Source organism: Spinacia oleracea, chromosome 4 (assembly GCF_020520425.1).
Source record: "Spinacia oleracea cultivar Varoflay chromosome 4, BTI_SOV_V1, whole genome shotgun sequence".
NCBI lineage: Eukaryota > Viridiplantae > Streptophyta > Magnoliopsida > Caryophyllales > Amaranthaceae > Spinacia > Spinacia oleracea.
In genome coordinates, this window is record NC_079490.1 from 72,269,520 (window position 1) to 72,341,608 (window position 72,089).

Genomic DNA, 72,089 nt, shown 5'->3' on the forward strand with positions numbered 1-72,089 from the left:
CTGAATTTTCTTATAATCGTTCTCCTACTTATGCTACTGGTCATTCTCCATTTGAAGTGGTATATGGGATTAATCCATATTTTCCATTGGATCTGATTCCATTGTCGAAAGATGAGTTGGTTCACAAAGATGCCGATGCCAAGTTGAAATCTATTATGAAATTGCACCAACAAGTTCGTGACCGTATTGAAGCTATCAATGCCTATTATAAACAGAAATCAAATAACAATCGCAAGCCTCGGGTGTTTGTCAAAGGTGATTTGGTTTGGGTTCATTTGAGGAAAGAGCGTTTTCCAAGCAAACGCAAGAACAAGCTTATGCCTAGGGCTGAAGGTCCTTACAAAGTGGTTGCACGTGTGAATGATAATGCTTACAAGATCGAGCTTCCGGGAGATTATGGTGTCCATGCTACTTTCAATGTAGGTGACCTCTCAACCTATCTTGATGATGATGGCCTTGCTGAAGTGAGGTCACTTCCTTTTAAAGGGGGAGGGGATGATACGGTCATGGATGAAGGTGATGGTCAAGGTGACGGTCTTATGCTAACAATTGGAACCAAAGCTGATTTAGGTTCGATGGCTCATTTTGTGTGCATGGTGACTTGGATTGAGTGAGTCGTTTGATGGTCCGTTTAATCAAGTGCAATTGATGGTCCGTTTAAGCTTATCTTTATTTGTTTTCGTTAAATTCAGGGGACAATTGTTTTAATCCCATTTTAATTCAGTCTTGTACTTAGCTTTAAATATTGCTGTTTGTAAGAAGGATTTTAAGCCTTTGTAACCTTCAAATTGTTGACTGAATTAGGAGGCTTTTAGAGCTTTGTAACCTCCGGTTTTAAAGGCTCTTAAATGGCTTTTAAATGGCTGTTTAAATCTCTTGTAACCACCGGTTTTTAGCTTATTGTTTAGGCTATTTATAGCCAGCTTGTTGAATGGAATAAAACAACCAATTTGAAGAATAAACACTTGTTTTCAGTTTACTTTGAATTATTGATTATAATTTAACCTTTTCTTTGTTTTTGACGTGTTTCCTACTCAAAGAGCCGATTGTGAGTCAATAGGTCTTGCCTTTCAATCACGTTTAACGATCTATAGGTCTAGCTTGTTAATCAACTATCCTTACTTATACAACGAGTTTTTAAACTCGTATCATTTGTGGTATCAGAGCTGCTGTTCGTGATTCTTACGAGCTAAAATGGATTTTGACGATCCTGACTTTCTACAACATCTCCAAGAAGCCTTGAAGAACGTTCGAGATGGGGGATTTTGAAGGCATCCTAGACGTGATCCACTACGGGTTGTGGATGAATTCAAAGTCACGGAACTTCCTGAATTTGTTGGTGGAACAGATCCGGAAGCTTATTAGGAATGGGAGCGCACGATAGAGAGAATGTTCGATTTCAAGGACATTGATGATGAGAAGCGTTTTAAGTACGCCATATTGAAGCTAGGACGAGGAGCTTCATTGTGGTTCGAAGGACTGAAATCCAAGAGAATTCGTGATGGGAAGGAGAAAATCACCACTTAGGAGTCTTTGAAACGTAAGCTAAGTAAAAAGGTATGTGCCAACAACTAATAGAATAACGACTTATCGTAAAATTGCTGAATGGAGGCAAGGGAAAAGGAGTGTGGCTGAATATATTGATGAGTTTGAAAAGTTGTCCTTAGTGGGGGAAATTGAGGAGATTGAGGAACAAAAACTGTCTAGATTTTTTAGGTGTTTAAACTACAATATTGCCAATACCGTAGACCTTTATCCATATTCAGATTTTGATACTCTTTGTGGACTTTGTTTAAAAATTGGAAAACCAAGGGAAAGCAAAATATGGGGGAGGGTCAAGTATGGATGGTAAGGCCAAGTCTTGGTCTAAATCCGAACCTATCTTGAAACCAAACACATCACCTAGTACCGTAGGTACAAGTAATTCTATGGCTGCCCCAAAATTAGTTAACTCAACCAAAGAAACAAGTCTGTCAAAGGTGCGTTGTTTTAAGTGTCAAGGGTTTGGGCGTTATCAAAATGCGTGTCCAAATAAACGAGTAGTGACCTTGAGAGAAGATGTTGAATGCCGTAAGCAGTTGTTTGAAGAGGAGAAGAGGTTGGGGGACGTATTTGTGTTTGATGAGAGTGGCGATGAAGAGGAGGAGGGGTATGAAGCTCCAGTTTATGACACAAATCTGGTTCTTAGAGCTCTACAAACCCAATTTGCATCTACTTATTCGGACCAAAGAGACCAGTTGTTTCATACTAAATGTCTAGTGAAAGATAAGTGGTGTAGTGTGATTGTTGATGGGGGGGAGTTGCACCAATGTTGCTTCTAGTGAGATGGTTTCAAAATTAGGCTTAATCACTATAGCCCATCCTAGGCCATATGCACTCCATTGGCTCGATGATGGTAATAGTGTGAAGGTGTCGAAACAAGTAAGGGTTGGTTTGACTATGGCTTAATATGTGGATGAGATTTTTCGAGATGTTATTCCTATGGATGCTTGTCATATTTTGTTGGGGCGTCCTTGGCAGTTTGATAGGGACGTGGTTCACAAGGGGAGAAGCAACGAGTATGAGTTGAGAGACAAAGGCAAGAAGATTGTGCTAAAGTCTATGTCATCACAAGCGGTTCCATCCATGAGCGTGCAACAAAAAAAGAAGTCGAATCTCACCATGTTGGCTAGTGAACGAGAGATTGAGCAAGCTCTAGATCATGGAGAGTTGGTGTATTTGCTCGTGGCTAAGGAAAGTTCGATCGAAGGCCAAAATTGGAAAGAAGGCAGTCCCATTGAAGCTACCAATGCCCGTTATAAACAGAAATCAAATAACAATCGCAAGCCTCAGGTGTTTGTCGAAGGTGATTTGGTTTGGGTTCACTTGAGGAAAGAGCGTTTTCCAAGCAAACGCAAGAACAAGCTTATGCCTAGGGCTGAAGGTCCTTACAAGGTGGTTGCACGTGTGAATGATAATGCTTACAAGATCGAGCTTCCGGGAGATTAGGATGTCCATGCTACTTTCAATGTTGGTGATCTCTCACCCTGTCTTGATGATGATGGCCTTGCTGAATTGAGGTCAATTCCTTTTAAAGGGGGAGGGGATGATACGGTCATGGATGAAGGTGATGGCAAGAGTTCTTTCAAGCCCGGTTTGTACTCACCATTACCAGTTCCGCTTCGTCCTTGGGAAGATGTTTCTATGGATTTTATAGTGGCTTTGCCTCGTACTCAAAGAGGTAAAGATGCTATTATGGTGGTTGTTGATAGATTTTCCAAGATGGCTCACTTTGTTACTTGTCACAAATCGGATGATGCTTGTAATGTGGCTGATTTGTACTATAAAGAGATTGTTCGTTTGCATGAAATTCCCAAGACTATTGATTCGGATCGTGATTCCAAGTTTTTGAGTTACTTTTGGAATACTGATAAGTGCATTATTTACCATATATTTATTCCCTTAGTATATTCCATATATACTAACTATGTAGTCATCATTTATTTACTATTTTGGGTCTTAAATTACTTTAATAATTATAAGTATATTTTTCTTTGTTTTATATTTTATTGTTAAATAAGCCTAAATAGTACTTGGTTATGCTACAGGTCATAATTGCTTGAAAAGAAACCGAAGCCCATGGGATTCACATGAGATATTAACAGTTACAACTAATAAAGGGAAATGAAGAATAGTCCAAGATGTCAAGTGAAGCTCACATTTAATAGAGATTGTGAAAGAGAATGGGTCCACTTAGGTTAAATAAAGCCCCTAAGTAGAAGAAAAGCCAACTAAAACAACCATTACGTGAGAAATGCTAGTCCAAGGAAGGAAACCCACTAAAAAAATGGAGTTAAGTACTTTCCTTCAAAAGAAGCAGCATATCAATAAGCTACCTTCGAGCTTCGAGATTGTCGGCAAAATTATAGATAGTTGGGTATAAACACAGCTGTTCCTATCAAATCGGAGAGGGGTTATCCAAGCAGTAGAGGAGATCAACGAGATGCTGAAATTTTGGATCCCGATCTTAGCAATTAGGGGTTTAATTTCCTTGTTCTTCACGCACTTGGAGTATATAAATATACTTCCCCTGCTCAGTTTCGGAGGAGGATATACACAAAAACCTAGCCGAAAATCATACAAAGAACAAGGGAATTTGAGTGAGTCGTAATTGGGCAATTAACGAAGAGAAGATAGCCATTGGAGGGAAGCTTAGTCTCAATTCCAAGGTTGAACAAGGTCGACGGTGAATAGTAGGGTCGAAGCCGAGGTTCTTTCGGAAGTTCTTGGGAGTATACTTAATAAGTCTTCTTCTTACCCAATTGTTCATATTACTACTTATTTGAAGTACTTTGTTAATTTGATGAGATACTTTGATTGAAATATTGGTATTATTATTGATTTATGGTTATGATATTTTTCAATTTAATGATTATTTGAATTTTGCTTGTTCTTGATTATTAATTTTGCAATTTGACGTTGATTGTTATCTTTCAAGTGTTGGGTTGTGAATCATTGCTATCTGTACAATTTGGCTTAGTTTAAATCATACAAGTGAAGTAGTCCCTAATTTAGGTTGAGTCTGCGATTATGGTTTGGCTTAAATTAGAGAGCAATATCAATCTAAATAATCTTTCATTTATGTGATTAGATTAGTTAGGACTAATGAGGACTAATGAGGAATAATCTTTTATTTATGTGATTAGATTAATGCTTCCAATTCTAATTCATACAAGTTGCGATCATATATGTGTTAATTAGATTGGTTTAGAGTCAATTTCAGCTTAGTTCAATTTTGATTTCAAGTAAGGGAGATAGGGAGTCTTTGTTATCTTAGGCTCTACAGTTAGTCTAGTTGTTAAAATGATTAATTTCGTAAGGTTGATTGATTAATATTATCAATAGTTTAATTTTAATAGAGTTATAAATAGATTCGGTCAAGTTTGTTGTCACTTGTAAATAGTAGTTTAGTATTAGTTTTAATATTAACAAATAACAATTTCATAAACCCCCCCATAATCGTAAGTATGTAAATACGTAAATAGCGAGCGTAAATATTGTGTATATATTGTATATATATAATACTTCTTTTTAGTTTTAAATTTTGAGTTTAGGAAGTTAAAAATCTCCCAATGGGATCGACCCTTTCTTACCCTTTTACTACTTGTTAATATTTTTTTTTTGAAGATCTAAGATAGGTTTTTAATTTAATACGGTAAACGACTCTATGAGTGGTTTCTAAATGTAAGACTAACATAGAGGACAAATCTGAAAGAAAAAAAACAAAGAGAAAAGGGTCTTATATTATTGGAGATTGATTGCTTGTTTACTTTGGCCAACAATGATTGCGTGTTTCCTTATAATTTTTTTTTTTGCAAGCAAGTTCTGTTAGTTAATTTTACATTTGATAGTGCGTATCGTAACATCAGAGAAATGCCAACGACTTAAAAACCATGTTTAACCATTTATGTGAGTTACACTTGGTACTACCCATAACCAATTCCTTTGTAAAATTTGGCTTGGAGTATTTTGGTATGTCCAACAACTTATATTTGGTGTATCTTGCTAATTGGTGTTCTGGTCAGTTATTTAATTGGACTTCGAGTGAATTTTAACTATGTATGTATTGCCAGTTACTTGTTGAAATCTAGAATTTGTTAGTGTTTTCATAACTGCAGATTCTCTTGAGCTTAAACATATGTCTAATAGTATAAGATCAGTAGTTAATTAATCTAATAAATATGCACTACATTGTTAATCATGTCCCTAATTAACTAGTAGTTTACTTTTCAGGTGCATGAGTGGTGGCACACCTAATCCTAAACTCAAGCGAATCAGGAAATATATTGATTCGGTAAACATCATAAGTCAAGAGAGATTAATCCACGCTTTTCAAATTGATCAACCAGAAGAAGTGAAACCAGAGGACGTTGAATCAACAGAAGATAGTCTAGAAGGAGCAAAAATGGGTGAAAGAACCTTGAAGGAGATGGCAGCCCCAAATACGGGCGATGATCCTCTCTGCATTGTGTTTCCAAAGTTGGACAAACCCCTCAAACTGAATTCAGGTTTCCTTAATCTTCTTCCCAAATACTATGGGAAGTCAGGTGAGAATCCTCATCGACATTTAAAAGAGTTTAAGGTTGTTTGTTCTTCTATGAATCTTGAAGGAGTTGAACAAGATCATATTAGATTGCATGCTTTTCCTTTTTCTTTGCAAGATGTGGCTAAAGATTGGTTGTATGATCTTCCTGCTGGATCAATTACGACTTGGAATGTTATGGCATCAACTTTTCTACGAAAGTACTTTCCAGCAAGTCTAATTGGATCCATCGGGAAGGAGATATGTGGCATTAGGCAGCATGATAATGAGTCCTTATATGAGTATTGGGAACGTTTTAAGAGATTGTGTTCCTCCTGTCCCCAACATCAGATTAGTGACCAACTATCAATTCAGTACTTTTATGAAGGCCTATTGCCTACTGATAGGGGTATGATAGATGCTTCGAGTGGGGGGGCACTAGTGGATAAAACACCAACCCAAGCTAGGGCTTTAATTTCTAATATGGCTCAGAACACCCAACACCATGGTACTAGAAATGATGTTAAAAAAGTAAATGGAGTTGATTTAAGTGGTATTCAGAATCAATTACAAGAAAATGCTCAACAAATTGCTACTTTAACTACTCTTGTGTCTAAAATTGTTGCTAGTAATGAGTCTAAAGCTAGAGTGTGTGGAATTTGTTGTAATGAGTCTCATCCTACTGATAAATGTCCTGACTTGCATTCTGAGGATGTGAATGCTATAGGTGGTTATTCTGGTCAAAGAAAATATGATCCTTACTCACAAACTTATAATGAAGGTTGGAAAGACCACCCTAACCTAAGGTATGGAAATAGACCACAACTTCCACAATCTAATTAACCAAGGCAATATGGTCAACAAAATCCACCACCCCAATCTGGTCCTTCACTAGAAGATTTAGTTAAGCAACTAACAAATCAAATAGGGCAAGTCCATAACCAAGGTGTTGAGTATCAAAAGAAAACTGACACGCGCCTTCATCACATAGACACTCAAATAGGTCAGATTTGCACTTCTCTAAGTAATCTTGAAACTCAGCTTTCAGGTAAACTTCCATCACAAACAATCCCTAATCCCAATGGTCATGTTAAAGCTGTCACACTTAGGATTGGTAAAGTGTTAACTGAACCTAAAATGAAAAGTCGTGAAGTTGAAAAAGAGATAGAAGTCAATCCTAAAGTTGGATCAGGGGAAAGAGTGAAAAGTGAGGGTATAATGCAGGGAAGGGTAAAACTGAAAATAATTCTGTTGTTCCTCGCTTTAAAGATTTGCCCCCTTTCTCTTCTCGCTTTGCTAAGGCTAAGAAAGAGAGTCTTGACAATGAAATTCTAGAAACTTTTAGGAAAATTGAAGTCAATATTCCCCTTCTTGATGCTATTAAACAGGTACCTCATTATGCAAAGTTTCTTAAGGAACTTTGTACTAACAAAAGACAGTTTCGTCCTTCTCAAAAGGTAAGTATGGGGGAAAATATTTCAGCTATTATTCAAAAGAAGCTTACCCGTAAGTGTAAGGATCCTGGCATGTTTTGTATTCCTTGCAAAATTGGTGATTCTAAGTTTGAAAGGTGTATGTTAGATTTAGGAGCCTCCATTAACGTTATGCCGAAATCTGTTTATGATACTTTAAATGTGGGTTCTTTGTCTAAAACTGATATTGTTATTCAGTTAGCTGATAGATCTAACACATTTCCAATAGGAGTTTTAGAATATGTACTTGTGCAAGTGAATGAATTGGTATTTCCTGCTGATTTTTATGTTCTTGTTATGGGTGATAGAAGCGATAGTGTTCCACTGTTGTTAGGTAGACCATTCCTAAAAATTTCTAAGACTAAAATTGATGTTCAAAAGGGTAACTAACTATGGAATTTGAGGGGGAAATGATTAAATTTAATATTTTTGATGCTATGAGATACCCAAGTGATATCAATAATGTCAGTTCTATAGATACTTTTGATGCTTTTGATTGGATGGCTCAGGAGGAGGCTTTTAGAGCTTTGTAACCACCGGTTTTAAAGGCTCTTAAATGGCTTTTAAATGGCTGTTTAAAGCTCTTGTAACCACCGGTTTTTAGCTTATTGTTTAGGCTATTTATAGCCAGCTTGTTGAATGGAATAGAACAACCAATTTTGAAGAATAAACACTTGTTTTCAGTTTACTTTGAACTATTGATTATAATTCAACCTTTTCTTTGTTTTGGACGTGTTTCCTACTCAAAGAGCCGATTGTGAGTCAATCGGTCTTGCCTTTCAATCACGTTTGACAAGCTATAGGTCCAGCTTGTTAATCAACTATCCTTACTCATACAACGAGTTTTTAAACTTGTATCATTTGTGGTATCAGAGCTGCTGTTCGTGATTCTTACGAGCTAAAATGGATTTTGACGATCCTGGCTTTCTACAACATCTCCAAGAAGCCTTGAAAAACGTTCGAGATGCGGGATTTTGAAGGCATCCTAGACGTGATCCACTACGGGTTGTGGATGAATTCAAAGTCACGGAACTTCCTGAATTTGTTGGTGGAACAGATCCGGAAGCTTATAAAATGGGAGCGCAAGATAGAGCGAATGTTCGATTTCAAGGACATTAATGATGAGAAGCGTTGTAAGTATTCCATATTGAAGCTAGGATGAGGAGCTTCATTGTGGTTCGAAGGACTGACATCTAAGAGAATTCGTGATGGGAAGCTACATAAAAGGTATGTGCCAACAACTCATAGAATAACAACTTATCGTAAAATTGTTGAATTGAGGCAAGGGAAAATGAGTGTGGCTGAATATATTGATGAGTTTGAAAAGTTGTCCTTAGTGGGGGAAATTGAGGAGATTGAGGAACAAAACTGTCTAGATTTTTAAGGGGTTTAAACTACAATATTGCCAATACCGTAGAACTTTATCCATATTCTGATTTTGATACTCTTTGTGGACTTTGTTTAAAATTGGAAAACCAAGGGAAAGCAAAATATGGGGGGGGGGTCAAGTATGGATGGTAAGGTCAAGTCTTGGTCTAAATCCCAACCTATCTTGAAACCAAACACATCACCTAGTATCGTAGGTTCAAGTAATTCTACGGCTGCCCCAAAATTAGTTAACTCAACCAAAGAAACAAGTCTGTCCAAGGTGCACTATTTTAAGTGTCAAGGGTTTGGGCATGATCAAAATGCGTGTCCAAATAAACAGGTAGTGACCTTGAGAGAAGCTGTTGAATGCGGTGAGAGAGGAGAAGAGGTTGGGGATGTATTTGTGTTTGATGAGAGTGGCGATGAAGAGGAGGAGGAGGGGTATGAGGCTCCAGTTTATGACACAAATCTGGTTCTTAGAGCTCTACAAACCCAAATTGCATCTACTGTTTCGGACCAACGAGATCAGTTGTTTCATACTAAATGTCTAGTGAAAGATAAGTGGTGTAGTGTGATTGTTGATGGGTGGAGTTGCACCAATGTTGCTTATAGTGAGATGGTTTCGAAATTAGGCTTAATCACTACAGTCCATCCTAGGCCATACGCACTCCAGTGGCTCGATGATGGTAATAGTGTGAAGGTGTCGAAACAAGTAAGTGTTGGTTTGGCTATTGGTTCGTATGTGGATGAGATTCTTTGTGATGTTATTCCTATGGATGCTTGTCATATTTTGTTGGGTCGTCCTTGGTAGTTTGATAGGAACGTGGTTCACAAGGGGAGAAGCAACGAGTATGAATTGAGAGACAAAGGCAAGAAGATTATGCTAAAGCCTATGTAATCACAAGCGGTTCGATCCATGAGTGTGCAGCAAAAAAAGAAGCTGAATCTCACCATGTTGGCTAGTGAACGAGAGATTGAGCAAGCTCTAGATCATGGAGAGTTGGTGTATTTGCTCGTGGCTAAGGAAAGTTCGATCGAAGGCCAAAATTGGAAAGAAGGCAGTCCTATTGCCGAGTTGCTTTTTGAGTTCAAGGATGTATTTCCCGATGAATTACCACTACGTTTTCCTCCTATTCGTGGTATTGAACATCAAATTGATCTTGTTCGAGGAACTTCTTTGTCTAATAAGGATGCTTATCGTTGCAATCCGGAGGAAACAAAGGAGTTGCAAAAACAAATTGATGAACTTTTGAGTCGAGGCTATGTTAAAGAAAGTTTGAGTCCATGTGATGTTCCGGTGTTGCTTGTGCCTAAGAAAGATGGGACATGACGTATGTGTGTTGATAGTAGGGCTATGAATAACATTACCATCAAGTATCGTTTTCCAATTCCGAGACTTGATGATATGTTAGATGACCTCCATGGTTCGAAGTTGTTCTCAAAAATTGATTTGCGGAGTGGTTAATAATGGAAGAAGCAACGAGTATGAATTTAGAGACAAAGGCAAGAAAATTGTGCTAAAGCCTTTGTCATCTCAAACGGTTCGATCCATGAGTGTGAAGCAAAAAAAGAAGCCGAATATCACCATGTTGGCTAGTCAACGAGAAATTGAGCAAGCTCTAGATCATGGAGAGTTGGTATATTTGCTCGTGGCTAAGGAGAGTCCAATCGAAGGCCAAATCGGAAAGAAGACAGTCCCATTGCCGAGTTGTTGTTTGAGTTCAAAGATGTATTTCCCGATGAATTACCACCAGGTTGCCTCCTATTCGTGGTATTGAACATCAAATTGATCTTATTCCAGGAACTTCTTTGCCTAATAAGGCTGCTTATCGCTGCAATCCGGAGGAAACAAAGGAGTTGCAAAAGCAAATTGATGAACTTGTGAATCGAGGCTATGTGAGAGAAAGTTTGAGTCCATGTGCTGTTCCGGTGTTGCTTGTGCCTAAGAAAGATGGGACATGGAGAATGTGTGTTGATAGTAGGGCTGTGAATAACATTACCATCAACTATCGTTTTCCAATTCCGAGACTTGATGATATGTTAGATGAACTCCATAGTTCGAAGTTGTTCTCAAAAATTGATTTGCGGAGTGGTTATCATCAGATTCGGATGTGTGAAGGAGATGAATGGAAAACGGCTTTCAAGACGAAGCATGGTTTGTATGAATGGACCGTCATGGCATTTGGTCTCACTAATGCTCCTAGTACGTTTATGAGGCTAATGAACGAAGTGCTTAAATAATTTTTGGGCAGATTCGGTGTGGTATATCTTGATGACATCTTGGTGTATAGTAAGAACGAAGAGGGGTATCTGATTCATTTGAGGGATGTTTTTGAAAGCCTTAGAGCTCAAAAACTCTATGGGAAGCTAGAGAAGTGTTCATTCCTTGTTGACAATGTGGTATTCTTGGGCTATGTGGTTGCGAAGGATGGAGTGTCCGTGGATTAGTCCAAGATCGAGGCTATCAAATCATGGCCTAGTCCTAAAACTATAAGTGAGGTGCGTTCATTTCATGGTCTTGCTTCGTTTTATAGACGTTTTATTCGTGATTTCAGTACCATTACTAGTCCTATTACTAGTTGCTTGAAGAAAGGTGCTTTTGTATGGGGAGAGGACGCTCAAAAGGCGTTTGATGTGATTAAAGAGCGTTTGTGTGCTGCTCCTATTTTGGCGCTGCCAGATTTTTCTCAACCTTTTGAGGTCAAGTGTGATGCTAGTAGTGTGGGAATTGGTGCTGTTTTGATCCAAGGTAAGCGTCCCATAGCTTACTTTTCGGAAAAGTTAGGGGGTGCTCGTTTGAATTATTGCACTTATGATAAAGAGTACTATGCTATTGTTAGAGCTTTGGATCATTGGAGTCATTATTTGCGTATATTAATGGGCAACAAAAATTGAGCCCAAGGCATGCTAAATGGGTTGAGTTCTTGCAATCCTTTCATTTTTCTTCGAAGTACAAAGATGGTAAAAGCAATGTGGTGGCTGATGCACTATCACGAAGGTATACTTTGCTTGCTACACTTGATGTTCGTCTATTGGGGTTTGAGACCTTGAAAGAAAATTATCGTGATGATGGTGACTTTGAGTCGCATTTGAAAAATGTGCAGTTGGTGCCTATGGAGAATATATGTTGCAAGATGGGTTTCTTTTCAAAGGCAATCGTGTTTGTATTCCTAAACACTCAATTCGTGCGCTACTAGTTCGTGAGGCTCATGGTGAAGGATTGGCTGGTCACTTTGGCATAGCCAAGACCTTGGAGATTTTGAGAGAGCATTTCTTTTGGCCTAAAATGTTAGGCGATGTAACAAACATTGTCAATCATACTCCTCCTCCTCTTCATCGCCACTCTCATCAAACACAAATACGTCAGACTTGTTTCTTTGGTTGAGTTAACTAATTTTGGGGCAGCCGTAGAATTACTTGAACCTACGGTACTAGGTGATGTGTTTGGTTTCAAGATAGGTTCGGATTTAGACCAAGACTTGGCCTTACCATCCATACTTTACCTTCCCCCATATTTTGCTTTCCCTTGGTTTTCCAATTTTAAACAAAGTCCACAAAGAGTATCAAAATTGGAATATGGATAAAGGTCTACGGTATTGGCAATATTGTAGTTTAAACCCCTTAAAAATCTAGACAGTTTTTGTTCCTCAATCTCCTCAATTTCCCCCACTAAGGGCAACTATTAAAACTCATCAATATATTCAGCCACACTCATTTTCCCTTGCCTCAATTCAGCAATTTTACGATATGTAATACCCCGCAATTTTAAACTCGATTTATTAAAATTAAAAATATTTATTAACTTAATTTTGTTTTAATTAAATTACGAATAATCGAATTTCGTTATTTTAATCGTTTTTTTTACGATTTATTTTAAACGATAAATTTATAAACTGAAATTAATTATTTTCGTTAACGATAATTTATTTTAAGGAATCATTTTTAATTAAACATTTTATTACAAATTCTGAATTTTTGCCAAATATTGTGAATTTATTATAAAAAAAAAAAAAATGAAAATGTCAGCTTTATTTTCTTGCTCCCCACGCTCAAACCAGGAAGTCAACTTCCTTCCTTCTCCTTTTCCCTCAATCTGATACACATTCATTGCCAAGTTCAAATTGGATTCTTACTCCTTTCCTTTACAAATTCAACAATCAGAGATCAATTTCCTCAACCAAAAACCAAAATCAAAAACTCCAATTCCACTCCCCTCCTCTTCTCTGATTCGAACCACCACCGTGACCACCATCGATAACCACCTTCGACCACCACCACCACAGCAAACCACCTTCGACCACCACCACCCCAACAATCACCTTCGACCACCACAACACCCTCCCTTGCTCTCTCCTCCTCCCGCGTCCCCTGCCTCCTTCTTTCTCCCTCCTCTTTCGCCCCACGCCACCACCACAACCACCGCACCACCATCACCACCTTATCCCTCCGATAACCACCAGCAACCGCGTCCACCCCAACCACCGCCCAGAACCACCCTTTCGTACTCGCTCTCCCTCACAACCCTCCCCTGCTTCCCCTTCATTTTCGCACTCCCTCCTCCTCTCGCCTGGACCACCACCGCAAACCACCGCCCTCACCGTCGCCTTCCGGCGCTGCGTCGCCCAGCCAGACGCCTCACCCCCCCCCCCCTTCCCTCCTTCCTCCTCGTGCCCTCCTTGCTCCGCCTCCCCTGTTTCGCCCCCCCTCCCCTGTTCTTGACCCATTTCCCAGGAAACCGAAAACAAAAAAAAGGGGAGAGAGAAAATTAATCTCTAAATTTTGGAGCCTTGATTTATTTTTCAAACCTAACTCCAAATTGGGCCACATTCCATTTGGGCCTTGGGTAAGACTAAATCTGAATTTTCAGATTTTTAATACTTATGGTTTAATAATTTTTACAAAATAAATATTTACTAATAAAAATTGTTTATTATTTTTCAGATTTTATTATCAATTTTATGAGAATAAAGATTCTGGTTTTATTTATCAAAACGGAATTTTTAATATTATTTACATGAAAATCAATTATAAAATATATATGTATTTCGATTGAAAATTCGATTAATAATAACATTTTCATTAAATTCCGAAAGTATAATATTTTTTTAAAATACATTATTTATATTAAAACTCCCTATTTATAAAATTCATTACTTATAAAATTTATGATTTTATAAAATATTGATTTTAAATTATATTATCGATTTAACTAAAATAAGTTACTAAATGGATTTATGAAGGACAAAATTTAAATAAGATTTTCGTGTAAGTTAATTAAGGAAAATATATATATACTTTTCGATTGAAATTTCAATTAATTATATTCTTCACTAAAATTGGCGTTTAAATTATATTTTCATTAAAACTATGAAAATATATATTTCTTTAACATTATCATTAGAAAATTTGGTTAATTATAAAGTTTCGTAATTATTAAGTTAAATTATTTATCAATTTGGTACTAATTCAATTATTTAATATTTTTAAAGAAATTGGACTCGGAGCTCAGGGCGAACGAACCAACGAAAACCCTTAGCAAATCGCGGAAGTGAGGTAACGGCTATTGCTAGTACCCGCAATCCCCTTATAAATATGATTTATGAAATTATGACGTTATGATTGAATTTATGAATTAAACATTTTGATGTGTTTTATGGATTGTGGGATGAAATATGATTTGTTTGAATTGTTTATTATAATATGATTTGATTGAGTTTTCTCATAAAATTATGTTTATGCAATGCTTTGAAAGAAATAATATGTTTATTGATCCCAGGATCAAAATGATGTTTTATGAGCTAAATGAGTTATGTTATTTCGAACTAAAATACAAGCCAAGGCTTAGTAAAAATACATAAAACATGATAAAATGAAAGTGAAAGACCTGGTTTGTCTGGCGGTATATAAACTACCATCTTCCTATCTACCGGTCATGCATGCACCACGGACACCTGTCCACCCATGGATCACGAGCCCAGGCTCCCATGGTTTATGAGCCCAGGCTCAGGGCCCAGGCCCATGTTACGATGATGAGCCCAGGCTCAGGGCCCAGGCCCAGTGGAGAATTCCTTCACGGTTCGTACTTGCCGACAACTAGCATGTTAAATTGCAAAGTTTATGAATGAAGTGAATATGATGTTTTATTAAATGTTTTACTTATTCTATTCTCCCTGTGTTATTAAATAAAATGAATTGAATTGAATTTACGCTGCTAGAATAGTTCATTACTGAGTCTTCGGCTCACCGTTTTGTTTTCCGTTTTAGGTACTGCGGGGGATGATGGACACGAGTAGTGGCGAGGAGTTTCACTTTATATCATCCACCTAGTTTATGCTTACAGTTTTAGTAGTTTAATAGTTTTAATTAAAGACTCTTAGTAAGTTATGTAGTTTCATTTTAATAATATTAAAGGATTATTATATTTTGGAGTATTTAAAGGCTTATGATTGATGTTTGCCTTGTAATTTCCGAAAAGGAAGTTACGGCAGGAATGCCCTGACCAATTAGGTTAATTCCGCTGCTAATTATGCTTTAATTATTGAATTAGAGGTCGGGGCGTTACACGATAAGTCATTATTCTACGAGTTGTTGGCACATACCTTTTACGTAGCTTACGTTTCAAAGACTCCCAAGAGGTGATTTTCTCCTTCCCATCACGAATTCTCTTGAATTTTAGTCCTTCGAACCACAATGAAGCTCCTCGTCCTAGCTTCAATATGGCATACTTACAATGCTTCTCATCATCAATGTCCTTGAAATCGAACATTCGCTCTATCTTGAATTTGATTTTTACGAGTGTTTATTTATCAATAATTCAAAGTAAACTGAAAACAAGTGTTTATTCTTCAAAATTGGTTGTTTCATTCCATTCAACAAGCTGGCTATAAATAGCCTAAACACTCAGCTAAAAACCGGTGGTTACAAGAGCTTTAAACAGACATTTAAAAGCCATTTCGTAGCCTTTAAAACCGGTGGTTACAAAGCTCTAAAAGCCTCCTAATTCAGTCGCCAATTTGGAGGTTACAAAGGCTTAAAACCCTCCTTACAAACATCAATATTTAAAGCTAAGTACAAGACTGAATTTAAATCGGATTAAAACAATTGTCCCCTTATTAAACTGAATTAAACGAAAATAAATAAACATAAGCTTAAACGGACCATCAAATGCACTTGATTAAACGGACCATCAAACACACTTGATTAAACGGACCATCAAACGCACTTGATTAAACAGACCATCAAACGACTCACTTAATCCAAGTCACCATGCACACAAAATGAGTCATCGAACCTAAATCAGCTTTGGTTCCAATTGTTAGCATAAGACCATCACCTTCATCCATGACGGTATCATCCCCTCCCCCTTTAAAAGGAATTGACCGCAATTCAGCAAGGCCATCAGCATCAAGATAGGGTGAGAGGTCACCTACATTGAAAGTAGCATGGACACCATAATCTCCCGGAAGCTCGATCTTGTAAGCATTATCATTCACACGTGCAACCACCTTGTAAGGACCTTCAGCCCTAGGCATAAGCTTGTTCTTGCGTATGCTTGGAAAACGCTCTTTCCTCATATGAACTCAAACCAAATCACCTTCGACAAACACCCGAGGCTTGCGATTGTTATTTGATTTCTGTTTATAAGAGGCATTGATAGCTTCAATATGGTCACGAACTTGTTGGGGCAATTTCATCATAGATTTTAACTTGCCATCGGCATCTTTGTGAACCAACTCATCTTTAGGCAATGGAATCAGATCCAATTGAAAATATGGATTAATCCCATATACCACTTCAAATGGAGAATGACCAGAAGCATAAGTAGGAGAACGATTATAAGCAAATTCAGCGTGAGCAAGCTTGACATCCGTCTTACTTACCAACCCTCGTAACAATGTTCCCAAAGTTCAATTTGTAACCTCCGTTTGCACATCAGTTTGAGGGTGATGTGAAGTGCTAAACAATAATTTGGTTCCCAACTTTCTCCACTATGTATTCCAAAAGTAACTCAAAAACATGGAATGACGATCCGAAACAATAGTCTTGGGAATTCCATGCAAATGAACAATCTCTTTATAATACAAATCAGCCACATTACAAGCATCATCTGTTTTGTGACAAGCAACAAAGTCAGCCATCTTGGAAAATCTATCACTAACGACCATGATAGCATCCTTACCTCTTTGAGTACGAGGCAAGCCACTATAAAATCCATAGAAACATCTTCCCAAGGACGAACCGGAACTGATAATGGTGAGTACAAATCGGGCTTGAAAGAACTCTTGGCCATATGATAAGTCACGCACTTACCCACAATGTTCGTTACATCGCCCAACATTTTAGGGCAAAAGAAATGCTCCCTCAATATCTCCAAGGTCTTAGCTATGCCAAAGTGACCAGCCAACCCTCCACCATGAGCCTCACGAACTAGTAGCTCACGAATTGAGTGGTTGGGAATACAAAGACGGTTGCCTTTGAAAAGAAACCCATCTTGCAACATGTACTCTCCATAGGCACCAACTGCACATTTCTCAAAGGCCACTCTAAAGTCACCACCATCACGATAGTAGTCTTTCAAAGTCTCAAAACCCAATAGACGAACATCAAGTGTAGCAAGCAAAGTATATCTCCGTGATAATGCATCGTCCACCACATTGCTCTTACCATCTTTGTACTTCGAAGAAAAATGAAAGGATTGTAAGAACTCAACCCATTTAGCATGCCTTGGACTCAATTTTTGTTGACCATTAATATACTTCAAAGATTCATGGTCAGAATGCAAGACAAAGTGACTAGAACGCAAATAATGACTCCAATGATCCAAAGCATTAACAATGGCATAAAACTCTTTATCACAAGTGCAATAATTCAAACGAGCACCCCCTAACTTTTCTGAAAAATAAGCTATGGGACGCTTACCTTGGATCAAAACAGCACCAATTCCCACACAACTAGCATCACACTCGACCTCGAAAGGTTGAGAAAAATCCGATAATGCCAAAATAGGAGCAGCACACAAACGCTCCTTAATTACATCAAATGACTTTTGAGCGTCCTCTCCCCATACAAACGCACCTCTCTTCAAACAGCTAGTAATAGGACTGGTAATGGTACTGAAATCACGAATAAAACGTCTATAAAATGAAGCAAGACCATGAAATGAACGCACCTCACTTATAGTTTTAGGACTAGGCCATGATTTGATAGCCTCGATCTTGGACTGATCCACGGACACCCCATCCTTCGAAACCCCATAGCCCAAGAATACCACATAATCAACAAGGAACGAACACTTCTCTAGCTTTTAAGGGTTTCAAAAACATCCCTCAAATGAATCAGATGCTCCTCTTCGTTCTTACTATACACCAAGATGTCATCGAGATATACCACAACAAATCTGCCTAAAAATGATTTAAGCACTTCGTTCATTAGCCTCATAAACGTACTAGGAACATTAGTGAGACCAAATGGCATGACTGTCCATTCATACAAACCTTGCTTTGTCTTGAACGCCGTTTTCCACTCATCTCCTTCACGCATCCGAATGTGATGATAACCACTCCGCAAATCAATTTTTGAGAACAACTTCGAAACATGGAGCTCATCTAACATATCATCATGTCTCGGAATTAGAAAATGATACTTGATGGTAATGTTATTCACAGGCCTACTATCAACACACATACGCCATGTCCCATCTTTCTTAGGCAAAAAGCAACACCGGAACAACACATGGACTCAAGCTTTCTCTAACATAGCCTCGACTCACAAGTTTATTAATTTGTTTTTGCAACTCCTTTGTTTCCTCCGGATTGCAACGATAAGCAGCCTTATTAGGCAAAGATGTTCCTAGAACAAGATCAATTTGATGTTCAATTCCACGAATAGGAGGCAAACCTGGTGGTAATTCGTCGGGAAATACATCCTTGAACCCAAAAAGCAACTCGGCAATGGGATTATCTTCTTTCCAATTTTAGCCTTCGATCGAACTTTCTTTAGCCACGAGCAAATACACCAACTCTCTATGATCTAGAGCTTGCTCAATCTCTCGTTCACTAGCCAACATGATGACATTCGGCTTCTTTTTTTGCTGCACACTCATGGATCGAACCGCTTGTGGTGACATAGGCTTTAGCACAATCTTCTTGCCTTTGTCTCTCAATTCATACTCGTTGCTTCACCCATTGTGAACCACGTCCCTATCAAAATAAGTTGACTGGTGCATCCTCTGATACTCTTGCCACTGAGTCCAAGGAACAACACCATAGCCATGTCCCCAGGACTAAGAACTGCTCACTCCCAAGTGACCACCAAGAGGAGTCATATAAGGCATCTGACCGCCTGCATCTCCAAAGGAGTTCGAATACCTGCCAAGCTGAGTAGAAGAAGAGGGAACATCCCTTGGATCAACATCTAAGGGCCTCCGATGAGTCTCAGCACTATAGCCAAAGCCCCGACCCAAGTTCCGCCCGGTCTGCTCCATCGAAACACCGGCCAGAGGAGCCCTATCCTCTGATTCTCTACGGCCCCGACGACGCTCCTGTACAAAGTTCAAATTTCAAGCATCAGATATCTATATACAAGTTTCAAGATACAAGCATCACATAAATGATAAACCTACAACTTGGTCTCTATATGCGAGCGTCTTGGTCAGCTTGACACTCAGCTTCTTCAAGGAATCAATTACCTGCTGCATAATGCTCAAGAAGAGCATTGGCCGCCATCCGCTCTTTGGGAGAGGCCATCGGGACAGTGAGCTCTACCTGCTCCCCATCCGAGTCCACATAGTGGAGGACCCTGTCAGCATAGGGCACATCCCCTGGGTCAACCTCCTCGACCTACAAGCACACATACAAGATTCAAGTCATACAAGAGTACAAAAAGATAAGAATACGAGAATACAAGATTCAAATCCAAAACTTACCAGTGGCACAAAGCGAACGGCCGGAGCAAGCCTCGGCGGGAAGTCTATGTAGCTAGCACCCTTGTCTACAAAGTTCTCCCATGGGGGACAAAGGGAATCACCACCCGGCTCCATGTCCTCCACATAGACCTGAGCCACCTCGGCAGCCTTGAGCATCATGGACTCTGGAGGATCCAAGGGAACGAGTCGGCCCACACTAATATGCTGAAGAGTCACCCGCTCACCCAGGTACCACATGGGGCGATAAATCCCGCACTAGTAGAAAATACCCCTGTTGCAGCCCCCTTGTTGCAGCGTACATGTATTATACGCTTCAACAACCAGTTGGTCAACGCGGGTTAAACCCTTTAAAGGGTTGTTGCAGCATACAAATTAATTGCCCCCTACAAAAGAGCTTTTTGCAGCGTACAGAATAAAAGCCCCTTGTAATAGCCCATTTTTATTGCAGCGTACATTTTAAAGCCCCTGCAATAACCCTGATAAAAAGTTTATTCGCTGCAATTTGATTGAATAACTAATTCGAACAAATTAAGGGGCTTACTATTTACCGCCCCATATTACTCAAAACCGCCTCATTTATTTACCCATATATTCGTTGTGCAGTTTGGGTCTCGCACGAGTTCGATGTTCCTATTCCCATTATATGTCTTCTATCTATTATTCATGTTGTTCTGATTTGTATATGTATCAATATCAGGATCACATGCGACGAGCCGGTGAAGTTTGTTTCTCAGATGTATTCAAGGATCGTCGTTATGGTGGTTAGTTGGTGCTTTTGATGATCCTTGAGTTGTTGCTTTCCTAGTGTTTCTTGTATTAGTGGCACTGATTAATTTTATCATATCGTTCTGTAACTCTAGGTAGTAAATGTGATATCTGGTCCTAAAGTTTAATCGGCTTAAAAACTCTCTAGCATTTTACTTGTGTTAATATTTTTACCCCTTTTGGTTTTGACAATTTCCTAGTATTATCTGGAATGCATCATGGTACTTAAGTTCCACAATGATTACCACCTTTACTAGGTATATCCATACCTCTACCTTCCCTAAAAAGCTCATAGTCCTTTATGCAAGCTAGCATGTGACAGATGCTGACGACCATGCATATTAGAGGATGAGCTAACTATCCGAAGTTGAATTCAAGGCTAAGTCTTGAAATTTGGACCAGAAAATCTGAAAGTTCTTATCTTTTCGAACTTATGTTGGCTCTCACATTGTGTAATCATTCGGATTATTGTTTAGTCTAATATGTGGTGCAGGCCTTTAGGGTCATCCTTAAAAGTGGAGATGTTTTGTTCACTGCATACTTCTAGTTGTAAAGTTGCCCTTTGGCCCGATAAAGCGTTCTTTTTGCAGGCACGCCTGGAGTTGTTGAATATGCAAATTATAATGATATGAAACGTGCTGTCAGATGTTTTGTTCTGTTAGTTATTTAGTGGTAATTTTGTTTAGTGTTCTTTTTTTCTAATAGACTAATCAGGCGTTGCCTTTAATGCAGTTCAGGAAGCTGGATGATTCTGAATTTCTATGCATTCTCTCGCGCTTATATCCGAGTACGTCTCAAAAAGAGTTGATTATCAAACTGGGTATTACTGTTTTCTTATAGTTATTCACATTTTTTTTACATCTCCAGGTGAGGGAGGACTCGAGGAGTCTGAGTCTAGATGACAGGTCGAGAAGCAGAAGCTACAACCGTGGCTGTAGTTATAGTCGAAGCCGCAGCCGCAACCACAGGTGCTGTTATTTGTTTTAAGATGGATTTTGTGCTAAGGTTTTATGATAATGAAACTATGCTGAAAGGTCTCCTTTGATGCAGTATATCTCCGCGAAGAAATTCACGCCGTTGTTATTCTAGATCTCCTTCGAAGTCCCGCTCGAGATCTCCCTCTCGTTCTCGCTCTAGGTATGTTGTTGCTCCTGTTACTCGTGCTCATCAATCACCTTAAGGAAGTATAATGACTAAGATTGCATAATATTGCGTCATATATCTGGTTCATTTCAGTAAACTGCTTAGCTTATACCAACATCTGGTTATAGTTCTTCAACGAAGCTAGGTTGTATATGTCTAGCTTCTATTGGCAATCCATATTCATGTGGCTGCATTATTTTGTATTTACGAAGTATCCCTGATTTAACCTTGGTTGAAGGATACATATGTTGTATGATTTAGCTTTTAGTGATGAGCCAGACATACCAGTCGTTTTACACTAATTCCCCCTGATTTGACCTTGGTTAAACAGGTAATGTAATATATATTTTTCCTGATATACGGAGTAAGATCGTTCTATTACTTTCGGAAGTACAACAGCCTATTAACGGGAATACAGTAGGCCTTCTTACTTGTTTCTGTGTGAAAGATGTTAAGAGGGTATAATACCAGACAGCCAGTTACAGACAGCCAGTTACAGACTTACAGATAATGGAATAAACTAGACTGGAGCAGCATTAAAACCGTATGCACCTAGTGTTGGTCGTATTTTTTGGTCTTGGGTGTTGCAACAGTGGATCGTCGAGAATATGTGGATCTTTTTACGAAGCCTTAGAGGAAGGGAGAAGTCAGAAAACCATTATTTAGCAATTCTTGTTAGATTGTTCCTATTTTTTGAAACCACTTCCGAGGCTTCCTTCTTCATTTTGTCTATTTATGCTCACATTTTTGTCTGACTATATTTGGAAATTTCCCTGTTCACATTTTTCTTCAAGCAACTGCATAATGGGTGCTTCTGGAGTGGAATATGGAAGAGTATGTAGATTGGTTATTAAGACCATAGAAGAATGATCTACCATTTTTATTGCCTTTTTTTGTTCCCTATTTTATCACTTGACTTCTACATGGAATCAGTTTGCTTCCTCTTGTCTTTCCCCTTCTCGGATTATCTTCGTCCATCTTCAAAGCATGCATGTTAGATGATTTTATTTGCAGTTGGGTAGTTTGGAGTCTGGTAGTTAAAGTGTTGACCTGTTAATGTTACCAATGGTTGCATTTCTTCTGTCAATAAGTAGAAAAGGCGTAGGGAGGTGCCAAGTTGCTTTTTGATTTCTAACTTATTTTGTAGTGTAATTGGTGAGAAAAGAGGGGTCATTAAAGACATGAAGGTAGTTCATTTGTATATGCCATACCAAACTATAAGCTGTGTCTGATACTTGGATGCATAGAGAGGGAGGAGGTTAGATGTTTAAAAACGTCGTATTTGGGCAAAAATTAGGTAAATTTAGACATTTCATATAAGATGCGTATCTGTCTCTGACACTTCTAGCTGAGTTCGAGTAACATAGACGTGGCATGCTTGTGCTACCATATCTAGTCACATTGTGCTTTCCCACTTCAGATCTGTTGAATTTGGAACTTAATTAAAAACAAAAACTAAGCCTCTTAATTGTATTTAGTCTATACTGCATAATTGTATTTAGTCTATCATGTAATATGCCTATACTGCATAATTGTATTAGTCTAATGAGTTCAGACGATGTACATTCAGATTAGTGAAAAGATACGGAGTAATAAGATAAGATAAGAGAAATGGAACTCGAGAGAAAAGTACCTTAAACTCTCGTCTCAACTAATCTGAAAGCTTGAGAGAAAAGTACCTTAAACTCGAGAGAAATGGAACTCGAGAGAAAAGTACCTTAAACTCTCGTCTCAATGCCTAGGAGCAGGAAGTTTAGGCCAGCATTCCCAGAAACAAAAGTAGGGTAGCTTGCAAAAGTAGTAGCGTGCAATACATCTGATTATTGGATGGTTATAAGAAAATGATTACTCCAGTATTATACAACTCTGCAAAACCATAGTTTGTAGCACTCTGAACTTACCCCGCGTTAGTTATCAACTTGATCAGCTGCAAGGTTTGGGTTATACATTTTACTAAAGTTCTTGGATTGAGGACTGCATCTGCAAAGGTTGATAGTAAATCCCTCTGAAGCTGTATCTGATTATCTATCCCCTTAGTCCTTTACCCGGATGTTATGGCCTTATGGAGTACATTGTAATGTTATGTCCATAATTTTTTTAAGTTTTGTGTGTTACTTTATATGCTCAAGAATAGGGTAGATATTAACCATTAGTTGAATTTGGTTGTGCTTGCAGCTTGATGCTTGGGTTGCATGGGAGCAGAACTTTCCAATTGGTGCACTTAAAAACGTTTTACTAGCTCTGAAAAAGGAGCAACTATGGCGTAGATTCATACAGGTACTGCAAAATTTAACATTTTGGTCATTGTCTTTGTACTGGGTGAGTAAGAAGAGACAAAAGGAAGGATGTAGCAGTATGAAAAACTAGAATCTAAGTCATAGTGTTCTGACATGCACGGAAAATTAAAAAATTAAGTTGTGATTCTAATTGAGACTGAGGTGATTATTAATTGACACTGAGGTGATTATTAATTCAGTTGAAGTTTTTTATTCCTTTTCTCTTTAGCACACATTTATGCTAACCAATGAGGGATTCTTAGTTCTTACCCAACCCCTTCTTGTTACTATAGTTCTTAGTTCCTAAATGTAGTTCTTACACATTTATACTAAATGTTTTATATGCTTAGTTTTATTTTTCTAGGACTCATTACAATCCATTTATGTACATTTGAGGTACATTGTATCGTTATAGGTCATATTTAGGCTAAAATGCCATTTTTCGCTCTCAACTTTGAACTAAATAACCTAAGGACTCATTTTAAACTTATTTTATGATCAATATGCTTAGTTTTAAGTTTCTAAGACTTATTCTAATATACTTATGCACATTGAAGGCTTGTTTGGTCGTTATAGGTTATATTTAGGCTAAAATGAGGCATTTTCTCTCCCAACTTTGAAATAAAGAACCTAAGGACTCATTTTAAACTTATTACATGTTTAATATGCATAACTTTAACTTTCTAAGACTCGTTCCAATCTATTAATGCACGTTTAAGCCTCATTGGGTCGTTATAATATTTAGGCTAAAATGACATTTTCGTTCCCAACGTTGAACTAAAGAACCTAAAGAGTCATTTTAAACCTTTCACATGATTAATGTGCTTAGTTTAAACTTTCTAAGACTTATTTCAATCTATTTATGCACATTTAAGGCTTGTTTGGTCATTATAGGACATATTTAGGCTAAAATGACATTTTCGTTCCCAACTATGAACTAAAGAACCTAAGGACTCATTTTAAACCTTTTACATGATTAATACGCTTAGTTTTAACTTTATAATACTCATTCCAATCTATTTATGCACATTTAAGACTCATTGGGTCGTTATAGGTCATATTTAGACATTTTCGCTCCCAACTTCGAACTAAATAACCTAAGGACTCATTTTAAACTTATTATATGATTAAAATGCTTATTTTTATGTTTCTAAGGCTTATTCTAATCTACTTATGTACATTCAAGGCTTGTTTGGTTGTAATAGGTCATATTTAGGCTAAAATGAGGCATTTTCGTTCCCAAATTTGAAATAAAGAACTTAAGGACTTATTTTAAACTTATTACATGTTTAATATGCATAACTTTAACTTTCTAAGACTCGTTCCAATCTATTTATGCACGTTTAAGGCTCATTGGGTCGTTATAGGTCATATTTAGGCTAAAATGACATTTTTGTTCCCAACTTTGAACTAAAGAACCTAAAGAGTCATTTTAAACCTTTTACATGATTAATGTGCCGAGGCTTAACTTTCTAAGACTTATTCCAATCTATTTATGCACATTTAACGCTTGTTTGGTCATTATAGGACATATTTAGGCTAAAATGACATTTTCGTTCCCAACTATGAACTAAAGAACATAAAGACTCATTTTAAACCTTTTACAAATTAATATGCTTAGTTTTAACTTTATAATACTCATTTCAATCTATTTATGCACATTTAAGACTCATTGGGTCGTTATAGGTCATATTAGACATTTTCGCTCCCGACCTTGAACTAAATAACCTAAGGACTCATTTTAAACTTATTATATGATTAAAATGCTTATTTATATGTTTCTAAGACTTATTTTAATCTACTTATGTACATTTAAGGCTTGTTTTGTCGTTATAGTTCATATTTAGGCTAAAATGAGGCATTTTCATTCCCAACTTTGAAATAAAGAACCTAAGGACTCATTTTAAACTTATTACATGTTTAATATGCATAATTTTAACTTTCTAAGACTCGTTCCAATCTATTTATGCACGTTTAAGGCTCATTGGGTTGTTATAGGTCATATTTAGGCTAAAATGACATTTTCGTTCCCAACTTTGAACAAAAGAACCTAAAGAGTCATTTTAAACCTTTTACATGATTAATGTGCCTAGTCTTAACTTTCTAAGACTTATTCCAATCTATTTATTCACATTTAAGACTTGTTTGGTCATTATAGGACATATTTAGGCTAAAATGTCATTTTCGTTCCCAACTATGAACTAAAGAACATAAAGACTCATTTTAAACCTTTTACATGATTAATATGCTTAGTTTTAACTTTATAATACTCATTCCAATCTATTTATGCATATTTAAGACTCATTGGGTCGTTATAGGTCATATTTAGACATTTTCGCTCCCGACCTTGATCTAAATAACCTAAGGACTCATTTTAAACTTATTATATGATTAAAATGCTTATTTATATGTTTCTAAGACTTATTTTAATCTACTTATGTACATTTAAGGCTTGTTTGGTCGTTATAGGTCATATTTAGGCTAAAATGAGGCATTTTCGTTCCCAACTTTGAAATAAAGAACCTAAGGACTCATTTTAAACTTATTACATGTTTAATATGCATAATTTTAACTTTCTAAGACTCGTTCCAATCTATTTATGCACGTTTAAGGCTCATTGGGTTGTTATAGGTCATATTTAGGCTAAAATGACCTTTTCGTTCCCAACTTTGAACTAAAGAACCTAAAGAGTCATTTTAAACCTTTTACATGATTAATGTGCCTAGTCTTAACTTTCTAAGACTTATTCCAATCTATTTATTCACATTTAAGGCTTGTTTGGTCATTATAGGACATATTTAGGCTAAAATGTCATTTTAGTTCCCAACTATGAACTAAAGAACATAAAGACTCATTTTAAACCTTTTACATGATTTTATGCTTAGTTTTAACTTTATAATACTCATTCCAATCTATTTATGCACATTTAAGACTCATTGGGTCGTTATAGGTCATATTTAGACATTTTCGCTCCCAACTTTGAACTAAATAATCTAAGGACTCATTTTAAACTTATTATATGATTAATATGCTTATTTTTAAGTTATTAAGACTTATTCTAATCTACTTATGTACATTTAAGGATTGTTTGGTCGTTATAGGTCATATTTAGGCTAAAATGAGGCATTTTCGCTCCCAACTTTGAACTATAGAACCTAATGACTCATTTTAAACTTATTACATAAGGCTAGATGAGGTAATTAATTAATTTTTCTTATTCTTGATTCGTATTTTCGACTATTAGGACATTGCCATTATTTGCTCGAATGTTAAAATGTGATATTTAATTTGCATTTAATCTAATGCTCCCATCAATTTTTTTGTTTGTAAAGGTCTATACTCTGAGGAATACGCCTTATGCTAGTGAGGAAATTGATGTGGTTCGTGAGCAATGGGTTGCAAGTATTTAATATTGGCCCGAGGGCGCTTGATCGAGTTGGTTTAGATGTTATAGAACAATCTTTTATGTTAAAATGTATGCGTACGTTGAAATTGGAACATACATATTTTTAAATTTATATGGTACGTGCACTTTGGTTTTGCGATATATACAAAACACCATTTATTGTTTTTATATTTGTTATACTGGTTGCGATATTCTATTATTGTTGTGATAGATTTCTATATTTGGGCACTCTAGGAATCCATAAAACTAAAATTTTACCCTTATATGTACGCTGCAACAAGGGTGTAAAATTTGGCAAAACACCAGACTTGTTGCAGCGTACAAATAGATGTTCGCTGCAACAGGTTGGGTTTTTCAGCGTACACCTATTTGTACGCTGCAACAAGTCAAGATTTTGGCGAAAATTTAGACACTTGTTTCAGCGTACATGCATATGTACATGCATATGTACGCTACAAAAAAGTACTTTTCGTTGCGAACATTGTACGCTGCAACAAATCTGAACTTGTTGCAGCCCCCCAGTTGCAGCATACGATGTACGCTGCAACAGGGATCTAAAAGCTCGTTGTAATAAGGGTTTTTTCTACTAGTGCCGGGATCAGCACTCGCCGCCAGGACAAGAAGTAGGATCACATAGCCAAAGCAGGTGTGGGTACGCTAGAAAAAGGGCGCCAACACACCTACAAAAGTAAGCAGCACAGTCAATATACAAAATACAATTGGTACAAGATCTTACAAAATGCAAATGCACCTCCTCAAAAGGCGTGACCCGCAAAGCTCTGCGGAAAGATGCTACAGTCATCATACTGCGCTTCGCTCCTTCCCAAGAGGCAGCAAACGGGTAAGCCGCAACTCCAGGGCGAGCAGGCGCCAAGCCAGGAAAATGCTCGTACGCCCAAATCTTCAAAAGAAAACAAGACCCAATCAGTCTTATGCATACGAAATACAACATACAAAATACAAGTTCAAGGAGTTCCCAAACCTCCAACACTCTCCACATGGCAGCTATGCCAATCAAGCTCTCTGAGGCAGTCCTCGAAGCATTCTTCATCTCGTACAAACGGTGGCTATATGCTAAGCTACCCCAACTGAGGCCTCAAACAGCCCGCAAGTCCCTCAAAGACCTCAAGAAGCCCACCAACACATGACTATTCCTCCCGGGGGAAACCACTCAGCCTACAAGTGCCAAAAAAAAGAGCCGAACCTTCTGCTCCGCTGTAATACCAGCCATGCCAGTACCCTCCAAAATCACCTCCACTAAAGCAGCCTGTCGCTATCAATGATCAAGTCTATAAATGGTCCAATCAAGCCCCTAAATCCAACAGATCTCTAAGTTAAGCTAGAGTCAAAACGACCTCCACCTCAGAAAATGGGAGGCCGGTAAACATGGAAAAATCAAAGGGAGTGATGGTAATATCCCCCAGCTCATATGAAACGTGTCAGTGGTGTCCCACAACCACTCCAAAAGAGCATATGTCCGTGCTTTGATGCCCGCCATCCCTAAAAAACCTCGGAGCGCCTCCTAGAAAGCCGTAAAACTAGTCTGAGCCCAAATCACTCGAGTCTCCACGACAGCAAAAATGGTCTTAGAGACAGCCAAGAGCTAATCCTGAGACCGGAACATTCGGATCCCTGTCCTATCAGTCTACAAAAGGGGTGGATCAGTACAAACCTATACAATTCAAGTCGTAAGCTCAAAGTAGAGTGCGAGGCATACCAAGCCTACACGTGGGCGCTGAAACAAGTGATATCTCGGGTGGAATACAAGGTCCGTTGGCTCCCAGCCACGACCATCAAAGTAGGTCTTCCCCTAGGAGTCATGCCTGAGGGGAGTGCCTCTATCTCAGCAGCTTCGTTGTCAGAAGCATCCTCCATAGACGCTCGGCTGCTCGAGCATTCAGCAAGCTTTCTTCGAGTGTGACGAGGCATACTAAAGCATTCAAAATACAAAAAAATTAAACATCCAAGCATGGGGGCTATCTTATACTAGCCCGTACAAAAAGTTCAAAAGCCTAAAAATCCTCGGTGGCAATGCAAGTCTAGCCAGGGACTTCTATTTCGAGAGACTATTCAAGGTCTACACCAACGCCTAGACTATCCATGCCGAAGCAGGTATTCAATGTCTACACCAACGCCTAGGCAATCTGTGCCTATTTCTATACAAGATTCATGAAGGTGCCTAGTGAAATCTTTAATCTACATGCTTCTAAGTACAAAATTCTAAAGTGCAAGAGTTCAAGTTCAAATCCTACAAAGTTCCAACAGTTCAAGTTCAAGGTGGCTACCAAACAGTTTTTCATACAAAATACAAGAAGCCTACTACCATTCAAACATTCTCAAGATACAAGTACAACATCAACAAATACAAAAACATTCCAAGTACAAGAATTTATCCATATGCAATCCTAAGGTAATTTTAAAAACAAAACTTGAAATACTTACATGGACAAGTGTAGAGGAAATGCAAAAACCACAAGATCAAGGGAGAGAAACACTCGAACTTTGAGAAAAAGAAGCAAGAAAAATGAAGTGTGTCCAAGAGCACACGGGGGGTTATATATAGGCAGCCCCTGCGCTGGGCGCTGGCCTTGCGCCAAACGTAGACCCTGACTGGCCATGCACCGAATCTCAGCACGGTCATCCGTGCTGATTGTGCGTACTTTGCTGCTACAATTTTCTGCACTAAGCATCAAACATCGACTCATGCTACTTTCCGATGAATACGGGTATACGTCTGTTCAGCCAGTACCAACAGATAAATATCTCAAACATACGAAGTTCGAAAAATATGCGGATTTAAGCTCCTTACTCCCAGCGGACCCAAGCTCCGGGAAAGTAAAAAAATAATTCAAATCCCAAGAGTCAACAAAAAAATCTTCTCCCGAGTGGGCATATTCCCCAAGCATGAACAGCCTCAGAAGACATTCGAAGCAAGTACAAAACCCAGCGGATTCACTCCAGGTATTCAAATTCAAATTTCAAAATTCAAAATTCAAGGTTCAAAATTCAAAATTTTCGATGCCAAGCTCCGTTCTAAATCAAAGGCGGAAAAGAAATGCAATCCATACAAAGATTAGAGTTGTCAAGCCGCGCGGAGGTAGACTCTATCCTTTTTTCTAACACTTGTCTTGTGCAGGTACCGGAGTACAAAGAATGGTCTCGATTTGACTATTCTCCATCCCTATCCCAAAACTTTGACTTTAGCTTTCCTAACTGAAAGCTCAGTCAAAGTGGGGGCTTTTGTAGACACCTGATTCGTGTCTCCCCTAATGGGATAATGACGAAACTATTACCTTTGCTAGGTGGTTGGTACAACTCCATGCGAAAGTCCCAATTGCTAAGACATATTCAAAAATCCAAAATCCAAAGTCCAATTCCCGAGCCCGTTCCTATTCCGGAACTCGGTACAAAATTCAATTTCCAAAGTCAAATTCAAAATCCAAACACAATCTCACCCAATGGACCTCTCCATTGGTTTAACAAGGTTGTTTCCAGTCGAAATGATATTAAGCAATCAAAATTCGGGCGTCGACCCATAAAACCGAGCATGTCGGGCCCCGTCCCATAAAACCGAGTCCAAAAATACAAAACCCGGAAGCAAAAAGGTGTGTTTTTAGTCGCAAAATGACTTAACCACCAAGAAATGCTACGCTCCAGGTTCGTACAAATTCGTACAAGGTACAAAGCTACAATACAAAAGATAAGGACGGTGTCATCGTCCTTGTTTGGCGGGACCTGAGACATGTCACCTGCGTCAGGCGCTGGCCTTGCGCTGTGCGCTGGCGTGGCTTGGAATTTAGCCACAAAGTCTTCTATTTAAACCCCTCATTTTCACACAAATCAGGGGGAGGAACAATTAATACAACGTCGTAATACTGGTTTTTCCTCTCAAAATTCCAAACACTAATTCAATCTTCAATTTCCAATTTTCCTACAATTCTCTAAAATATCAAAGAAATTGGGAGTAAATAAGAAAACTAGCCTAAACCTAGCAAGGTAAACCGAATCCCTAATACAAATTATCATGATTCAATCAAAGTTTGTACCTTTCTAATTTCAAGTTTACTAATCATATGATGTTCTTGAGTTGATTCATACATATTTGAACTAGGAAATGTCAAAAAAGAGTAATCTTTGAGGGGATTTCATACTTGAAACCCCCCTCATCATCCAAACTCCTTCTACAAGTTTCAAGTTTCAATCTTTATGCTTTGTTTTCAAAAAACATGATTATTAAATTCAAACTTTCATCCTTGAAAGTATTCCTTACAACAATCATCATCAAATCCTTCAAAAACCTCAACTTTATACAAGTTCAAGGATGTTTGGAAAAGTGCAAACCCTTTTTCAAACTAGAACATATGAGCATTTCAATTTCTATCATCAATATTCAAGTTCTATATTCAATATTCAATGATGTTTAAGTGAGTTCAACTTCTCCTTAAACTAGAATCAATTTCAAGTTATGGAGCATATTAAAGGTGACGCCTCCTAATTTCAATATTCAAGTTCTACATTCAAGTTCAAGTTTCCTTTCAAATTCTATATTCAAAATCAATGATGCTTCAAGATGAGCACTCATCTAATGTTAAGATTTTTAGAGAATTGAATCTGTGTCGGACACACTTATTATTAAGTAGTTGTTTGGCGATCGGATTTCAAAACCAATAATACAATTTCAATATCGTCATTTAAATATCGTCATTTCAATATCGTATATCACAATTTGAATATCGCACTTTCAATATCGCAATTTCGATAACGCACTTTCAATATCGCACCTTTATTTCCTATGCTTGCAATTTCAATTCCACACTCTTTACTCACGTTTTTAAGGTGATGTGGTTTTGTACGCATTTCGATAATTCCTTTACTTTGTGATGATGCTTTATTATTTATTATTTATTATTTATTATTTATTATTTATTATTTATTATTTATTATTTATTATTTATTATTTATTATTTATTATTATTATTTATTATTTATTATTTATTATTTATTATTATATTATTTATTATTTATTATTTATTATTTATTATTTATTATTTATTATTTATTATTTATTATTTATTATTTATTATTTATTATTTATTATTTATTATTTATTATTTATTATTTATTATTTATTATTTATTATTTATTATTTAGTATTTATTATTTATTATTTATTATTTATTATTTATTATTTATTATTTATTATTTATTATTATTTATTATTTATTATTTATTATTTATTATTTATTATTTATTATTTATTATTTATTATTTAGTATTTATTATTTATTATTTATTATTTATTATTTATTATTTATTATTTATTATTTATTATTATTATTTATTATTTATTATTTATTATTTATTATTTATTATTTATTATTTATTATTATTATTTATTATTTATTATTTAGTATTTATTATTTATTATTTATTATTTATTATTATTATTATTTATTATTTATTATTTATTATTTATTATTTATTATTTATTATTTATTATTTATTATTTATTATTTATTATTATTATTATTTATATTTATTATTATTATTTATTATTTATTATTTATTATTTATTATTTATTATTTATTATTTATTATTTATTATGTATTTATTATTTATTATTTATTATTTATTATTATTATTTATTATTTATTATTTATTATTATTATTTATTATTTATTATTTATTATTTATTATTTATTATTTATTATTTATTATTTATTATTTATTATTTATTATTTATTATTATTATTATTATTTATTATTTATTATTTATTATTTATTATTATTATTTATTATTTATTATTTATTATTTATTATTTATTATTATTATTTATTATTTATTATTTATTATTTATTATTTATTATTTATTATTATATTATTATTTATTATTATATTTATTATTATTATTATTATTTATATTTATTATTTATTATTTATTATTATTATTTATTATTTATTATTATTATTTATTATTTATTATTTATTATTATATTTATTATTATTATTTATTATTTATTATTTATTATTTATTATTTATTATTTATTATTTATTATTTATTATTATTATTTATTATTTATTATTTATTATTTATTATTTATTATTTTATTTATTATTTATTATTTATTATTTATTATTTATTATTTATTATTTATATTTATTATTTATTATGTATTATTTATTATTTATTATTTATTACTTTATTATTTATTATTATTATTTATTATTTATTATTTATTATTTATTATTTATTATTTATTATTTATTATTTATTATTTATTATTTATTATTTATTATTTATTATTTATTATTATTATTTATTATTTATTATTTATGATTATTATTTATTATTTATTATTTATATTATTTATTTATTATTTATTATTTATTATTTATTATTTATTATTTATTATTTATTATTTATTATTTATTATTTATTATTTATTATTTATTATTTATTATTTATTATTTATTATTTATTATTTATTATTTATTATTTATTATTTATTATTTATTATTTATTAGTTATTAGTTATTAGTTATTAGTTATTAGTTATTAGTTATTAGTTATTAGTTATTAGTTATTAGTTATTAATTATTAATTATAAGTTTCAAGAAGTTCCAATAAGTTTCAATAAGTTCAGATAAGTTCAGATAAGATCAGATAAGTTCAGATAAGTTCAGGTCAAATAAGTTGAACAGAACGCACCCTTAGCAATGAAAAGATCGAAACATATGAGACTCGCAAACTTGAAATTGCTTAGCATATTGATCAAAACATATGTGACTCTCAAGCTTGAAATTGCTTAGCGAATTTCAAATATAAGCGAGACACACACATATGCAAAGATCAATTGTTTATGGCATCCACCTCCTAACCAATTGACATACTATTGTGAATGGTTTGTCGATTAACTAAGTCTCAACTGTTTTAATAGGAGACTAGCAAATAGTAAAACAACATAATTTATAATACAAAAAATAAAAATAAAATAATATGTTGCTAGTAGTTTTTGAACGGTACATTTTTATGTTAAAGATAATACCCGATTTCAAGAACTCTAAGTAAAAGTCAATCTTGTTTGCGCCCCTCGGCGGGACCCACTTTTACAATGAAATTACCAAAATACTCTTTCCAATGGAAATTACCAAAATAACCCAAACGAAAACTCTCTAGTAAGCTCATATCAGAATCTCAGCCTCCAGCAGGCCCAGGATTTCTTACCCCTACCATTGTTCATATTTGCTAACAATACCCTCATGCATTACTATAAATATGACCCATCTAATCATTACTTGACTTGACTTGAGCGTCGGAGAGGGTCTTCTCTGGAACCCCCCTGAGTCAATTTACATTTGTCTTTTTGTAAGAAAATACAATAGCCAAATACACAAAAAAAAAAAAAAACAACCAGGTTGAATGAAACAGTTCGCCTTGTTATCGAAGCTTCCCCTTCTTTACTCATTGCATTTTCTTCGCAACAGTTGGCGTTGTCTGTGGGGAAACTAGCTACAAACACTGGTTAATACTCGCCGAGCTAGGAAACACCCTTTAGCTGGAGAATCGAACCATTCGTCGTGCCCAGACAACAGAGAAAGACCCCTCGCCTTTGGATACCAGGCCCGCAGGCACAACACCGGTCACCCAAGGTGATCTGAATGACATAGACGCGCAGCTAAATGATACTCTTGAGTGGACAGTCCACGCAATGGTGATCAATCTGCACGGTGGAGCTGAAGGCACTTCTCTAAGGCTTCCCCTTGTATCCCTGACATCCCACCAATGAGGAAACGCTCAAGGACGCATGTGATTAACAGGGGCACATCCTTGGGAACACGAGCAAGAGAGGGACCTCCACAAGCATAAGTGATGCTCGGCGGATCATCGACGAGCGCATGATGTAGAGAGGAGATATGGACGCCCGAGAAGTGCTTAATCGACAAAGATGGGATCAAACACGCCTTGAAGAAATGAGGGAGGACATGAGGGATATAAGAAGACACTGAACAACACAAGGCCTAGCAGCAAAGGATGACTCAACCATGTCCACCCAATCATCTCCACAAGAGCCATCTAATAGGCCTCCAAGCCACATGTCTCCTTCAAGAAGAGGAGAAGCCGATGAATTTGTCACCCAAAGGCAGCCAAGTAAAACAAATGCCAAAAGGGAACCGTCCCCCATGCCAAGGAAAAGGTCGTCTATCCGCCGAGAAAGGGATAGAATTCATCCCCACTAGGATAGGTCTCCCATTCCCCGAGAAAATGATAGGACTCCCCCTCGCCGAGAAACGAATTTGAACAAGGCATTGACCCCCTTTAGCCAAGAGATCATGAACACCCCTAGAATTGACAAGGTAATAGTCTCCACTATTGAGCCATTCGCTGGTACGTATGAACCCGAAGAGCATATGGATGTCTGTGCAGCCCAAATGAGTGTCCGAAATGGATGTTGAGCCACATGGTGCAAGTATTTTCTAACAACTCTGCAGGGACTCTCCTTGATATGGTTAAACAAGAAGGCACTAAAGGAAGCATACAAACTACTGTGAGCTGGAGAAACATTTCATCAACCAATTCCAAGACGGGAAACGGCACAAGAGAACAAGTACGCATCTCATGGCGATCAAGCAAGGTGAGAAGGAAGCTACATTTAAAGGTTTAATGAAGAAACCCTCAAATCCACAATCTTCTAGATGAGACAAAGTTCACCGCCCTACTGTCTGGGCTCCTACCCAACAACTTTATTTTCATGTTGATTGAATCCGGGGTCTATACACTAGCCGGGGCCATGTAGAAGGCTCATATGCACATTCAAGCCACGGATGTGTTTGGAACAATAAAAGCTGAGCCGAGGTTGTTGGGATTTATGCTAATCTAATTAACAAAGTGAAAAACAATCCGAAATCCAGAATCACATGTAAAAGTATTAGTTAAATGTAAACATACTTTCGTAGCGTGTACTCCCACTAGCCTCACGAACACTAACAAGAACTCCAATCGTAGTTCCTCTACAAAAGTCCACCGACACGTTTAGATCCGTCTTGATTCCGTTAGCTTAGAATTTCCACAAGGTTTTTGGCTTTTGGGAAAATCTTACTTTGGAGGCAAACTGAAGATTAGGGTTTTAAGTTTCCTTTGGAGTTGATGTGTAGTGTATGGAAAACGATTGCTTAGGGTTAATGAAATAACCCTTGGCTTTTAATTATGTCAACCAACCAAAGCCTTGAAGTCTAGGTCAGCCAACACAACACACGCACACACGCACGCCCATCGCTGGGCCATGAGCTGTGCCCAAGACAGCGGTTGTCGTTGTGATGTTGCTACGTAGAATCCCACGCGTGCAAGCACAAACAGCAAGGCCATGGGCCGCGTGCTGCTGCAATGTTTTGCACGCTGATTTGTGCTTGCGCGCTTTGGCTCGTGGGGTTGTTCCTCGTATGCTTCTGAATGGCCATGCGGCCACTATTCATCGTATAGCACTTGACTATCCAACATCATATGATACTGATGTGGCCTAAAAGAATGCCACCTGACCCCACCACCGTCTTATATCCCCGACGGCTGTAAAGGGTGAACCATCCCTGGGGAGAACGAGAAGAAGGGGAAATAACTACGAGACGAAGGAAAGCAGGAAAGGAAGGGGTGACGCCGCTCAAAGCACACTTGGCAACAAAACCAAAGACATGTGCCCATGAGTTGGGCGTCAATTGAGCAAGGCCAATGTCATACCTGAAGGAAATAATTAATGCCCTTGGTCCAAGTATGCATTCTATGTTAAAGTCTAATAAATGCGATTCAGTATTAATTAACAAGTTAATAATTCAGTGAGATCAAGTGAGCTGAATGCCTAGCTAGAGGCCGCTTCAGTTCAAGTGAAATTAATGATATTAATCCACAGCTTACTCTTGACTGAACCCGTAGGGTCACACAAATAGTACGTAAACGGATCAAGTATTTAATGGCATTAAATACTCCATCTATGGATATTCGAAATCGACGGATCTTGGTTTCAGTGGGAGCTGAGATCGTCACAGGCAAGAAATGAATGCTCCGGAAACGATGATATTGCCGGAAACGGAAATATGGATCGTATCGGAAATATAAATATTATCCCAGTCGTAGATGTTGCCGGAAACGGAAACATGGTACGTATCGAAAATATTATCGGAAATGGAAATATTGCCGGAATCGGAAATATTGCCGGAAACGGAAATATTGTCAGAATCGGAAATATTATCGGAATCGGAAAATAATTCCGGAAACGGAAATATTAAATATTTGTTCGAAACGGAAATTAATTCCGGAATCGGAAATATTAAATATTGTTCGTATCGGAAATAAATTCCGGAATCGGGAATTTAATTGGAAGCGCGTCGTACGAATTAGCATCGGACGAGACTTGCTAGACGAAGGCCCAGCACGAAGCCAGGCCTACGCTCAGCAAGCCCAAGCGCCCAAAAACACGCTGCCAAGCCACGCCCGGTCCAGCGCAAGGCCAGGCCCAGCAATGGCCTTGGCGCGCGCGCGGGGCTGCGACGAGTGGGCTGGCGCTGTGCGTGGGCCGCAAGGCCTGCGTGCGGTGCTAGCGTATCACTCGAAGTGTGTTACTCGAATCCTAAGGCTACCGGGATTTGTCATATGATTAAATCTAATCCTAAAAGATTTAGTTTATTTAATTAGAGTCCTAGTAGGATTATAATTAAATAAATTAGTATCCTAATAGGATTCCAAATCCTTTTCCATAACTCTATAAATAGGTGCCTAGGGTCACATATTTACATCGAGTATTCAAGTATTCAAAGTGATTTTTGAGAGTAAAAATTCAGTCACACAATTGCCTATAAGTGCCGAAAATTCTAAGTACCTTAAGGGCGATCCTAGTTGGTCAAGCTTAAGGCGGATCCGGACGTGCTGTGGACTATCTACGGAGGGACGACACTTGGAGTCCTAAAGACTTGTTCTTGTTCGGTTCGGGCGCAGCTAGGGAAGGCACGCAACAAAGAGTATGCATCTAAACTATGCTAAATGATTATGTGTAAATAATATGCTTTCCTGGCTTTATGGTTTTTCCGCATGATTTATGAATTGTCATATGTATCATAACCTAACAGTGGTATCACGAGCCTCTTATTATTTTCATAATCTAAATTGCATGAACATGGTTAAATATTACAAATTTGCAAGAATTAAAAGGGGTGATTAATTTTCGTAATTGTTAATTAATTGCAAATTGCGTTTATTTGATTATACGTACGCAGTTTTTCGGCAGTTTCTTCGTTACTCATCCAAATCGAGTGATTTTTGTGTCAATTCCGCATGTAAAAGGCATTCTAACATTTTGACAAGATTAGTATTTTTCGGCCGAACCCAGAATTCTCAAATTCGAAGCCTAACTATGACTTTTCGGAGGTTTTAGTTTTTCGAATGCAAAATTTCGTAAATTTAAGATGTTAAATTAAATATTTGCGATTCTTGTTGATAAATCTTGAATTTTTGATTGACCTACTGTATATGTTTAACAAGTTTGAATGCCTAGCCTTGTTAATTATGCAATCTAATTTGTAATTATGATTAATTTGTTGAAAATTGGAATAATTTAGAATTAATTTGATTTTCATAATTAGTTATAATTTAATTAGATACCTATGATTAAAAACCACCATAAAAATTGTAAATTTATGTTAAATTTTAAATTTTTATGACCTAGACTTGAATCCATGTTAATCGGAAATCAATTGAATAATAAATTTTCGATTTTTCGCCCTAAAATTATGAAATTAATATTATTTATTAATTTGTCATTAATTTTGAATATAAATTTTAAATTTTTATGCGATTCGCTCATATAACTTGCACGCACAAAGCAATGGACGCTACATGTTACCCTTAAGGGGTGTTGTATAGTGCGGGCATGTGACGACGAGCAAGGGAGCTCGTCGCCCATGCGGTACGAATGCAATGAGCAAGGCCATGGTGCACGAGCACAAGGCAGCAGCCCTGCCTTGTGTCGTGGGCTGTGTGCAATGGGCGAATGGGCGAGGGCGAGAGCAAGGCACGAGCAGTCGCGTGTGGGCAGCAAGCGAGCTGCGCCACATCGCGCACTGCCTCGCGCAAGCGTGCGGAGCCTCGCGCACAGCGAGCGTAAGCTCGCGTGCCACGAGTGCTGCGCCAAGCATCGATCGCTCGTGCGCAGCGAGCGCTATTGTGCGTGCGACGAGCGCTGCGCCCAGCGATGGCGTGCGAGTGCTTGTTGTGCGTGCGACGAGCGCTGCGCCCAGCGATGGCGTGCGAGTGCTTGTTGTGCGTGCGACGAGCGCTGCGCCCAGCGATGGCGTGCGAGTGCTTGTTGTGCGTGCGACGAGCGCTGCGCCCAGCGATGACGTGCGGGTACGTGTTGCGACGTGCGACGAGCGCTGCGCCCAGCGATGGGCTGCGGCAGCATGCTCGTGCGTCGAGCGCTGGCGCGCGCAGCGAGCACCATGCGTGATGCCTTGCGATGGTGAGCAGCAGCGATGCGAGGCAGCGCATGGGCTGCGCGCACATGGCCAGCGATGGCTGTGTGCGTGTGGCCCATGGGCGTGCGATGCGTGGGATTGTTGCGTTGCGATTAGATCGTTTTTGAAATTTTTAATTTGAAATTTTCAGTTTACGTAATTTTAATTAATTTTAAAATTGATAATTTAAATTATTTTCTTGGATTTTAATTTTGAATATTGTAATTATAATAAATTTTATTAATTCTAATTATTTTACTAAAATTAAAATCATGAATTAATTTAAATACGACTGAAATTAAATTAAACTTTTTGGATTCGACTATAAATTTATATGAGCTTTAAATTTTAATTAAATTTGTATGTTTCCGGTTAAACTAGAAATACATTTTTATGTTTAAAATTAGTAAAGCATATGAATTTATTGGTTTAAGTGGGAGCCCCTTTTAGTCATAAACTCTTGATTAGGTCTACAAATCCTTAAGGTTAAAACAACTTGATTAGAATTAATAAGGACTGAATAATTGGTAGATTATTGGTGCCCTTGATTAATTGCTGCAAATGTTTATGTGATGCATAATGTGTTTTACTAACCAAATATGTGGGCCATTCATGATAATGAATGGGTGAATGGTATATATTGTATATGTACTGTTTTGCAGGTTATGAAGTGACTAGTATGGCCCAAATAGGATAGAAAATATGGTCTGCGTACCATTAATTTGAATGTAATTGGTCTAAAGTACCAAAGTTGTTTTTCAATTCAAATATGGTATGCGTACCATCAAATAGTTGTAATTAATTTTAATTATAGCTTATTCTATTTGAAGAAAATGGTGCCTCCCACGGAGATTTTCAAGACGGACTTTGAAGTTAAAGCTTCAAGATGAAGTCGGGCCATACTAGATCACATTTATCTTATGCATGTTTTAAGTTATTTATTGCTTTTAAATATGTCTTAAAATGCATGAGATCAAAAGCTTAATTATGTTGCATGATTAAGGATTTTAGTTCACTTAAAATCTAACCAACATAGTAAGAGCCTTAAGTTCCAAACTTAAAAATTGAGTTAAAAGGTGCCATGCCAAAATATACACTTGCTTGGATATCCTTTACATCAATCTAGTAATAGTTTTCGCTCAGCGAGGTGTTACTTATTGGTCCTAAAGGGGCAAGGTACACAAATAATTGTGGGTACATGTTAGTTTTGGTGAAGCTCAACGATATAAGTAAGGAGTCCTTTTATGTCGTGGCAAAATCGATAGGTTTACCTAGTTCTTAGACGTACCTATCAACCAAGAATAGTTTCTAGACTATTAGCAAAAGGCTTTTGCTTACCTAAGATGTTTTAGGATTAAGTCGACAAACTGTGCTTAGTTCTTCAATGATTTTAGGATCTTGGAATCATTTTATTCACACCTGCCGGAACACATAACTTGAATAAAATGCTTAATAAACATTGAATTATGCATGTATGCTAGAATTTAAGTTTATTAAGAGAAACTGTGAATGGTTATTGTTGTGGGGTTTTTCCGGTGAGATACCTTGGAGGTTTCTTGGTAACTTTTAAAGATTTAAACAAGATTGTATTTTTATAGAGAGAGAAAGTAGAGAGAAGGCAGAGCAGCAATTGCTCTAGAATGTATTGATTGTGACCCCTTTTTCTAGGGAAGTGGGAATATTTATAGTACTAGGTTTTTATGGGAATGACCTAATATTCCCCTTACATGATTGGCTGGGGAATGGGAGAAGGACACGTGTCCTTTCTCCTTACAATTCTCTGATACCTTGTAGCAATAGTGGGCTATTTGGGCCTATTGTGCTTAGTCATTCACTTGGGATACATACTAATTAAGCCCTTTTCCAGGTATAGGTTTTATACGTACATTTATACATACTTAAATACATACATTGTAGATACCTAGATTAATACTCATGCCCCGGAGTAGACTTTGCATGATTTCTGCTTAGGGGGCGCAATACGTGCCAGGTGTCACATCCTCATTGGTGCACGAAGGCATGGTAATTTTGCCCACAACAGTTATTTATTTGTTTATTCTTTTCAATTGTAGTTTTAACTATGGCCAACAACAATTCATTCAACATTCGATCAATTCTCGAAAAGGAGAAGTTTAACGAGAAGAACTTCCTTGACTGGCAAAGGAACTTGCAAATAGTTCTTATGCAGGAAGAAAAGGAGTATGTCCTAGAAGAGGCGATGCCCGAAGCCGCAGGCGACGGGGTCACTCAGGCATCCCTCAATCGTTGGATTGATGCCAACAAGGATGTGAAATGTCTAATGCTCGCCACCATGAGTGCAGATCTGCAGAAAACGTTCATCAACTCAGATGCTTTCACAATCATCAGTGAGTTGAAGAACATGTTCCAAGATCTGGCTCGAGTCGAAAGATTCGAGACTCATAGGCAAATTCTTGAGACCAAGCTTAAGAAAGGCGAGCCCGTAAGTCCTTATGTTCTCAAAATGATTGGACTCATTGAGAATATGAGTCGGCTGGATCAGCAATTTTCTCAGGAAATGGCTATAGACACCATCCTCCATTCTCTTCATAGCGGGTATGATCAGTTCAAACTGAACTACAGTATGAATAGTCTGGACAAAACGCTCACTGAGCTTCACGGTATGCTGAAGACCGCTGAAAAGACGCTCAAAAGTGATAAGCAGGATGTGCTTATGGTGCGTGGGGGCAAGTTCAAGAAATCAGGAAAGAAGAGGAATGCTAAGAAAGGTGGCAACAAGGCCAGCCCAACTAAGCAAACTGGCGCCAAATCTGTAAAGAGGAAGGTCAGTCAACCCACTTCTGAATCCGAATGCTTCTACTGCAAGAAGAAGGGGCATTGGAAGAGAGATTGCTTGAAGCTAAAGGAAGATCAGAAGAACGGAACAGTCGTTCCATCTTCAGGTATTTTCGTTATAGACTGTATACTTGCTAATTCAACTTCTTGGGTATTAGATACAGGTTGTGGCTCACACTTATGTTCCAATCCACAGGGACTAAGAAGAAGTAGAAAGTTAAGCAAGGGTGAAGTCGACCTACGAGTGGGAAATGGAGCACGGATTGCTGCATTAGCTGTAGACACTTATTATTTGTCGTTGCCCTCCGGGCTAGTTTTGGAACTGGAAGAGTGTTTCCATGTTCCAAGTCTTACTAAAAACATCATTTCAGTTTCTTGCTTAGATGCTAAGGGATTTTCCTTTTTTAATAAAAGACAATAGTTGTTCGTTTTATTTTAAAGAGATGTTTTATGGATCTGCTAGATTAGTCAATGGACGTTATTTATTAGATCACGACAAACAAGTATATAACATAAATACCAAAAAGGCCAAAAAGGATGATTCAGATCTCACCTATCTGTGGCATTGTCGATTAGGCCATATAAACTTGAAACGCTTAGAAAGACTTCAAAAGGAAGGAATTCTAGTGTCTACCTAATGAAGCATAAGTCTGAATCCTTTGACAAATTCAAGGAATTTCAGAGTGAAGTAGAGAATCAATTAGGCAAGAAGATTAAGGCACTGCGATCTGATAGAGGCGGTGAGTATCTGAGCTATGAATTTGATGACCATCTGAAAGAATGTGGAATTCTATCAGAATTGACTCCTCCTGGAACACCACAATGGAACGGTGTGTCGGAACGGAGGAACAGAACCTTGCTAGACATGGTCAGGTCAATGATGGGTCAGGCCAAACTTCCATTAGAATTTTGGGGACATGCACTAAATACAGCTGCACTCACTATAAATAGAGCTCCGTCTAAAGCTGTCGAAAAGACTCCATACGAATTATGGTTTGGAAAGCCTCCAAATGTGTCTTTTCTTAAGATTTGGGGATGTGAAGTATACATCAAACGATTAATTTCAGACAAACTTCATCCAAAATCTGACAAATGTATCCTTGTGGGCTATCCAAAGGAAACAAAGGGGTATTACTTCTACAATACATCTGAGAACAAGGTGTTTGTTGCTCGAGATGGTGTCTTTTTGGAGAAAGATCACATTTCCAAAATGACAAGTGGGAGAAAAGTAGACCTCGAAGAAATTCGAGTCGAACAACAAACTCTAGAGAATGCTCAAGATGACATTCAGGATGAAACTCAGAGATCTTTAGAAGAATCTGGTGAGAATCATGGTCAATCTAGAAATGTTACCCCGCGTAGATCGCAAAGATATAGATCTCAACCGGAAAGGTACTTAGGTATTTTGACGAACGAGAGCTATGACGTTCTATTATTTGAAAGTGATGAACCTGCGACTTACAAACAAGCTATGACGAGCCCTAGCTCCAAGCAATGGCAAGAAGCCATGCAATCTGAATTAGACTCCATGTCTGAAAACCAAGTATGGGATTTGGTCGATTTGCCAGATGGCTACCAAGCCATTGGAAGCAAATGGGTTTTCAAACTGAAAAAGGACAAGGATGGGAAACTTGAAGTTTTCAAAGCTAGATTGGTTGCAAAAGGTTACAGGCAAGTCCACGGTGTGGATTACGATGAAACCTTTTCACCAGTTGCAATGCTAAAGTTTATTCGGATAATGTTAGCAATCGCTGCATATTACGATTACGAAATATGGCAGATGGATGTCAAAACTGCTTTCTTAAACGGTGTTTTAACAGAAACTGTGTTTATGACACAGCCTGAAGGTTTTGAGGATCCAAAGAATGCTGAAAAGGTATGCAAGCTAAAGAAGTCAATCTACGGATTGAAGCAGGCATCCAGGAGCTGGAATATACGTTTTGATGAAGCAGTCAGTGACTTTGGTTTCATCAAGAACGCAGACGAATCTTGTGTATACAAGAAGGTCAGTGGGAGCAAAATTGCTTTCTTAGTATTATATGTCGACGACATATTACTTATCCGAAATGACATTCCTATGTTGAACTCTGTCAAGATTTGGCTTGGGAAATGTTTTTCGATGAAAGGTCTAGGAGAAGCACATTACATATTGGGCATCAAGATTTACAGAGATAGATCTAAAAAGATGATTGGACTTAGTCAAAGCACTTATATCAATAAGGTGCTTGATAGGTTCAAGATGGCGGACTCCAAGCGAGGCTACCTACCCATGTCTCATGGAATAACTCTAAGCAAGACTCAGTGCCCAAAAACACTTGATGAGCGTAGACGAATGAATGGGATTCCATATGCATCATTGATTGGTTCAATAATGTATGCTATGATATGTACACGCCCGGATGTTGCGTATGCACTCAGTGCTACGAGCAGATACCAGTCAGACCCAGGAGAGGCGCATTGGACTGCTGCCAAGAATATTCTGAAGTACCTGAAAAGGCACAAAGATGACTTCCTGGTCTATGGTGGAGATGATGAATTAATTGTTAAAGGCTATACGGACGCAAGTTTCCAAACCGACAAAGATGATTTCAGATCACAGTCTGGGTTTGTCTTCTGCCTCAACGGGGGTGCAGTAAGCTGGAAAAGTGCTAAGCAAAGCACCATTGCGGATTCTACAACTGAAGCGGAGTACATTGCTGCACATGAAGCAGCAAAGGAAGCTATATGGCTAAGGAAGTTCATAGGTGAACTTGGTGTAGTCCCCTCCATTAAAGGACCAATAACCCTGTATTGTGATAATAACGGAGCTATTGCACAGGCAAAGGAGCCTAGACACCACCAGAGAGTTAAGCATGTATTTCGTAGATTTCACCTTCTACGAGAGTTCGTTGAAAGAAAAGAAGTCGAGATAAACAAGATTGGAACTGATGACAACATATCAGATCCATTGACTAAACCTCTGCCGCAGGCGAAGCACAACTCGCACACTGCAGCTATGGGAATCAAGCATATTGGAGAATGGCTTTGATATCCCTATTTAATGTTTTAAAGTTTTAGAGTTTAAATCTTTGTAAAACATTATTGGTTAATCATTCACAATAAATGAAAAGAATTCATTTTTCCATTTAATTTGTGGTTTATTAAATGATGAGTCCCTTCAATTTGACGATATATTCAAGATAGACTGTCAGGACCAGTCCTGTGACTAAGAAATGTCTATCAAGTGAACTTGAATGTCAAAGGTTGAAAATGGTCCCTAGTCGGAGTTTTCTATAAAATTGGACGCATAGAAAACGTTAGACGACAAGAATGCAAGATGACTAGTAGTTCTGTTTCTTGAACTATGTGGACATGGCAATGTCATAATCATTTGCATAGATACTTACTTTGGGAAGACTAGTATCGGACAAGACCTATGAAACTTTACTGTAAGAGATGAAAATCTGTCATAAGTAAATTTCATTAAAATTATTAGACACTAAATCCTCAATACCTGAGTGATTTGAGATTACTTGTTTGAGAACTGGTTGCTTTGACGTTGACCAACCGTCGCACCGTAAAAGGAGGCTATAAAGGCAACGCTCAGGTAATCACCTATCAAACGAAGTTTAATCTCAAGATTGCAAGATTGGGATTGTCCTCCCATAAATCGGGATGAGATGCTTAAAAGTTGTACAAGGCCACTCGGAGAGCTAGAAACTGTGAAATGCATGGCCGTGCTCGGATGAATCATAGGCTATGATTATCTGTTTATTTGATCAGTTGAACTCTGAAACCGAGGAACACCTCTGGACATAATAAGGATGACAACTCTTACCTTATGTTCAAGAGCAAGCATCGAGCGACAAAGGAATTAGGAAATGCACACTTGTCCCTAAGGACAAGTGGGAGACTGAAGGAAATAATGCCCTTGGTCCAAGTATGCATTCTATGTTAAAGTCTAATAAATGCGGTTCAGTATTAATTAACAAGTTAATAATTCAGTGAGATCAAGTGAGCTGAATGCCTAGCTAGAGGCCGCTTCAGTTCAAGTGAAATTAATGATATTAATCCACAGCTTACTCTTGACTGAACCTGTAGGGTCACACAAATAGTACGTAAACGGATCAAGTATTTAATGGCATTAAATACTCCATCTATGGATATTCGGAATCGACGGATCTTGGTTTCAGTGGGAGCTGAGATCGTCACATGCAAGAAATGAATGCTCCGGAAACGATGATATTGCCGGAAACGGAAATATGGATCGTATCGGAAATATAAATATTATCCAAGTCGTAGATGTTGCCGGAAACGGAAACATGGTACGTATCGGAAAATATTATCGGAAATGGAAATATTGCCGGAATCAGAAATATTGCCGGAAACGGAAATATTGTCAGAATCGGAAATATTATCGGAATCGGAAAATAATTCCGGAAACGGAAATATTAAAGATTTGTTCGAAACGGAAATTAATTCCGGAATCGGAAATATTAAATATTGTTCGTATCGGAAATAAATTCCGGAATCGGGAATTTAATCGGAAGCGCGTCGTACGAATTAGCATCGGACGAGACTTGCTAGACGAAGGCCCAGCACGAAGCCAGGCCTACGCTCAGCAAGCCCAAGCGCCCAAAAACACGCTGCCAAGCCACGCCCGGTCCAGCGCAAGGCCAGGCCCAGCAATGGCCTTGGCGCGCGCGCGGGGCTGCGACGAGTGGGCTGGCGCTGTGCGTGGGTCGCAAGGCCTGCGTGCGGTGCTAGCGTATCACTCAAACTGTGTTACTGGAATCCTAAGGCTACCGGGATTTGTCATATGATTAAATCTAATCCTAAAAGATTTATTTTATTTAATTAGAGTCCTAGTAGGATTATAATTAAATAAATTAGTATCCTAATAGGATTCCAAATCCTTTTCCATAACTCTATAAATAGGTGCCTAGGGTCACATATTTACATCGAGTATTCAAGTATTCAAAGTGATTTTTGAGAGCAAAAATTCAGTCACACAATTGCCTATAAGTGCCCAAAATTCTAAGTACCTTAAGGGCGATCCTAGTTGGTCAAGCTTAAGGCGGATCCGGACGTGCTGTGGACTATCTACGGAGGGACGACACTTGGAGTCCTAAAGACTTGTTCTTGTTCGGTTCGGGCGCAGCTAGGGAAGGCACGCAACAAAGAGTATGCATCTAAACTATGCTAAATGATTATGTGTAAATAATATGCTTTCCTGGCTTTATGGTTTTTCCGCATGATTTATGAATTGTCATATGTATCATAACCTAACAATACCCCTCTAAAACGTCCATCACAAAGGGGTGCAATGGAAGTCTAAGGCCCAACCTAAAGGAAGCAGTATAAACGGCTACCTCCCCTTGGGAGAGTTGGTCCACGGAGTCATGAGGTCGAGGGCTCCTAAGGCTAAAACCTGGAGGCAAGAGCAGAAAACGCTCAAAGTCGCGACCCTACTCCCTCAGGTACCGCAGCCATTTCATGTTGGGAAAGATATCCGACGGGAACAGATTGATGTCTTCCTTCCCCCGGACCATAGGAGGAAGATTTTTTGCAAACTCCTCGTCTGAGGAGCTAGAGGAGTCATCTTCAAAATCCTCGCGTGGAACGCGGGGACGGGAAGCCACATTCTTTCTTCTCCTAGGAGAATGTGCTGTTCTAGTGGCCCCGTCTCCTGTATCATGGGAAGAATAGACTCCACTCCTACTTCCTTGGGACGGGTTCGAAAAAGGAACCCTATCATCCCCCTCTCGCGGTGCAGCCCATGCACGCACGTTAGCTGTCTGTCTAATTCGAGCCATACCGTCCTGCATAAGGGACATGACGTCTGACTTTAGCAATGAATGAAAGGGATAGGTGTCATAACCCCCAAGACGCCTCCACAGAATACTATAAACAATAAACGAGAGAGGTCCCACAAGCATACAAACAACAAGGTGTTGATAGAAAACTTACCAGAAAATGATCAAACTGATGAGAAGTCTTGGAAAATCCTCTAAACCCTCAAGAACACTGGACAACAAATCCAAGAACACTCAAGCGCACGCACCAGCAGATCTTTGGCAGGACGAAATTTACTTTCTCTCTCTAAAAGAAAAAATCGCTCTGAAGTAACAAAAGAAAAATGAAAGAGGAATTGAAGCTTTTAAAGGAAAATTTAAGCTCTGAGAAGCCCTCACACGTGGCGTTCCTCCCTATCAAGCAGCCTACCCCACAGTGACAAGGGGCATCCTCCTTGAGGGGCAAATGATGTGGCCTAAAAGAATGCCACCTGACTGCACTATCAAAACCCAGAAGAAAGAGCCCAAAAGCTTGCCTACGGGCATTTTCCAAACTGCACAGAGCCCAGGCCCAAACGATTAAGAGGTCCACATTGGGCCTAAACAAGCCTCCAGAACCAATGCAGGACACGTGTCCCAATCTTGCGTAAACACTCAATCATGCGGGACCAGTTCCCGAGAAACCCTAGCACTATAAATAGTGCAGATCCCTAGGTAAAAGGGCAATCAATTCTTGCTCAGCAACAGAAAACCTATCTTTGCTCTGCCTTCTCTCTACAAATTACTTATCTCTCTAGCTTATACTTACTTAAGCATCAGAGGGAATATTCCTACGGGAATATTCTTGTTTTGCAGGTTGCCAGAAGTTCGTGCCAGGTCATACTTGATACCTCCGAGGAGCGCGTGTCACGTCATCACCGTAAAAGTTCCCGCAACATTTGGCGCCGTCTGTGGGGAGGTACAGTGTCATGGCCGAACTACACCCTGACAGAGAGCATGCTAGTGAAGAAGAGAGACGGCACATTGAAGAGACGAATCGAATTGCAAATGCAGGGAACACACCAGGACGAATGCAAGCTGAGGTGGTGGTGGAAGAAGAACCAATAACCGAGGCGTCTCCTCCAGGCGGCCATCTAAGCCCTAGCGTCCGAGACGTCGTGTTGGATGAAAATCTAGATTTGCCAGTATCAGTGGGCTCCCTACGCGAGATTTTGACAGGATTCCAACAGCAAATAAATCAGACCTTCCGACAATAGATGAGCACTACACTGCAAGATGAAATTCGGAAGAACATGTTGATCTACTGCGCTGAGAGGACGGCTCCGCAGAGGCTCCTCAGTCTAGGCGTCAATCGGATAAGCAGAATGCCGCTCAGGTCCAACGTCTGGAGAGCTAGAGAAGGTTCTCGTCCACAAGCAAGCAGGGGAGTTAGTCCTGTGCCTGAGCACTCAGAATATGGCCGTGACCCGCCCACCTTCTTACCTCGAAGGGACCCGGTCCTACGACCATCATCTAGGGGAAGTCCCCCAGCCGTCTTGCGACCAGCTGTAAGGCGTCAAGAGCACTATGAGGCCGAATCTGAACTATCAGACACCGGGTCCACCCCTGTGATGGAAGACCCGCCATTTTATCCCACTACACGTGGACCAACCCAGATGACGCCCCATAGGGTAAGCATGCGCCCCCGCCTGCTATCAAGCCGCCGTGAGCCAACCTATCATATTCAGCAAGGATTCAACAACCTGACGTTAAGGCACATGAGTACCCCTTTTTCTGACGAGATTATGAACGCCCCTAAGGAGCCCAAAGTAAAAACCCCTACCATTAAAGCTTATGACGGGACCACTGATCCCGACATGCATCTTGTCGCATACCGCCACCACATGTACGTACAGGGAACCAATGAAGCCACCTGGTGCAAATACTTCCCAGCCACGCTTAAGGGAGTAGCGTCTAAATGGTTTGAACGGCTGCCTCCAGGATCAATTGCCTCGTTTAGCGAATTACAGACTTTGTTCTCTACAAGGTTCATGGCACACAAGGAAGAAAGGAAAACTAGCATGCATTTAGGACGGATCCAGCAAGGGAAGGACGAGTCCCTAAGAAGCTACGTGAAGCGTTTCAATCTGGAGGCGGGACAGATCCCAGACTTGCCCGATGGTGTCTCTTTTGATAATTTTATAAGGGGATTGAAGAAGGGCTCCTTCAAGTTTGACCTAGTTAAGAAGAGTGTAAGGACTATGGCAGAGGTCCTAGACGAGGCTGAAGCATTTATCCATGCAACGGAAATATGCAGCGCGTCAAAGGAAGGGAGGATTGGAGAAACAACAGACTCCTCCGGGAAGAAGGATAAGGTGGACCGAAAACCTCCACGGGTAAATGGCACATGGGCTCTCTCTAAAGAGCATGATACCAACTTTCCGGGGCACAAGAGAGAACGACCGCAAGAGCGGGAATATTTCGAATACAACACAGACCTTCTCACCATACTAAAAGACGTAGGGGCAAAGTACGACCTTGATCGACCCTTCCCCATGAAGTCCCCTGCTGAGACTCGAGATCCCAAGTTATATTGCCAGTTCCATGAAGATATAGGACATGAAACCAAGAATTGTAGAAGCTTGAAGAGGGCGTTAGATGGTCTAGCCTCCAAAGGACATCTCAAGAACTACTTACGGAAGAATGCTCAGGGCTTTGGAAAAAACCAATACAAAAGGAACAAGTCCCCTGCCTCGCCGACTAAGGGACAACATAGCGACGGAGGATTTGTAGCCGTCATATCTGGAGGACCAGCCGCTGGAGGACCTACCATGAGAGGACAGAAGGATTATGCTCGCCGCTTAGGGCAAGTGCTGCTGTCAGCCAAAGCGCCCATGGACCCATTCCCAAAGATTGAAATATGTGAGTCAGACGGTGGACGGATAGCCACGCCGCACGATGATCCACTCGTGGTTGAATTCAAGATAGCTAACATGAGAGTTAAGCGCATACTAATAGACACAGGAAGCTCGTCCGACATAATGAGTCTAGAATGCCTCAATCGCCTAGCACACGATCTCAAAGCCATTGAAAGAATTCACTATCCCATCATTGGTTTTGGAGGGAGTATCATTCATCCTGTTGGCGTTATCACTCTACCAGTTCGAATTGGAGATAGGCAGAATGGGCGGAAAATGGAAGTGGACTTCTTAATCGTCAAAGACCTGACGACATACAATGTCATCCTGGGACGACCTACCTTAAACAAGATCAAGGCTGTAGTCGTCACCCATCTGATGCTTCTGAAGTTCGTGTGCGATGATGGAGTCATAGGCACCATACATGGAGATCAACAACAGGCTAGGGATTGTTACCTGACGACCCTCAACCCGTCAGCATGGAAGCAAGATTCTGCTGAAGTCAGAGGAAAACGAAATCTTGAAGATGAACCCCAGGTCACCAAAGAAATTGGACCCGTCCAAGTAGAAGCGGTCAAAATTGAAGAAGGTGGCTAAGAGTAGAACCTCATTAGGGTAACCATTGTACTCAGAGCCTACAAAACGGCCTAGCTATTGTACTCAGAGCCCACAAAACGGCCTGTAAATACCCGTCTAAGACGCGGTGAATGTAGCAAGCAATTTAGTAAATTAACACTTATCTGACGAATACAAGTCTCTGTTGAAAGAAACTCACCAGAAAACAGTTCCTAAACTGGCGTCCCTATCCGCTAAATAAACAATACCCAGTGCTAATAAACACGAAGGGTTTGGATGTACCCCGTGCTAATAAACACGAAGGGTTTTGACATCCAGCATGACGCCTTTTCTTTGAAAAGCGCCCAAAAAGACTCAGACAAAGAGCAAAACAATCAGACCTAAGACCTCCTCCTTGGATGGCGTCTAAAAAGACTAATCATTTGACGGCCTGAGAAGTGGCCTAGATTAGCACCTCAAAATAGGCTCGCGAAACATTCAGACATAAGACCTCCTTCTGGGATGCCGTCTAAAAAGACTAATCATTTGACGGCCTGAGAAGTGGCCTAGATTAGCGCCTCAAATTAGGCTGATCACCTAAAACACTGAGGTTTCTGTCCAACAATTGGACCCAAAGAAAATTTTTTAAGAAATCAGAACCGAACTGATAAAATTAAAATACAGTGCACAACGGCACAGACTGTTTATACATAGCGCCCAAAGCGCAAACAAACCAAATCAAATAAATGCCCGAAGGCACCAAAGTTTTACAAACGCCCACGGCGTCATCTAAACCAATTGCAAGAAAACCTACTCAAGGAGGAGGGGCAATGGAACTCCCGTCCTAGACGTCCTGGCCTTCAGGGGAGTTCACCTCGTCTTCTTCTACGTCTTCCTCCCCGTCACTAACAAACTCGTGAGGATCTAAGCCCAAGCGCCTAGCCGTCGAAACAACTATCTGGTGGGAGATACGGAGTTTGAACCAGGAAAAATCCTTCCCGTCCATAGACTGATCCCACGCCTTTTGGGCATTCTCCAAGATGGACTCCTCGCCCAACTTAAAAGAGCTTGCAGCCTCCTTGCGCACGGCCTCGATCTTCCCCTGCATGGCCTTGAGCTGACCTACCAGAACGTTCACCTTGGAAGAGAAATCAGTCACCCGCTCTAAGACGGAAGAGTACTTCTTTCTCAGCACGGTAAGCCGCCCCTCATGCTCCAGCAGCTTCTCTTCATATTTCTCAGCGTCCATCTCGGCCTTCTTCAGCTCTTCCGTCTTCAGAGCAATCTTCTTATCCGCGTCCAAGTTGATCAACCTGGCCATCTTCTCAGCATATTGCTCATGATTCTCGATCTGGTCCTTGTGCTTGAGCATCTCATTGTGCATATCAAAACGGTAGTTCCTACTCTCAGCACAGCGAATGAAAAGCTGCCAAAAGACAGTGTAGAATTAAAAATAGCGTACACATATAATCATAACCACGGAAATACAGGGGTAAGTATCTCACTTCAAGGACGAGAGACTGAATGGACCCAAAGAATCCCAAGTCAATCCCGGGGAGTGACCTCACGTACTCCTCAGGGATGGCCGCATACACATCGGCAAGGATTTTATCCTTCGCCTCTGAGCTAAAACCGGCAGAAGGAGGGATGCTCGCCACCTCGGCCCGACGCATCCGCTTGAACATCTCAACTGAACCAAACACCAAGATTAATAAATATCGTGCAAATCCCAACCTGATTATCACAAATTTAAAGTACAGAGACGCTAACCAATTGGCGAAGCTGCAGGAGGAGTAGAGGCATTATCAGTAGAAGGAGCCTCAGTCTCCTTGCCTTTACCCTTGTCCTCTCTGGACAAGGCGGGGGCGTCAGCCGCCGCAGTCTTATCGACTGCTGCCTCGTCAGCAGCTGCTCCGGCAGTACCATCCATTTCGGTGTCCACCTGGGATGGAACCTCCTTTTGCTCAGGAGGAGGAATGGGCGTCTGGATAGGAGGAACCTCCCCCTTAGCTGGGGGAGCGGACGGTTTTGGTACCGACGGCTTGGTGACAGCGTCGGCCGGACCCATCTTCTTAAAGAAGGGTCGTTTTGGCTTATGAGCCTCCGTCGAAGATGCCAGACGCTTCTTAGTAGCCGGCAAGGTGGGCTCCTAAAAGAAAAAGAAATCAGCGACCAAATCATGACCAGAAATGAGAAAAAAAAAATATAATATTAAAAATATATATATATACATATATATATATATATATATATATATATATATATATATATATATATATATATATATATATATATATATTACCTTGGCGACGTCGCCAGAGGCACCCTCACTGGACTTCTTGGAGGAGTCCTTCTTCTTGGCCTCCACGGCCTTGAGAATGTCCTCGGTATATACTTCGGACAGCCAAGCGCGTACTTCCACTACACCCTTGTCTTCGGGAGATAAGCGATCCATGGCAGAACCTACAAAGCCAAGGGTTAGTAAAAAAAAAAAAAAAAAAAAAAAAAAAAAAAAAAAAAAAAAAAAAAAAAAAAAAAAGATGGAAGAAAAATGTCTGAAAATCTACTGGGGAACTACCTCTACTCAAAAAAGAACAAAGACCAACGGCCGAAAGAAAGACTATATTGGTGAACTGGCCGACATGGGGAAGCCAAGCATTAGGCACCCAGGCATGGCTTTTTGACGACAGCCGATACATCTCAGCCTGGAACAAGGGCTTCACTAGTCCCCACTCCCTGGACGAGAGGCGAGGGTAGGCGTCAGCTCTAGACAAATAACGGGGGCGACGGTTCCAACGAGAAAGACGTCTGGAAAGAGAGAGGTCTTCCATTCGGACAACAGACCACTTCTTCCTCCACCAAACCCAACTAGAGGTCTTACCCACCACCGTCTTATATCCCCGACGGCTGTAAAGGGTGAACCATCCCTGGGGAGAACGAGAAGAAGGGGCAATAACTACGAGACGAAGGAAAGCATGAAAGGAAGGGGTGACGCCGCTCAAAGCAAACTTGGCAACAAAACCAAAGACATTTGCCCATGAGTTGGGCGTCAATTGAGCAAGGCCAATGTCATACCCCTCTAAAACGTCCATCACAAAGGGGTGCAATGGAAATCTAAGGCCCAACCTAAAGGCAGCAGTATAAACGGCTACCTCCCCTTGGGAGAGTTGGTCCACGGAGTCATGAGGTCGAGGGCTCCTAAGGCTAAAACCTGGAGGCAAGAGCAGAAAACGCTCAAAGTCGCGACCCTGCTCCCTCAGGTACCGCAGCCATTTCATGCTGGGAATGATATCCGACGGGAACAGATTGACGTCTTCCTTCTGATACGGTTATGGACGAAAGTGATAGTCTTATGCTAGCAATTGGAACCAAAACTGATTTGGGTTCAATGGCTCATTTTGTGTGCATGGTGACTTGGATTGAGTGAGCTCGTTCTATGGTCCATATTATCATGGTGACTTGGATTGATATCAAGGTGGTACGTTAATCAAACTGGTCCGTTTAATCACATTGGTTCGCTTGTTTAAACAGATTGTACGCACTTATTATTTTTAATTGCTTTGGTTAAAGTCGGTTTAATAAAGGGATATTTGTTTAAATCCCCAATTTAAATTCAGTCATTACTTAGCTTTGATTATTGCTGTTTGTAAGGAGAGTTTTAAGCCTTTGTAACCTCCAATTTAGTGACTGAATTAGGAGGCTTTAGAGCTTGTAACTGCCAGTTTTAAAGGCTCTTAAATGGCTCTTAATTAGCCGTTTAAAGCTCTTGTAGCTGTTGGTTTTTGGGCTATTTATAGTCAGCTTCTTGATTGGAATAAACAACCAACTGGATGATTAAAACACTTGTTTGTTATATTTCGAATTATAGTTTATAATTCAGCCTTTTTCTTTGTTTTGGACGCGTTTCCTATTCAAAGAACTGATTGTGAGTCAATAGGTCTTGTCTTGCATTCACGATCAACGAGTTAAAGGCCTAGCTTGTTAATCAACTATCCTTGTTTATACAACGAGTTTTTAAACTCGTATCATTAGTGGTATCAGAGCTGCTGTTCGTGTGATCCACCCAAAAAAAAAAACAAAAAAACAAAAAAACAAAAAAAAACAAAAAAACAAAAAAAAAGGAAAAAAAAAAGAGCTGCTGTTCGTAATTCTTACAAACTGAAATATGGATTTTGATGATCCTGACTTTCTACAACATCTCCAAGAAGTCTTGAAGAACGTTAGAGATGGGGGGTATCGTAGGCCTCCTAGGCGTGATCTACGGGCTATGGATGAATTCAAAGTCACCGAACTTCCTGAATTTGTTGGTGGAACAGATCCGGAAGCCTATTTGGAGCGGGAGCACAAAATAGAGAGAATGTTCGATTTCAAGGACATTGATGATGAGAAGCGTTGCAAATATGCCATATTGAAGCTAGGACGAGGGGCTTCATTGTGGTTCGAGGGACTGAAATCCAAGAGAATACGTGAAGGGAAGGAGAAAATTTACCTCTTGGGAGTCTTTGAAACGTAAGCTACGTAAAAGGTATGTGCCAACCCAACAACTCATAGAATAACAACTTATCGTAAAATTGCCGAATTGAGGCAAGGAAAAATGAGTGTGGTTGAATATATTGATGAGTTTGAAAAGTTGTCCTTAATGGGAGAAATTGAGGAAATTGAGGAACAAAAACTGTCCAGATTTTTAAGGGGTCTAAATTATAATATTGCCAATACCGTAGACCTTTATCCATATTCTGATTTTGAGACTCTTTGTGGACTTTGTTTAAAATTGGAAAATCAAGGGAAGGCAAAATATGGGAGAGGGTCTAGTATGGATGGTAAAGCCAAGTCTTGGGCTAAATCCGAACCTAGCTTGAAACCAAACACATCACCTAGTAGGTTCAAGTAATTCTAAGGCTGCCCCTAAACTATCTAACCCGACCAAAGAAACAAGTCTGTCCAAGGTGCGTTGTTTTAAGTGTCAAGGGTTTGGGCATTATCAAAATGCGTGTCCAAATAAACGAGTAGTGACCTTGAGAGAAGCTGTTGAACGTCGTGAGGAGTTGTTTGAAGAGGAAAAGAGGTTGGGGGACGTATTTGTGTTTGATGAGAGTGGTGATGAGGAGGAAGAGGAAGGGTATGAGGCTCCAATTTATGACACAAATCTGGTTCTTAGAGCGCTACAAACTCAAATTTCACCTACTGATCTAGACCAACGAGATCAGTTGTTTCATACTAAATGTCTAGTGAAAGATAAGTGGTGTAGTGTAATTGTTGATGGGGGGAGTTGTACCAATGCTGCTTCTAGTGAAATGGTGTCAAAATTAGGCTTAATCACTACTTCCCATCCTAGGCCATACGCACTCCATTGGCTTGATGATGGTAATAGTGTAAAAGTGTCGAAGCAAGTAAGGGTTAGTTTGACTATGGGTTCGTATGTGGATGAAGTTCTTTGTGATGTTATTCCTATGGATGCTTGTCATATTTTGTTGGGTCGTCCTTGGCAGTTTGATAGGGACGTGATTCATAAAGGGAGAAGCAATGAGTATGAATTGAGAGACAAAGGCAAGAAAATTGTGCTAAAGCCTATGTCATCTCAAGCGGTTCGATCCATGAGTGTGAAACAAAAGAAAAAGCCGAATCTCACCATGTTGGCTAGTGAACGAGAAATTGAGCAAGCTCTTGATCATGGAGAGTTGGTGTATTTGCTCGTGGCTAAGGAGAGTCCAATTGAAGGCCAAAATTGGAAAGAAGGCAGTCCCATTGCCGAATTGCTCTTTCATTCAAGGATGTATTTCCGGATGAATTACCACCAGGTTTGCCCCCTATTCGTGGTATTGAACATCAAATTGATCTTATTCCAGGAAATTCTTTGCCTAATAAGGCTGCCTATCGTTGCGATCCGGAGGAAACAAAGGAATTACAAAAGCAAATTGATGAACTTGTGAATCGAGGCTATGTTAGAGAAAGCTTGAGTCCATGTGCTGTTCCGGTGTTGCTTGTGCCTAAGAAAGATGGAACATGGCGAATGTGTGTTGATAGTAGGGCTGTGAATAACATTACCATCAAGTATCGTTTTCCAATTCCGAGACTTGATGATATGTTAGATGAGCTCCATGGTTCGAAGTTCTCAAAAATTGATTTGCGAAGTGGTTATCATCAGATTCGGATGCGTGAAGGAGATGAGTGGAAAACGGCTTTCAAGACAAAACATGGTTTGTATGAGTGGACCGTCATGCAATTTGGTCTCACTAATGCTCCTAGTACCTTTATGAGGCTAATGAACGAAGTGCTTAAATCATTTTTGGGCAGATTCGTTGTGGTATATCTTGATGACATCTTGGTGTATAGTAGGAACGAAGAGGAGCATCTGATTCATTTGAGGGATGTTTTTGAAACACTTAGAGCTCAAAGACTCTATGGGAAGCTAGAGAAGTGTTCATTCCTTGTTGACAATGTTGTATTCTTGGGCTATGTGGTTTCGAAAGATGGAGTGTCCGTGGATCAGTCCAAGATCGAGGCTATCAAATCGTGGCCTAATCCTAAAACTATAAGTGAGGTGCGTTCATTTCATGGTCTTGCTTCATTTTATAGACGTTTCATTCGTGATTTCAGTACTATTACTAGTCCTATCACTAGTTGCTTGAAGAAAGGTGCTTTTGTATGGGGAGAGGACGCTCAAAAGGCGTTTGATGTGATTAAAGAGCGTTTGTGTGCTGCTCCTATTTTGGCGCTGCCAGATTTCTCTCAACCTTTTGAGGTCGAGTGTGATGCTAGTGGAGTGGGGATTGGTGCTGTTTTGATCCAAGGTAAGCGTCCCATAGCTTATTTTTCGGAAAAGTTAGGGGGTGCTCGTTTGAATTATTGCACTTATGATAAAGAGTTCTATGCCATTGTTAGAGCTTTGGATCATTGGAGTCATTATTTGCGTTCTAGCCACTTTGTTTTGGATTCTGATCATGAATCTTTGAAGTATATTAATGGGCAACAAAAATTGAGCCCAAGGCATGCTAAATGGGTTGAGTTCTTGCAATCCTTTCATTTTTCTTCGAAATACAAAGATGGTAAAAGCAATGTGGTGGCTGATGCATTATCACGAAGGTACACTTTGCTTGCTACACTTGATGTTCGTTTGTTGGGGTTTGAGACCTTAAAAGATTATTATCATGATGATGGTGATTTTGGAGTTGCATTCGAGAATTGTGCAGTTGGTGCTTATGGGGAGTACATGTTGCAAGATGGGTTTCTTTTCAAAGGTAATCGCCTTTGTATTCCTAAGCATTCAATTCGTGAGTTACTAGTGCGTGAGGCTCATGGTGGAGGATTGGCTGGTCACTTTGGCATAGCCAAGACCTTGGAAATCTTGAGAGAACATTTCTTTTGGCCTAAAATGTTAGGTGATGTAACGAACATTGTGAATAAATGTGTGACTTGTCATATGGCCAAGAGTTCTTTCAAATCCGGTTTATACTCACCTTTGTCGGTTCCAGTTCGCCCTTGGGAAGATGTATCACAGGATTTTATAGTGGCTTTGCCTCGTACTCAAAGAGGTAAGGATGCTATTATTGTCATGGTGGATAGATTTTCAAAAATGGCTCACTTCGTTGCTTGTCACAAAACGGATGATGCTTGTAATGTGGCTGATTTGTATTATAAGGAGATTGTTCGTTTGCATGGAATTCCAAAGACTATTGTTTCTGATCGAGATTCCAAGTTCTTGAGTTACTTTTGGAATACATTGTGGAGAAAGGTGGGAACCAAGTTGTTGTTTAGCACTTCACATCAACCTCAAACTGATTGGCAAACAGAGGTGACAAATCGAACCTTGGGAACGCTATTGAGAGGGTTGGTAAGTAAAACGCAAAAGGATTGGGATGTCAAGCTTGCTCACGCTGAATTTGCTTATAATCGGTCTCCTACTTATGCTACTGGTCATTCTCCATTTGAGGTAGTATATGGGATTAATCCATACTTGCCCTTGGATTTAATTCCATTACCAAAAGATGAGTTGGTTCACAAGGATGCCGATGCTAAGTTAAAGTCTATGATGAAACTGCACCAACAAGTTCGTGAGCGAATTGAAGCTATTAATGCCTCTTATAAACAGAAATCAAATAAGAATCGCAAACCGAGGTTGTTTGAAGAAGGTGATTTGGTTTGGGTTCATTTAAGGAAAGAGCATTTTCCAAGCAAACGCAAGAACAAGCTTATGCATAGGGCTGAAGGTCCTTACAAGGTGGTTGCACGTGTGAATGATAATGCTTACAAGATTGAGCTTCCGGGAGACTATCGTGTCCATGCTACTTTCAATGTAGGTGATCTTTCACCTTATCTTGATGATGATGGCCTTGCTGAATTGAGGTCAATTCCTTTTAAAGGGGGAGGGGATGATACGGTTATGGATGAAAGTGATAGTCTTATGCTAGCAATTGGAACCAAAACTGATTTGGGTTCAATGGCTCATTTTGTGTGCATGGTGACTTGGATTGAGTGAGCTCGTTATATGGTCCTTATTATCATGGTGACTTGGATTGAGTGAGCTCGTTATATGGTCCTTATTATCAAGGTGGTACGTTAATCAAACTGGTCCGTTTAATCACATTGGTCCGCTTGTTTAAACAGATTGTACGCACTTATTATTTTTAATATCTTTGGTTAAAGTCGGTTTAATAAAGGGATATTTGTTTAAATCCCCAATTTAAATTCAGTCATTACTTAGCTTTGATTATTGCTGTTTGTAAGGAGAGGTTTAAGCCTTTGTAACCTCCAATTTAGTGACTGAATTAGGAGGCTTTAAAGCTTGTAACTGCCAGTTTTAAAGGCTCTTAAATGGCTCTTAATTAGCCGTTTAAAGCTCTTGTAGCTGTTGGTTTTTGGGCTATTTATAGTCAGCTTCTTGATTGGAATAAACAACCAACTGGATGATTAAAACACTTGTTTGTTACATTTCGAATTATAGTTTATAATTCAGCCTTTTTCTTTGTTTTGGACGCGTTTCCTATTCAAAGAACTGATTGTGAGTCAATAGGTCTTGTCTTGCATTCACGATCAACGAGTTAAAGGTCTAGCTTGTTAATCAACTATCCTTGTTTATACAACGAGTTTTTAAACTCGTATCACCTTCCCCCGGACCATAGGAGGAAGATTTTTTGCAAACTCCTCGTCTGAGGAGCTAGAGGAGTCATCTTCAAAATCCTCGCGTGGAACGCGGGGACGGGAAGCCACATTCTTTCTTCTCCTAGGAGAATGTGCTGTTCTAGTGGCCCCGTCTCCTGTATCATGGGAAGAATAGACTCCACTCCTACTTCCTTGGGACGGGTTCGAAAAAGGAACCCTATCATCCCCCTCTCGCGGTGCAGCCCATGCACGCACATTCGCTGTCTGTCTAATTCGAGCCATACCGTCCTACATAAGGGACAAGACGTCTGACTTTAGCAATGAATGAAAGGGATAGGTGTCATAACCCCCAAGACGCCTCCACAGAATACTATAAACAATAAACGAGAGAGGTCCCACAAGCATACAAACAACAAGGTGTTGATAGAAAACTTACCAGAAAATGATCAAACTGATGAGAAGTCTTGGCAAATCCTCTAAACCCTCAAGAACACTGGACAGCAAATCCAAGAACACTCAAGCGCACGCACCAGCAGATCTTTGGCAGGACGAAATTTACTTTCTCTCTCTAAAAGAAAAAATCGCTCTGAAGTAACAAAAGAAAAATGAAAGAGGAATTGAAGCTTTTAAAGGAAAATCTAAGCTCTGAGAAGCCCTCACACGTGGCGTTCCTCCCTATCAAGCAGCCTACCCCACAGTGACAAGGGGCATCCTCCTTGAGGGGCAAATGATGTGGCCTAAAAGAATGCCACCTGACTGCACTATCAAAACCCAGAAGAAAGAGCCCAAAAGCTTGCCTACGGGCATTTTCCAAACTGCACAGAGCCCAGGCCCAAACGATTAAGAGGTCCACATTGGGCCTAAATAAGCCTCCAGAACCAATGCAAGACACGTGTCCCAATCTTGCGTAAACACTCAATCATGCGGGACCAGTTCCCGAGAAACCCTAGCACTATAAATAGTGCAGATCCCTAGGTAAAAGGGCAATCAATTCTTGCTCAGCAACAGAAAACCTATCTTTGCTCTGCCTTCTCTCTACAAATTACTTATCTCTCTAGCTTATACTTACTTAAGCATCGGAGGGAATATTCCTACGGGAATATTCTTGTTTTGCAGGTTGCCAGAAGTTCGTGCCAGGTCATACTTGATACCTCCGAGGAGCGCGTGTCACGTCAGCACCGTAAAAGTTCCCACAACAGATACGATTAATCGTCCGGCCCGGCCGACGATATATGCAATATGATGTACGATTACGATTCAACGTCTTATCATATATATTTACTTTTTTCGAACTAAATAAATTTCCCGAATAGCCATTAAATAAATTTCCGATTCACTTAATCTAGCGGTTTGTTTATGTCATTGGTGTGACCTTGTAGGTTCAGTCAAGAGTAATCTGTGAGCCTAATAAGGATTAGTTTGGTTATGAATAATACAATAATATAATTCATGCGGAAAAACTATAAAGCCAGAATCCAAATTAATTGCCACATAGCCAATTAGCATAATTTAGGTGACATACAATGTGATGCGTGCCTTCCCTAGCTGCTCCGGAATCGAACAAGAACAAGTAATTAGAGCCCCAAACGTTGCCCCTCCGTAGAAAGTCCACAGCACGTTCGGATCCACCTTAGGTTCAACCAACTAGGATTTTACTTAAGGTTTTATGTATTCGGGTTAGGCTTGTATTATGTTCACCCTTGAACACAATGGGAATAAAGAATATGATTTTCAATCAATTGATGTGTATAATTATGAGGGCCTAGCCTCATATTTATAGGGTAGGAAATAAGGAATTTGAGTCTTACCAGGAATAGAATTACCAACCCTACTAGGATTGAAATTCTTATTCACTAGAATTGCAACGTTAATTAAACTCTTAATTAAACCAATTATAGTAGGACTAGGAATACTTAATCCAAGGGTTACTTGGGAATTAAGCAATCGGACCTTTCTTGGAGCCCAAGACGAAACAACCCAACGCACCCACAACGGGCCACGTTGGTGTGCGTGCTGCCTCGGCCCAGCCACAGTTGCAGCTGGCCGAAGGCCCAGCGCGCTGTGGCCTTGCCTAAGCGGGCCTGCAGTGTATCGCTAGGAGCTGCTGCCTTGCCTGCTTGCTTGGTGCGGCCCATGGAGTTGCTGCCTTGCTCGTTGGCTTGGCGCTGCTGCCTTGCTAGCTTGCTATGCGCGTCCCTTTGGCGCTGCTTCCTTGCTCGCTTTCTTGTCAAACGATGGGCCGGCTCGCTTGTCGGCTTGTTGCTCGTCGAGATTCCGATTCGTTTTCCGATTCCGGAATCCATTTCCGTTTCGAACAAATATTTACGTTTCCGTTAGTATTTTCGATTCTGGAAATAATTTCTGTTTCCGACAATATTTCCGATTCCGATAATATTTCCATTTCCGGAAATATTTCCGATTCCGGCAATATTTCTATTTTCGATAGTATTTTCCGATACAAACCATGTTTCCGTTTTCGGTAACATCTACGACTTGATATTTATATTTCCATCATGAGCCATATTTCCCGTTTCCGGCAATATTATCTTTTCCGGAGTTTCTTTATTTTTCCTTTTGACGATTTCAGCTCCCACTGGAACCGAGATCCATCGTTTCTGAATGTTCAGAAATGGAGTACTTAATGAATAATATATTCACTTAAATACTTGATCCGTTCACGTACTATTTGTGTGACCCTACGGGTTCAGTCAAGAGTAAATTGTGGATTAATATTATTAATTCCACTTGAATTGAAGCGGCCTCTAGCTAGGCATTCAGTTCACTTGAACCACATTTATTAGACTTAGCATTAAATGCATACTTGGACCAAGGCATTATTTCCTCCAGTCTCCCACTTGTCCTTAGGGACAAGTGTGCATTTCCTAATTCCTTTGTCGCTTGATGTCTGCTCATGAACATAAGGTAAGAGTAGTCATCCTTATTATGTCCATAGGTGTTTCTCAGTTTCAGAGTTCAACTGATCAAATAAACAGATAATCATAGCCCCTATGATTCATCTGAGCACGGCCATGCATTTTTCAAATTCTAGCACTCCGAGTGGCCTTGTACAACTTTCGGCATCTCATCCCGATTTATGGGTGGACAATCCCAATCTTGTGATCTTGAGGTTAGACTTCAATTGATAGGTGATTACCTGAGCGTTGCCATTATAGTCTCCTTTCACGGTGCGACGCTTGACAACGTAACTAGTTCTCAAAGAAGTAATCTCAAATCACTCAGGTATTGAGGATTGGTGTCTAATAATGTAATGAAATTTACTTATGACAGATTTTCATCTCTTACAGTAAAGTTTCATAGGTCTGTCCGATACTAATCTTTTCAGGTAAGTATCTATGCAAATGATTGTGGCATTGCCATGTCCACATAGTTCAAGAAACAGAACTACTAGTCATCTTGCATTCTAGTCGTCTAGCGTTTTCTATGCGTCCACCTTTATAGAAAACTTCTGACCAGGGACCATTTTCAACTTTTGACATTCAAGTTCACTTGATAGACATTACTTAGTCACGGGACTGGTCCTGACAATCTATCTTGAATATATTGTCAATTTGAAAGGACTCATCATTTAATAAACCATAAAACTAAATGGAAAAATGAATTCTATTCATTTATATGAATGGTTAACCAAAAACGTTTTACAAAGTATTAAACTCTAAAACTTTAAAACATTCATTAAGGACATCAAAGCCATTCTCCAACATGCTTGATTCCCAAAGCTGCAGTGTGCGAGTTGTGCTTTGCTTGCAGCAAAGGTTTAGTTAATGGATCTGAGATGTTGTCGTCAGTTCCAATCTTGATTATCTCGACATCTTTTCTTTCCAAGAACTCTCATAGAAGGTCAAATCTACGAAGTACATGCTTGACTCTCTGGTGGTGTTTAGGCTCCTTTGCCTGTGCAATACCTCCGTTATTGTCACAATATAGAGCTATTGGTCCTTTAATGAAGGGGACTACACCAAGTTCACCTATTAACTTCCTAATCCAAATATCTTCCTTTGCTAGTTCATGTGCAGCAATGTACTCCGCTTCAGTTGTAGAATCTGCAATGGTGCTCTGTTTAGCACTTTTCCAGCTTACTACACTTCCGTTGAGGCAGAAGACAAACCCAGACTGTGATCTGAAATCATCTTTGTCGGTTTGGAAACTTGCGTTCGTATAGCCTTTAACAATTAATTCATTATCTCCACCATAGACCAGGAAATCATCTCTGTGCCTTTTCAGGTACTTCAGAATATTCTTGGCAGCAGTCCAATGTGCCTCTCCTGGGTTTGACTGGTACATGCTCGTAGCACTGAGTGCGTACGCAATATCCGGGCGTGTACATATCATAGCATACATTATCGATCCAATCAATGATGCATATGGAATCCCACTCATTCGTCTACGCTCATCCAATTTTTTTAGGCACTGAGTCTTACTTAGAGTCATTCCATGAGACATGGATAGGTAGCCTCGCTTGGAGTTAGCCATATTGAACCTTTCAAGCACCTTATTGATATAAGTGCTTTGACTAAGTCCAATCATCCTTTTATCCTTTTAAATCTATCTCTGTATATCTTAATGCTGAGTATGTACTGTGCTTCTCCAAGATCCTTCATCGAAAAACATTTCCCAAGTCAAATCTTGACAGAGTTCAACATAGGGAGGTCATTTCCGATAAGTAATATGTCGTCGACATATAATACTAGAAAAGCAGTTTTGCTCCCACTGACTTTCTTGTATACACAAGATTCGTCTGCGTTCTTGACGAAGCCAAAGTCACTGACTGCTTCATCAAAACGTATATTCCAGCTCCTTGATGCTTGCTTCAATCCTTAAATGGATTTCTTAAGCTTGCATACCTTTTTAGCATTCTTTGGATCCTCAAAAACCTCAGGTTGTGTCATAAACACAGTTCCTGTTAAAACGTCGTTTAAGAAAGCGGTTTTGACATCCATCTGCCATATTTCGTAATCGTAATATGCATCGATTTCTAACATTATCCAAATAGAATTTAGCATTGCAACTGGTGAAAAGGTTTCATCATAATCCACACCGTGGACTTGCCTGTATCCTTTTGCAACCAATCTCGCTTTGAAATCTTCTAGTTTCCCATCCTTGTCCTTTTTCAGTTTAAAAACCCACTTGCTTCCTATGGCTTGGTAGCCATCTGGCAAATCGACCAAATCCCAAACTTGGTGTTCAAACATGGAGTCTAATTCAGATTGCATGGCTTCTTTCCACTGCTTGGAGCTAGGGCTCGTCATAGCTTGTTTGTAAGTCACAGGTTCATCGCTTTCCAGCAATAGAATTTCATGGCTCTCATTTGTCAAAATACCTATGTATTTTTCTGGTTGAGACCTGTATCTCTGCGATCTATGCGAGGCTACATTTATAGTTGGTTCTTGATACTCACCAAATACTTCTAAAGATCTATGAGTTTCAACCTGAATGTCATCTTGAGCATTCTCTAGAGTTTGTTGTTCGACTGGAATTTCTTCGAGGTCTACTTTTCTCCCAGTTGTCATTTTGGAAATGTGATCTCTTTCCAAAAAGATACCATGTCGAGCAACAAACACCTTGTTCTCAGATGTATTGTAGAAGTAATACCCCTTTATTTCCTTTGGGTAGCCCACAAGGATACATTTGTCAGATTTCGGTTGAAGTTTGTCTGAAATTAATCGTTTGATGTATAAATCACAACCCCAAATCTTAAGAAAAAACACATTTGGAGGCTTTCCAAACCATAACTCATATGGAGTCTTTTCGACAGCTTTAGACGGAGCTCTATTTAGTGTGAGTGCAGCTGTGTTTAGTGCATGTCCCCAAAATTCTAGTGCCAGACCCATCATTGATCGAACCATGTCTAGCAAGGTCCTGTTCCTCCATTCTGACACACCGTTCCATTGAGGTCTTCCGGGAGGAGTAAATTCTGACAAGATTCCACAATCTTTCAGATGGTCATCAAATTCATAGCTCAGATATTCACCGCCTCTATCAGACCGTAGTGCCTTAATCTTCTTGCCATTGATTCTCTACTTCACTCTGAAATTCCTTGAATTTGTCAAAGGATTCAGACGTATGCTTCATTAGGTAGACATAGTCATATCTACTGAAGTCATCAGTGAAAGTGATAAAGTAGCTGAAACCACCTCTAGCATTTGAACTCATTGGTCCACATACATCTGTACCCAATAGATCAGTTGTTCTTTCTCCAACTTTAGAGAAAGGTTGCTTTGTCATTTTTCCAAGTAAGCATGATTCGCATTTACCATAATCCTCTATGTCAAATGGTTCTAGAATTCCTTCCTTTTGAAGTTTTTCTATGTGTTTCATGTTCATATGGCCTAATCGTCAATGCCACAGATAGGTGAGATCTGAATCATTCTTTTTGGCGTGATCTAGCACATAAAGTCCATTGACTAATTTAACAGATCCATAAAACATCTCTTTAAAATAAACGAGCAACTATTGTCTTTTATTAAAAAGCTAAATCCCTTAGCATCTAATAAGACAGAAACAGAAATGATGTTTTTAGTAAGACTTGGAACATGGAAACATTCTTCCAGTCTCAAAACTAGCCCAGAGGGCAACGACAAATAATAAGTTCCTACAGCTAATGCAACAATCCTTGCTCCATTTCCCACTCGTAGGTCGACTTCACCCTTGCTGAACCTTCTACTTCTTCTTAGTCCCTGTGAATTGGAACATAAGTGTGAGCCACAACCTGTATCTAATACCCAAGAAGTTGAATTTGCAAGTATATGAAGGAAATATGTCCTTCACCCAAGGTGCATTAAGTCTAATACCAAGGTTCAGATTAATTGCGAACAATTAATTCAGTGAGATCAAGTGATCGGAACAGCTAGCTGGAGCAATGCTTCCGATCAGTGAGTTCTAATGAATATTAAACTCACAGCTTACTCTTGACAGAACCTACAAGGTCACACCAATTCATTTAAAAGCTTTTCGGGAATTACTTTTGGAAAACGTATTAAACGATACGACCTTGCGTCGGAATCGTATATCGTATCGCAAATATTCGTAAGCTAGGCGAAACGAATAAATCGTATCGTACGACGGTGATTCGTCGTATACGAAACGATAAATAATATCCGGAACGATATTAAGTCGCGACTACGAGGAGTAGCCCACGAGCCGAGTGCCTGAAGCACTCAGGGCCCATGGGCGCTCGGTACGCAAGCAAGGCCACAACACGGCAGTGCTGGCCCATGGCGGAGCGAGCTGCGCGTGTGTGCGCGGGTGCCAAGGCAACGACACAGCAGCAGCAGCGCGGCCCACGGCCCAGCACGCTGTGTGAGCTCGTGTACACTTGCGCGGGCTTGCTGGCCAGTCTTGCCCTTGTGGCTTGTCCAGTTAGTAAGGTTATGTTAATAACCTTCTAACCCTTTTTCCAAATATACAATTCAGTCATACTCAAAACCCTAGAGACACAGAGAATCCTAATTCTCTTTGTGCCTCCAAAGTGAGTTCTTCCCAAAAGCAAACTATCTTGATCGATTGTCTAAGCTACGATAATCAAGACGGACCTGATCGTGTTGGTGAACCAAGTAGAGGAACGACAAGTGGAGTTCTAAGTTCGTGTTTGTTGACAGATTTGTGGAAAACACGCTTCAAACGTAAGTATGCTTAATCTGTGCTTTATACATGCTTCCTGGGTTTGGGGATTGTTTCCGCACATGTTATTATGTTTAACTGTATTCCCCTACAGTGGTATCATGAGCCTTATGTATAGATAAGCTTAAACGAACCATCAAACGCACTTGATTAAATGGACCATCAAATGTACTTGATTAAACGGACCATCAAACACACTTGATTAAACGGACCATCAAACGCACTTGATTAAACAGACCATCAAACGACTCACTCAATCCAAGTCACCATGCACTCAAAATGAGCCATCGAATCTAAATCAGCTTTGGTTCCAATTGTTAGCATAAGACCGTCACCTTGACCATCACCTTCATCCATGACCGTATCATCCCCTCCCCCTTTAAAAGGAATTGACCTAAATTCAGCAAGGCCATCATCATCAGATAGGGTGAGAGGTCACCTACATTGAAAGTAGCATGGACACCATAATCTCCTAGAAGCTCGATCTTGTAAGCATTTATAATTCACACGTGCAACCACCTTCTTACCTTCAACCCTAGGCATAAACTTGTTCTTGCGTTTGCTTGGAAAACGCTCTTTCCTCAAATGAACCCAAACCAAATCACCTTCGACAAACACCCAAGGCTTGCTATTCTTTTTTGATCTATTTATAAGAGACATTGATAGCTTCAATACGGTCACGAACTTGTTGGTGCAATTTCATCATAGATTTCAACTTAGCATCGGCATCTTTGTGAACCAACTCATCTTTTGGAAATGGAATCCGATCCATTGGAAAATATGGATTAATCCCATATACCACTTCAAATGGAGAATGACCAGTAGCATAAGTAGGAGAACGATTATAAGCAAATTCAGCGTGAGCAAGCTTGACAACCCAATCCATTTGCGTCTTACTTACCAACCCTCGTAATAACGTTCCCAAGGTTCGATTTATAACCTACGTTTGCCCATCAGTTTGAGGGTGATGTGAAGTGCTAAGCAACAATTTGGTTCCCACCTTTCTCCACAATGTATTCCAAAAGTAACTCAAAAACTTGGATTCATGATCCGAAACAATAGTCTTGGGAATTCCATGCAAACAAACAATCTCTTTATAATACAACTCAGCCACATTACAAGCATCATCCGTTTTGTCACAAGCAACAAAGGGAGCCATCTTGGAAAATCTATCAACAACGACCATGATAGCATCCTTACCTCTATGAGTACAAACAAAGCCACTATAAAATCCATAGAAACATCTTCCCAAGGACGAACCGGAACTGGTAATGGTGAGTACAAACCGGGCTTTAAAGAACTCTTGGCCATATGACAAGTCACGCACTTACACACAATGTTCGTCACATTGCCCATCATTTTAGGCCAAAAGAAATGCTCCCTTGATACGAGTTTAAAAACTCGTTGTATAAACAAGGATAGTTGATTAACAAGCTAGACCTTTAACTCGTTGATCGTGAATGCAAGACAAGACCTATTGACTCACAATCAGTTCTTTGAATAGGAAACGCGTCCAAAACAAAGAAAAAGGCTGAATTATAAACTATAATTCGAAATGTAACAAACAAGTGTTTTAATCATTCAGTTGGTTGTTATTCCAATCAAGAAGCTGACTATAAATAGCCAAAAACCAACAGCTACAAGAGCTTTAAACGGATAATTAAGAGCCATTTAAGAGCCTTTAAAACTGGCAATTACAAGCTCTAAAGCCTCCTAATTCAGTCATTAAATTGGAGGTTACAAAGGCTTAAAACTCTCCTTACAAACAGCAATAATCAAAGCTAAGTAATGACTGAATTTAAATTGGGGATTTAAACAAATATCCCTTTATTAAACCGACTTTAACCAAAGCAATTAAAAATAATAAGTGCGTACAATCTGATTAAACAAGCGAACCAATGTGATTAAACGCACCAGTTTGATTAACGTACCACCTTGATAATAAGGACCATATAACGAGCTCACTCAATCCAAGTCACCATGCACACAAAATGAGCCATTGAACCCAAATCAGTTTTGGTTCCAATTGCTAGCATAAGACTATCACTTTCATCTATAACCGTATCATCCCTCAATATCTCCAAGATTTTAGCTATGCCAAAGTGACCAGCCAACCCTCCACCATAAGCCTCACAAACTAGTAGCTCACGAATTGAGTGCTTGGGAATACAAAGACGATTGCCTTTGAAAAGAAACCCATCTTGTAACATGTACTCTCCATAGGCACCAACTGCACATTTCTCAAATGCAACTCCAAAGTCACCATCAGTCTTTCAAGGTCTCAAACCCCAATAGACGAGCATCAAGTGTAGCAAGCAAAGTATATCTCCGTGATAATGCATCAGCCACCACATTTCTCTTACCATCTTTGTACTTCGAAGAAAAATGAAAGGGTTGCAAGAACTCAACCCATTTAGCATGCCTTGGACTCAATTTTTGTTGCCCATTAATTTCCTTCAAAGATTCATGGTCAGAATGCAAGACAAAGTGACTAGAACGCAAATAATGACTCCAATGATCCAAATCTCTAACAATGGCATAGAACTCTTTATCATAAGTGCAATAATTCAAACGAGCACCCCTAACTTTTCCAAAAAATAAGCTATGGGACGCTTACCTTGGATCAAAACAGCACCAATTCCCACACCACTAGCATCACACTTGACCTCGAAAGGTTGAGAAAAATCCGGCAACGCCAAAATAGGAGCAGCACACAAACGCTCCTTAATTACATCAAATGCCTTTTGAGCGTCCTCTCCCCATACAAACGCACCTTTCTTCAAACAACTAGTAATAGGACAAGTAATGGTACTGAAATCACTAATAAAACGTTAATAAAATGAAGCAAGACCTTGAAATGAACGCACCTCACTTATAGTTTTAGGACTAGGCCATGATTTGATAGCCTCGATCTTCGACTGATCCACGAACACACCATCCTTCGAAACCACATAGCCCAAGAATACCACATTATCAAAAAGGAACGAACACTTCTCTAGCTTCCCATAGAGCTTTTGAGGTCTAAGACACCCCTCAAATGAATCAGATGCTCCTCTTCGTTTTTACTATACACCAAGATGTCATCGAGATATACCACAACGAATCTGCCCAAAAATGATTTAATCACTTCGTTTCATTAGCCTCATAAACGTTCTAGGAGCATTAGTGAGACCAAATGGCATGACGGTCCATTCATACAAACCATGTTTTGTCTTAAAAGCCGTTTTCTATTCATTTCCTTCACGCATCCGAATCTGATGATAACCACTCCGCAAATCAATTTTTGAGAACAAACTTCGAACCATGGAGGTCATCTAACATATCATCAAGTCTCGGAATTGGAAAACGATACTTGATGGTAATGTTATTCACAACCCTACTATCAACACACATACGCCA

The 72,089-nt window shown here is 39.2% G+C and overlaps 2 protein-coding genes across 8 annotated transcripts; both read left to right on the forward strand.

Moving 5' to 3' along the window:
- Window positions 1-3,749: 3,749 nt before the first annotated feature.
- Window positions 3,750-15,332, forward strand: LOC110797605 (uncharacterized). Of its 5 annotated transcripts, none has more exons than XR_008919029.1 (5): window positions 3,750-4,284; window positions 5,773-6,086; window positions 8,407-8,760; window positions 14,391-14,454; window positions 15,166-15,332. XR_008919029.1 is itself a non-coding variant. In XM_056827001.1 (5 exons), exon 2 carries the CDS (start codon window positions 5,777-5,779, stop codon window positions 6,902-6,904), a length of 1,128 nt encoding a protein of 375 aa, XP_056682979.1. In that variant the 5' UTR covers window positions 3,750-4,284; window positions 5,773-5,776; the 3' UTR covers window positions 6,905-8,760; window positions 9,242-13,744; window positions 14,391-14,454; window positions 15,166-15,332. The 5 variants fall into 5 exon arrangements, 4 of the variants coding, with proteins under 4 accessions (XP_056682979.1, XP_056682978.1, XP_056682977.1 ...); XM_056827001.1 differs by adding an exon at window positions 9,242-13,744 and having other exon boundaries at window positions 5,773-8,760; XM_056827000.1 differs by having other exon boundaries at window positions 5,773-13,744.
- Window positions 15,333-20,881: 5,549 nt separating this feature from the next.
- Window positions 20,882-27,583, forward strand: LOC110797621 (serine/arginine-rich-splicing factor SR34-like). Of its 3 annotated transcripts, none has more exons than XM_056827570.1 (6): window positions 20,882-21,247; window positions 21,323-21,377; window positions 21,458-21,558; window positions 21,641-21,727; window positions 23,909-24,010; window positions 27,342-27,583. In XM_056827570.1, the coding sequence occupies exons 1-5, from the start codon at window positions 21,219-21,221 to the stop codon at window positions 23,970-23,972; spliced, it is 336 nt and encodes a 111-aa protein (XP_056683548.1). In that variant the 5' UTR covers window positions 20,882-21,218; the 3' UTR covers window positions 23,973-24,010; window positions 27,342-27,583. The 3 variants fall into 3 exon arrangements, with proteins under 3 accessions (XP_056683548.1, XP_056683549.1, XP_056683550.1); XM_056827571.1 differs by having other exon boundaries at window positions 20,886-21,230; XM_056827572.1 differs by having other exon boundaries at window positions 20,886-21,225.
- The last annotated feature ends 44,506 nt before the right edge of the window (window positions 27,584-72,089 follow it).

Excerpts from the sequence above, each read along its gene's own strand:
- LOC110797621 (XM_056827570.1), top strand. The coding sequence starts at position 21,219 with ATGAAACGTGCTGTCAGATGTTTTGTTCT. Across the intron at positions 21,559-21,640 it reads AGCCGCAGCCGCAACCACAG|TATATCTCCGCGAAGAAATT; the intron begins GTGCTGTTATTT and ends CCTTTGATGCAG. Across the intron at positions 21,728-23,908 it reads CCCTCTCGTTCTCGCTCTAG|CTTGATGCTTGGGTTGCATG; the intron begins GTATGTTGTTGC and ends TTGTGCTTGCAG.
- LOC110797605 (XM_056827000.1), top strand. The coding sequence starts at position 5,777 with ATGAGTGGTGGCACACCTAATCCTAAACTCAAGCGAATCAGGAAATAT.